The 72089-nt window shown below is 36.4% G+C and overlaps 1 protein-coding gene and 1 long non-coding RNA gene across 2 annotated transcripts; both read right to left on the bottom strand.

Annotated features, from left to right (window-relative positions):
• Positions 1-21288: 21288 nt before the first annotated feature.
• Positions 21289-26450, bottom strand: LOC108678037. Its single transcript, XR_001931296.2, has 2 exons — positions 26297-26450; positions 21289-25290 (listed from the first exon to the last, which is right to left on the bottom strand). It is a non-coding gene; the product is annotated as an uncharacterized LOC108678037 (long non-coding RNA).
• Positions 26451-26654: 204 nt separating this feature from the next.
• On the bottom strand, positions 26655-57087 carry LOC108678034 (homeotic protein spalt-major). Its single transcript, XM_018166369.2, has 3 exons — positions 56387-57087; positions 29383-32643; positions 26655-26779 (listed from the first exon to the last, which is right to left on the bottom strand). The coding sequence occupies exons 1-3, from the start codon at positions 56526-56528 to the stop codon at positions 26655-26657; spliced, it is 3528 nt and encodes a 1175-aa protein (XP_018021858.1). The 5' UTR covers positions 56529-57087.
• Positions 57088-72089: the final 15002 nt, after the last annotated feature.

Below are 72089 nucleotides of genomic sequence, written 5' to 3'. Positions count from 1 at the left end.
TCGTCAGACTGCCAATTTTTACGAGTTACCCATAATTGCTTGCGATTTTTTTTTCACCCGTTTAAGAAGAGTTACCCTCAATTGCAGCGACATCCTTTAAAAGTGTCTGTTTTTTTTTTTCAAAAATTATGTACTAGATTTTTCTGTAAAAACTTGAAAATTATTTTGAAATAGTTAATCACCTGATATAATTTAATTTAATATACATTTATTACCGCTATGATCCACACTCACTCGCTAGCTAATCACCTGATAAAATATAATTCAATAAACATTTATTACCGCTATGATCCACACTCACTCACTAGTTAATCAGTTAATCACCTGATAAAATATAATTCAATATACATTTATTACCGCTGTGATCCACACTCACTCGCTAGCTAATCACCTGATATAATTTAATTCAATTAACATTTATTACCGCTATGATCCACACTCACTCGCTAGCTAATCACCTGATATAATTTAATTCAATTAACATTTATTACCGCTATGATCCACACTCACTCGCTAGCTAATCACCTGATATAATTTAATTCAATATACATTTATTACCGCAATGATCCACACTCGCCCACTAGTTAATCACCTGATAAAATATAAATCAATAAACATTTAGTACCGCTGTGATCCACACTCACTCACTAGTTAATCAGTTAATCACCTGATAAAATATAATTCAATAAACATTTATTACCGCAATGATCCACACTCCCCCCCCACCCTAACACCAAGCAATTAGGTCAAGGTATCGATTTCCCGAGTATCGATTGACCCACAGACGAGGATGCTCCTGCGGCCGTCTCGCCGCAGCCAACCGACCGATCTGTCTTGGGTTCCACTCAAAGAAATGAGTTTGGCTTGTCCAAATAACGATGCACTTTTTAGCGCATTTTCTCATTTATGGAAAAAATGCACTATTGTGCTCGCCACGTCCGTCTGTCTGTCTGTCCGTCCGTCTGTCCGGCCGTCCGTGACCTCAAGTTTTCGTCGACGAGAAAATGCGCTCTCTGTCACTCACTGCAGTGAGTACTGAGTTATATTTTTTAACCTTATATGGGCTATTATGTCCCAGTTTGGCCCAGCATAAGGGCGTTTAAGTGCATTGCAGAAACGCGTGCATTATTTGGAAAAATAATGCACGATATATGATAATATATATGATAAATAATAATAATAATGCACGATATATGACAATAAAATGGTATATATAGTAATAATAACTATTTTTCTGCATTCTGCAGAAAAATTGAAGAAATGAGTGTTATTATTTGGACAATATGACTCTTTCATTTTTCTGAGTGTCAATACGATGCTAGAAGGGAAAAATTGAGTTTAAAAGTACGTAATTTTCTACAGGGCATCAGACGTTGAAAAAACCCTGCTTTAACGTAGTTTCGAAGAAACTTAGTTTAAACGTATTTTGTCTGTAAGGAAGGAATATGCACGTTGAGCTCTAACAGGAGTCACAAAAAACATGAATACTGAAGGCTAAATAAATATCTTGAGTTCGAGTTAAACCGAATTCATTGTGATTTTAGAGAAAAATTGCTCGAACGTAAAAATGGACAAAAATTCATAGGTTTCACGGAATATTTTGGCTTTTTTCAACGGATGGGCTGTAAGTGGTGTCGAGTTTAATGAAAGTCCTTGAAGAGCATACAATTTCATAAATACAAAGTTTATATTAAAGATAACTGAAATAGAATAAAATTTCATTTGACATGCAACTTCACGGTGCATGATGTATGATTTCAATTGAGCTCAAGTGGTCACGTTCTCCATGACATTGCGTGCCTGTACTATAAAGAGTTTGTTAACTGCTTTACGCCATGAGGCTAAACGATTCTATATATGAAATTAATCGTATAGCGTTAATTGCAAGTCGGTGTCTTCAGTAGAGCATATCGCACCTGCCCTTGAAGTTTTCCCTTGCAAGTGTCAAGCAATTACTAAGTCCCGTCCTTGGTCTGAAGAACTGAGCTGTGTTCGTAGCTTCGGGTAACAGCTTTCAAAGAACGCCCCAGAATTCAAACGGGCTTTTATTTCCAAGATATAACTCAAAGAGGAAAATTAAAAGAGTATGTGCATCTTCTGAATTACTTGCTGCACTAAATGACTATGACTCATTGAAATTTCATTGATTTAAAATTACTTATTAATATTTTGAATATACAAAAAAAGACACGTGGCATGAAACTCTCCAGCAATTAATGTTATGACACGAGACATGAAACTCCATAACAATTAATGTTAATCTCTATAGTGTCATCCTACGAACGAGTTTCATGAAACATGTTCACAAATGTCTTTCATTTTCCACGTATTTCATAATATTATTTATGCGCCTTGAGAAAACAATCATGGTAGCGATGTGTAATGCGAGCAGACGCAATTGAGACACCGTATAGCAATCATCAACATTATTGCTGTCACAGTCGCAGCGCCGACGATCCCTCGCCTCAGAAGCTGCAAGCAAAAACTGCTCGCATGAAACAATGAGCTGCCAAGCGCTAGCCGCACTAATATCTGCTTGTCATCTTCTTGCCTCTCGTAAATTAATTCCCTAAAAATGAAACAAAAACTCGAGCGCTCCGCCGCTTGGGTCGCAGAGAAAACGAGGGGCGTTGTGTGTGTGTGTGTATATAATATATGTATATATACTAGTATAAACGTGTATAATGTGAATGGAGAAAACAATTCAGTGCACCCACGTCTTGATATGTTCATACATGACGTGAAATGGATGACGAATCAAATTTTTCCGTCACAAAAACATAAAAGTTAAGAGTTTGTCGCTTAGTCTCCCGCGGTGGCGGCGAGAGCAGAACGACTCCTTACGCCACAGCGATTGTCATCGCGCTTTTTGCCGCGTCCTGCGCCGCTATTGTTACGAAAAACTTATAACGTATGAGCGCGCAGATTGAAAGCCACGCCGAGACGATTTTTGCTCATAACCACGCGTATTGTTGATGCATTTGTCTTGCGATGACGCTGATCTCTGTCAAGCGTGAGCAGTGAGCATCGTTTACGGCTCACGCTTGCTGCTCATGCGTGCCACTAGAGAGCTAATTAATTAATCGTGTTAATTATTAATTCCTGCATCATCGTACATGTGCGTAATTATCTTGGTCTTTATTATTTGCTCTGGTTATACTGCCATTACTGTAATTTATTTTAATATTCGTTTCTGTAATATATATAATTGCACAGATACCAAAGGACCTCATGGAACGATGCTGTATTCACGATTGTTTGCTGAAATATAAGTAGCATTTAATGTTATTTTACTGAACGTTACAATGATATAAATACAGCATTAAGCATTTGATGTTTTTTATTTATTTTAATTCAAAATGATTGCCCATATACTGATCTATTTATAAACAACATGTATGATCATTTGATCATTCACTGAACTATTCAATTAATATACGTAAAAATAGTTTTTTCTTTATGGATCAGTTCATTTAAATAATCCGTTGATTAATTTATTTGATTTAAGTATAAGCAGTTGACCCAACATAGATTTGCAAATTTCCTTAAATAATAAATCAGTTGGCTATAAATAGATCTTTCTTTCTTTACTTAAAATTCAAATCAGTTTGCTCTATATTGATCTGCACGATCCGCTTCAAAAGATCTTGATCTCATTGCACGCTAAATGCCGGCCTTTCACTCACACGACGTGAGCCATTAAAATATTTGTTATTGGAGAGAACAACAGCCGTAGCGAGCGAGAGAATAACCGATATTTTGCCGCTAGAGAATGCAAGGTTTTTAAACTGCTATTGATTCTCATAAAGTAAAGGGAAATTCGCTTATTTTTGCAATTGCAGCTCCACGTGTTGAAATCAAATGATTCATATTAAGGTTTATAATGGCTCAAATTATTGTTTATATTAACTTTTATTCGGGTGTGTGAAATCGACATATATTGTTATTGTGAAGTCGATATAAGAAAGGGCTGTAAATTGTAATTAAGTTCTGCTAGTAGAATGTCAGGATATTGTTGTATTTATTTTTTCACAGTTATTGGCTGTTATGGTAGAGCCAATAATTTCTAGGGTATTACATTGATATTAAAATCCCAGTTTTAACAACAAACTTCAAGCAGCTTGACTGATAAAAAATATAAGAAAAGTTGGCTTCAATTCGTTTTCCACTAGACTAAACACTAAATATTTATTTTTGATCTAATCCAATACTCACATATCGCGTTTTAGTTAGTAAAATGAAGAGAAAATATTATTTATTCGATGAGATGGACATCTTCCTTTACAAATCAAGCCATCAGCAGCTGCAAAAATGCTGCATCGTGTAATAAAATTTTTGAAAACAATCACATGGCTTGATCTGTTCAAAAGTATACGTATATATGTGTATGAACACTTCTTTTCTGAAAGGATTGTTAAGTTGTTATCTAAAGGGCAAAATTAAATGAATGGATGCAACAAAATCAAACATGACTTGATTGTGGGTTAATGATTGGATAATAATTCATGCTGAACTAATAATTCATGCAGAACTAATAATTCATGCGCAACTAATACTTCATGCACAACTATAATAATTCATGCAGAACTAATAATTCATGCAGAACTAATAATTCATGCAGAACTAATAATTCATGCAGAACTAATAATTCATGCAGAGCTACTAATTCATGCATAACTAATAATTCATGCAGAACTGATAATTCATGCAGAACTAATAATTCTTTCAAGCATTCTTTCAATATTGTTCGATGTATTGAAAAAACTAATAAGAAAATTGCAAATAAATCAAATTCTCTGGTCTTCAATGAAACCTGCTTGAAAGAAGAAATTCTGCCAACCTATACTAACTAATAATTCATGCATAACTAATAATTCATGCAGAACTAATAATTCATGCAGAGCTAAATTCATCAAACTCGCCCGAACGAGAAGCTCTCCAAAAAGTCGTCACCGTCGAGCTTGTCACGCTTCGGCAGGTCACGAAAATTCTTGGAAGACGGACAGCATTTTTTCGGACGGCTTTGTGCGGCTATCACAGCGCATTTCCGGCTTCCAAACTGCGGAGCCGGTGCCGGTGTTGCGCTCCACAACGCTAGATTAAGTGCACATTTGATTTTTTATGTATAAATGCCAGTAAAAATTCTATCTTCGTCAGCAATTAAAAATAATAAACGAAATTTCATGATGCTCTGATGTTCAAAGCAGAAGCGAAATTCCAATAATACAGTCAGTCACTGAATTTTTCCTCAGCCTCTCTTCAGGCGACATTAGTCAGACAAATGAGGTCACTGAGGACGATTGCTCAATGAGGACGATTGCTCTCAAAAGTCATTTAACCTTCAGTACGGTGAAATAATTCACAATAATATCAGAAACACAGAGCGTTATATGACACTATTAGTTATTCAGGCGGCTATGATTCAGCTCAAAACTGTATTATTTTCATGGGGACTCAAAAAATAATCAATATTTGTTTATTTATTTTGCTTTTATTAATGATCGAGAAACAGGATTGAATTTACGTACAATTGTATGACATTAAAATGTTTCATTACGAGCGAGGCCATGAGATTTTATTCCAGTCTTCATGGTATGTGATATTTCCGACCCCAAGTAACTTTCATGAAGAAACTAACCCTAGGAACTGCCTCACCATTAATATAATTGTAGAATATAAGTTATTGTTACTTACTATGTGTAACAAATTACGACTTATAATATGAGAGGAGCATATTGATTTTTACAGCATTATTTGGAATGGATGATAATCTTAGCAATAGTTTGGAATTTTATAATCATTTGAATGTATTATTTTACATACGGGGCAATTTATCTATCCCTTACATGTAATGATGTATTCCAAACTGTGCAAATGATCGTGACTGCGCGAATTAAAAAAAAAAACTGTCTGTGCACATTAGCTTAAATGTGTGAATGTTTATGACTTTACAAATGGGCACAGCTGTGGAAACGTCCACAACTGTGTTATTAATGAGCATAACTGTGCAAATATCCATAACTGTGCAAATGTCCATAACTCTGCAAATGTCCATAACTGTGCGAAAATCCATAACTATGCAAAAATCCACATTTGTGCAAATGGCAATAACCGTGAAAAATCCATAACTGTGCAAATGTCCACAAATGGGGAATGTTCATAACTGCGCAAATGTCAATAACTGTACAAATGTCTATAACTGTGTTAATGTCCGTAACTATGTTAATGTCCATAACTGTGTAAATTTCAATAACCGTGCTAACGTCCGTAACTGTATGAATGTCCATAACCGTGCAAATGTCCATAACTGTACAAATATCCGTAACTGTGTTAATGTCTATATTTGTGTGAATGTTCACTACAGGGCAAATGCCATAACTGTGTAATTAATAAGCATAACGGTGCAAGTGTCATTGAGCAATTATTATTATATATATACCGGCAGATGACAGCTCCAGCGACCTTAGACGAACTCAATTAAGGAGGCTGGTTTCCTTAATATGATCAGAGTTTCCCGGCGGCCGTTTAATTCAAGAATGAGTTAAAGAAAAGTTCAAGGTTCCGAGAGGAGAAAGTGCTGATGTTTACAGAATCTGGCACCAATGTGCTTCGATATTTATCTCACAAGCTTTAAATTAAAAGCAAAGAAATACTATGTGAATTCACTATGATTGCATTGAAAATATTTTAGAGATATATAACTTGATATATAAATCCCTCAATTTATATATCTATTAAATATACGTATATCGCTGAATCAAGAGGATCTCAAATGAATTTATTTTGACATTAAACATACATTTCTATTGAACTGTTCGCAAACGCAGTGAAAAAATGGTTGGAGCGGCGTCTTATAGTGGTCGGCCGTCCGTGAGATTTGGCCGCCATGTTTCGGGCTCTATGCGTTAACTTGAAAAATATAACTCAGTACTCACCGTAGTGAGTGACAGAGAGCGCATTTTCTCGTCGACAAAAACGTGAAGTCACGGACGGGCAGACAGACGGACGGACGGACGGACGGACATGGCGAGCACAATAGTGCATTTTCTCCATAAATGAGAAAATGCGCTAAAAGGAAGTTGACATGGTTTTGTTCACGGGGTCGCCGGCCACTAAAACGTCGGTCAGACAATTTTTTGACTGTGTTTTTATCTTTAAAAATGTAAAGTGTAAAAATTCCTACTCCATGAAGACACATCTGCTAGACCTGTGAAAATAGCTCACGCATTTTATGGGTGAGTCATAAAATTTTATGGCAGTCATCTGTATACGCGCCATCATGCATTCTTACCTACATGCACCATTTCATCTGAAAAAGATAGCATGATGCATTAAGTAACGTTTGTTAATCGTCAGCCTTTATATAATGAGGCTGCGCGCATTATAAAAAATAATTATATTGTAGAACCTAATTAACAGAATATCGTAGTTTCATTTCTGTTTAAGTTACGGGTTACAGGTTAACAGGTGCCTAAACACCAGAGAATGAACAATTTATATGTCAGAGGAAAAACTTGCAGAAAAATTACACAATGATTCATCCAAAAGGGTACAGATTAGTTGAGAATATCAAATTAATCAGGAAAAATGATACAAGTCTGCAATTATTTTTCGTGAACCTTATGCTCTCTCTAATAGAAGAAACAAAAGGTATAATTAAAGTATTAAAATAAGGTATTATTTTAATTAAAGTATTAAGTATAAGTATTAAAGTATAAGTATTATTAAAGTATTAAGTATAAGTTAAGTATTTTAATTAAGTATTAAAATAAGGTATAAAAGGTATAATTAAAATATTCGTTCCCTTTCACTTGCGTCCTGACACAATCGTTTGGTATCTCTCGTGATTATCAACACTGCCATTAATCGCAGGTTTCAACGATCGAGAAAAGATCAAATGATCTGTTTAACTGATCGGCGCGGGCATCTTAACCGAGCATTTCTGTGGCATGCTCGATCGAGGCCAACGCAGCTCAACAAAAACGTACAATAGCCGTGGTTGTAGAACAATAAACACCATTGATGTACAATATACATACCTCTGGTCCTATATAAAGAGTTTGGGTGCTACACTCAAAGCTGTGCTGTTTATTGGTCACGTCTGATTGCTATTGACAACTCTCGTTACTCTCAACTACTCAGGTCGCCTAAGCTTATAAGATCTTCGAGAATTCCTCTCGGCTTTACTTATTCTAATACATTAAATACAGAGAGATAGAGAGGTGAATGTTCAGCGGTTATGCGAGTCACTGCGTCGCATTGTCTGCGTGCCTTGATGGCTATGTGGCGCTGCTACTTCCCCATATAATATATATATAAAATTCTCCACTGAGCTATCGAACATTCAATGATAGCTTTCCTTAGGTGAAGTGCAAGCCTTTTATGCTTCTCTAACGTATTGATGGCTTTGAGTTCTCACGAGCGCCTTCAATAGAGAGGTGCAATTCACGCCTTACATTTCAAATGCAGAGCACTCGCATTCCAAAGCATCATTTGCCTCGCTTCGCTTCATGTCCAAGAGATCGCGTTTCTCGGCGATATTTTTGCTGTTGCAGAACCAGCGTCATATGGAGGCTGGACCTCCAAAACTGGATGTGGATCGTGAGCCTTGGCGAGTTCGACCAACTCAACCCATGACAGAACATAAACTATTGTGCACCAAAACTGGAACAGCATGGAGCAGCGCACCACAGCATACACTTGTGCACCAAAACTGGATCAGCATGGAGCAGCGCACCGCAGCATACACTTGAGCAACAAAACTGGATCAGCATGAAGCAGCACACCACAGCATACACTTGTGCACCAAAACTGGATCAGCATGGAGCAGCACACCACAGCATACACTTGTGCACCAAAACTGGATCAGCATGAAGCAGCACACCACAGCATACACTTGTGAGTACCAAAAACTGGATCAGCATGGAGCAGCGCACCGCAGCATCAACTTGAGCACCACGAAACAGGATCAGCATGGAGCAGCGCACCACAACATTCACTTGAGCACCACGAAACAGGATCAGCATGGAGCAGCGCACCGCAGCATCAACTTGAGCACCACGAAACAGGATCAGCATGGAGCAGCGCACCAAAGCATAGACTTGAGTACCATAAACTGGTTCAGCATGAAGCAGCGCACCACAGCATGCACTTGTGCACCAAAAACTTAGACAGCATGAAGCAGCGCGCCGCGGTTTCAACCGGCTAGAATTCTACTAACTTGAATATTCTATCTTGAATATTCTATCCTGGAAACAATTTTGCGGCATTAAATGAATGTGACTTGAACACTTGCGGTTTAAGTGACATTAAAATGAATTCTATTTTCTTGTTCGCTAAGTTTTTTACTAAACCTTTTGTAGTGAAAATGATGATTACTTATTGATTAGCCATTGTGATGACTGATGAGGTCGTAGACTTATGACTGGTTTCTTTTTAGGTTTAAATCATGAAATTAATGATTAATCATACATATATGGAGTATATATAAAGAAATCAAATTTTGGTCACCGTTGTTCGTTTCATCTCTACAAAGATAGAAGTAGCAACAGAAGCAGCACCAATCTCAGCATTGAATCAGGCACTTTGTGAGACAACAGCAGCATCAGAAACAGCAACAGCATTAGCAGCACCAGCAGCAGCGCCAGCACCTGTTAGCTACCAGCAACAGAGAAGGCAGCAGCAACATCAACACAGCAACATCAACAGCAGCAAAAGCACCAACAGCAGCAGCAGCAGCAACAGCAGCAAAAGCACCAACAGCAGCAGCAGCAGCGCCAGCACCTGTTAGCTAGCAGCAACAGAGAAGGCAGCAGCAACATCAACACAGCAACATCAACACAGCAACATCAACACAGCAACATCAACAGCAGCAACAGCAGCAACAGCAGCAACAGCAGCAAAAGCACCAACAGCAGCAGCAGCGCCAGCACCTGTTAGCCAGCAGCAACAGAGAAGGCAGCACCAACAGCAGCAGCACCAACATCAACAACAGCACCAACATCAACAGCAGCAACAGCAGCAGTTAGCGGCGTGGCGGAGGACAAGGCTTTATTTTTGGCACCGCGACTCCTGCTTTTGTTTCCCGTCGTCCGTAAACAGAAAACGGCGCATCACGCCGCTCCTTAGGCACTCAGTGTAATGGGCGAGACTTTGTCCAGAAAGCGATTCACTTCTTAAGACCATATACCATACAGCAATGGTGACCCAAAGTGGGTCACCAAGACCTAATTTACCAAGAAAAGAGGGAACATCATGCAGTGCAACAGTGAGAGAAAATGGCCCCCCGTTTTGAAACACTTGGGTGTTTCAAAGCCTTCCGAGCTTGACGCGCTTATAAGCCGGGCAGAAAATGTGTTTATATTTGGACCTTATGGCCCGTTGATTTTTATGAGTGATACACGATAGATTCCTCAAGGTCGGTGCGACCAGAACTTCTTCGTCATCTGACAATACATTATTTCCACATTCTATATCTCAAAAATAAAGGTATTTTTGATAGTTATATTCGGATAAATTTAAATTATATAAAAAAACAATATCCTAAAAATTTGCTTAATTATCTACCTGGAGGCGCAATATTCTTTCAGTTTGCGAGCCTCTGAGAGGGGAAAACGTATGAGGATTTAAATGACGTAAATACTCCATGAAATTATACCCAGATTAGATACGGCAATTGCACCTCAGAATACGAGAGAATGAATATAATAATAAATTAGAAAGGGTCTTGATGCTATATAAACAGCATCAAATAACCACCCCAATTAAAGTCGAAAAGACGTGCGATAAAAACAACATTAATAAGCCTAAATCTTGATTAGAAATTCACCATATAGTTTAATAGGAAATAAATGAAACAGGGAGCCGAATTATTAGAAATTCGCCATATATTTTAATAGGAAATAAATAAAACAGGGAGCCGAATTATTAGAAATTCGCCATACAGTTTAATAGGAAATAAATAAAACAGGGAGCCGAATTATTAGTGACCACTCGATCATAAGAGTTGATGGATAGTGAGGGGAAAAAGTGAAAGGTGAAGGGCAAAGTGAAGGGAAAAGAAGGGAAAAATGAGAGGAAAACTAGATGGTAAGTGATGAAAAAAGTTAGTTGGAAAGTGAGGAAAGAAGGAGAGGGAAAAGATGGGAAAAATGATATAATTATCTCGCTGTATTAAAACGTTTTTGCTGTACTTACAAAGCAGCCATTTCTCGAATTGTCATATACGGCAGAAAGATCATTTCATCGGTTTCAAAGAGGTCATCAAGTCATAATTGAAAAGTTTTCTTTTATTATAGATATAAATTTCTAATACTCTAATGGTATTTATATCAGTAACGATCATCTAGATATTGTTACACATAATTGCTCTACGTCACAATAATTATCATCACAGCGCAGATCAAGTCTTTGTTACACTATACCATTATTGAAGCTTCATATGAATGTTTTCTAAAATAAATTAAATAATAAATTAACATTTTTGAAAATATACTGTTTCAGTTCCAAGCAGAATTCAATGAAACCACACGTTGATGTACAAGAGAGCTCATCATTAAAGTAGGTTTACGATTTGCTGATATGGTTTTGGGTAATGGAGTTTCTAGATATAGATTCTAGATATAGATTCTAGATATACACTGCAGGGCAAGAGCGACATTCTTACGTCCAGCTGAACCTTATAGCATTCATCCTAACGTTCGTTGTGATAAGATCGGCAAGACGCGCTCAGCGTAAAATGCGCTTTGCCTCTCAACGGCCGCAGTGCGTCTTAATGCGTCTTACTTCAGTTGCACAATGCATATACAAATGGACGTCGTACCTGCGCAGGTAATGCGCTTGACATAAAGGCACATGTTCATGTATAAGTAAACAATATTGCACCTGCACTCGGGCGTCGAGAAAGCATTAACAGAAATTCTATTTAGGCCTGGCGGTTTCGATGCACACTATTATACCTACCGCAAATGAAATATATTCTCATTGGTATTAGTTTTAGGCAACAAAAAATAACTGGAATCTAATTACAATTTTTCATTTTAAAAAATTGCTCGAAAATATTTCTATGCAGTGGGATTTAAAGGCGAATGTCTTCATGCATGCATTCGTGAATGTCTTCAGGCAAGCATTGCTCCCTTCAGCAATGTATATTTGTTTTCAGCCATGCATTCTGTTATCGGTAATGAATGCAAGCTTTGATAAATGAATGACTGCTTCAGCTACGTTTGCCTGCCTTAATCCACATTAGCCTGCCTTCAGCCACGTTTGCCTGCCTTAATTGAGCCACGTTTGCCTGCCTTGAACCACGTTTGCCTGCCTTCAGCCACGTTTGCCTGCCTTAATTGAGCCACGTTTGCCTGCCTTGAACCACGTTTGTCAGCTTTAAGTCACATTTTCCTGAACTAAGCCACGTTTGCCTGCCTTAATCCACGTTTGCCTGCCTTGAACCACGTTTGTCAGCTTGCTCAAGTGACACGTCCATAATTACGAGCCTTAAGCCAATTAATAAGAATATGAGACAAGAAAGGCGCCATCACTGTGATGGATGCCACCTCCTCAGAGACGTCCACTACAAATACGGCTAATTAATCCCCATGTTACGGAACTAAACTTCGTCATTGCTCATTTTTCAATTATACACATAGAAAATTAATGAGAATTAGTCCGGATAGGGATGCTCATTTGCCCTTATTTGGTCATCTTGACGATATGATCCATCATTTCTAGCGCATTTTCTCATGTATGAAAAAAATGCACTATTGTGCTCGCCATGCCCGTCTGTCCGTCCGTCTGTCGGTCCGTCTGTCCGTCCGTCCAGCTGTCCGTCCGTGACTTCACGTTTTCGTCGACGAGAAAATGCGCTCTCTGTCACTCACTGCAGTGAGTACTGAGTTACATTTTTTTCTGAATGAGGGTACTTTGTATATAAAGTTAGCGATATGATGTAAAACTCAAGATCATAGATTGTGAATTATAGTTAAGTTATTCAAACCTAAGAGAAATTAGGAAAGATAGAGGAATGAGTGTCTTTAATGCACCTGTAGAGCTCGAGCTGTACTTACACCTTGTTTCTTATGTGTTAGCTCTAATATCTACGACTATACATGCATTCTAGCTGTGCTTGCATGGTTTGTATTGATCAACGTGCTCGATTACTCAGGCGTTGACCATGACTTGAGGAGGAAAATTTAAACCGTCTAATATTTACATCTTCTTTAAAGTTCTGAAATGGGAAAAAATATTATTTACAACTACTCTAAATTATAAAATTAGAGAAGAAACAAAAGAGTAAATGTGCGCAGAAAACGAAACTATATACGTATGTATATATAATGTTAAGTTCTGAATTTCGTTTAACAGCATATCAATATAAATGTATAAATGCATTTTTAGAACTAATCTACATCTACTGTAAAGCTCTAGAATTCAAATATCTAATCATGCATGTAAATACGAGATAATTGTTGCGACATAAAGTTCCTTAAAAAATGCAATAAGCCATATTTTATCTCTCGTTACGCAGCTCTCAATTTCTGTTTCAAATGTTAAATTGTTGAAAGTGTAAACATGATTATTAAAATTTTTACACTTTCACTATTTTTACACTTACACAAAAAAACATTAAAATTAAAAACATGATCATGTTGAAGACAGTAAACATGATCATTAAAAACCGAATTATACTGGCCAGAACTACGGTAAGTAGGGCTCGATAACCACATGATGATGAATGCTAGTTCATGCACAGTGCCAACACGCATACCCATACTTACTCAGTAATTGTACAGTGCATCATGAAGCAGGCTATTACATCAACCTGAAGTGAAGTGTACTAGAACTCTTCATTAACTTCGAGCTGTTGACTCAGTCGATGGAGGCTGCAGTGGCTTAAAATCGATGTATTCAGTGTGCCGGTTGTGCTCTGTTGTTCTGTACAGGTTATAAGACGGCGGCAAGTGATATTACATGAGCAGCGACTGCAAGTTTGTCGATACAATCGAGCGGGTTTTTAACATGGCAGTCTAGAACAGCCATAATTATTGACGGTAAATGCAGCGTGACAATGCTGGCTGGAGTGCTGTGAGAATAGGTAAAGGGTTCGCATTATGCATCTGAAACCGTTACTTATTTTGGTCCGCGTAATAAATGTTGCTATTTATATTATTTTGCCTTGAAAATAGGCAACCAAGCGTTGCACAACACTAGGATTCTGGTGCTGCTATATAGTGAAGTCATATATATATGAAGAAGTCATATAATTATGGAAAAGAAGTCATTTAAATATGTGATAAAAATGATTCTCGTTGAAGGAAAGTGAAAAATTCAATTACTAGAAAACTAGGATGAAAATTTAATTCATTTAATACTAACTTTTCCCCGCTCGACAAAATGATCGAAGGCGACGACATTCATTTGATGAGAGTCAAGGGAACTTCATTCACTTGAAGAAAGGAAAAAATACGAAAAAATATTTAAATTCCATGCATTAATTTGAGAACATATTAATGCAAGAAATAACATTTAATGTTACTGCACAGATGAATAAAATAGCTCAACAATTGAGACGTTCTCATAAAAATTAGAAAATCAACCATACATTTAAATACAATGAAAAAGAATTCAATTAAATGCTTCAATTCAATTAAATTCCAGTGCATGAACTCTATACGTAATTAAATTTAATGTGTTCTATAGGCATTATGGAAAAATTTACAGGCAATCATGTAAAACTAAAAGGAAATCAGTTTCATTACTATTTCGAGTCTTTTTCATACCTGTTTCATAAAATTTCATTTTTATCATAACTGTTTTATACATGTTTCATTGTTGTTTTATGGTAGTTTATAACTGTAGATAAGTTTCACGACTGTTTTATATATGCATATGGGTTTATAATTTCTCACGAGTTTAGCGAATATTTAAAAACTGTTTTATAGCCAGAAACGTTTGTGAAGCTCTTGCTATGTATAGAAATTACCGAATGTACAATACTTTACCGGAATGTTAAGAAGTATTATTAATAGTTCTTGAAGCACTGTATATGTATTTTGGATTTAGTGTACAATTTTACGAGCTTAAACTTAAAGATGATGTTTACGTCCAAATATTTGAAATCAATGCCAATTTTATGGTTTAACTTAACATATTGTCAACATAACGATTTATTAATGAACTCTCCACGCATATGGCTGCAAGTGTAGATTAGCATTTGCAAATAATTAAGCGATAGTGAGCTTATTTAAATAATATGAACGAAAACTAATCAAATTTGTTTAAACTTCATCATTGGCATGACTTTGAGATATTTAATCATTCTTCTTATCATTCATATAAATGATAAAATACCTTAACACTTGTGCTCAGGAGTGACATATGCGACGTCTAGTGTGCTCTCTCTAGACAAAATGTTTATGCAAGATAGATAAAACGAATGATTTATAGTTTCTTCGAATATTTGCACGTGTTTTCATTTGTGTGTTTGAATGATGGCTGTGTAAATGTTAAGAGGCTAGAACGCTTGTCCACAATCTCTGCCGGGAAGGAATAGCAGTTCATAGTGGTAGAAATTTAAATTTTAGTGGTGGAAATTAAATTCTAGTGGTAGAAATTTAAATTTTAGTGGCAGAAATTTAAATTTTAGTGGTGGAAATTTAAATTTTGGTGGTGGAAATTTAAATTTTAGTGGTGGAAATTAAATTCTAGTGGTGGAAATTTAAATTTTAGTGGTAGAAATTTAAATTTAGTGGTAGAAATTTAAATTTTATTGGTAGAAATATAAATTTTAGGGGTGGAAATTTAAACTTTGGTGGTGGAAATTTAAATTTTAGTGGTGGAAATTAAATTCTAGTGGTGGAAATTTAAATTTTAGTGGTGGAAATTTAAATTTTAGTGGTGGAAATTTAAATTTTAGTGGTGGAAATTTAAATTTTGGTGGTGTAGTGCGCTTATTGCGATGATAAGTGCGCTTATCGCGATGATAAGTATACGTATCGTGATGATGAGTGGGCTAATTGCGATGATAAGTGCGCTTATCGCGATGATAAATATACGTATCTGATTATAAGCATACATATCGCGTTGATATGCGTACGAATCGTGATGATAAGTATACGTCTCGCGATGATAAGCATGCGTATCGTTCGTGAGCTCAATTAGCATATCGCGGAGAACTCAACGTTGAAAAATATAATATGTTAAATATTCTCGATGCTAGTGTCAATTTTTATCGATAACATCTGGCGTTCTGAGCAGACCAACATGCAAGCACGACGAAACGCTGAAAAAATTCTACGTTTCGATTATAGATGAAATAATTTCAATTAAATTATTAGTTAGAATGGAAATCCGATTGAAAAATTTTCTCACTCGCATTACAGCCAATTATATTTGCATTGTTAAATAACCCCATGGATACAGGTGGGGTTATTGGGAATCTATAGTGTGAAAAAATGCAATAAGCCATATTTTATCTCTCGTTACGCAGCTCCCAATTTCTGCTTCAAATGTTTAAATTGTTGAAAGTGTAAACATGATTATTAAAATTTTTACACTTTCACTATTTTTACACTTACACAAAAAAACATTAAAATTAAAAACATTGCTGAACATCGCTTACAATGCCTGGTTTACTTAAGTCTTCTTAGAACTTTTGGCTCGTGCTTTGTTCCATTTAAATCCGATTACTTCTTGCTTATATGCATCATAACAGGCAAATGAGAAAGCGGGTTTTGCTTGTCTATGTTTCAACGAGAACAATTAACGGTGAATATTGTTATTGATGGCGTGCAGGAGACGATTGGTTTATGATATATAAACCGAAATAATATTGTTATATTTTAATAATTTATGTTGGTTTAAAATTCAAGTAAATTAATAATTTATATAATTCAGAAATTAATAATCGTTATATTTATTCAGTAATAATACTCATTATATTTATTCAGTGAATTTTAATGATCTTGTCTAGGTAAAAATTGCAAATATTATGAAAAAACAGTTTTAACTGAAGTTCCATGGCTCTTCTTAAGATGACGCCAGATCGCTCATTTCAATAAAAACGAGTGAAAATTCATTGAATTTTCGACGGTTGTTTTTTTAATTCGAGGAATTGCCAGCGATTTTAAATAATGGAAGCGACTGTGTGAGACAAACTCAATTGTTGTACACCGGGCTATTGTTTCGTAAACGCGACGCTGCTTCCTGAGCTTCACAATGAACAATAACTTGCATTACTGCTATAGGATGAACATAAACTGGATATATAAAAATGAATACTAAAATATACAATTATATATCATATTAAAAAGCTGGAAATATACAAATGAATACTAAAATATATAATTATACACCATATTATATTAAAATATTCATTTACAGTGTTGAATTATGGTGGATGATAGCAGATAAATTTTCGTTTACTTTATGTTAGATAAAATTGATTTTATTAAATAAAGGAATTGATGAAGATTGAACAATAAATTTATGGTTGTTATGACTTAGATGATTTTTAAAATATAATTATATATAACATATCCAGCTGACAGAGACAGACCAGTTTCCTCAACTTGCAAATGTGTGTAAGATTTCATTCTTGTATGTAAAAGAAAGAAAGCTTAGTAAAACTTGTTTCATGAGCTCAAACGTTAAAAATATAATTAAATAAAATAGCGGTTAAAAGAAGTTGAGAATAATCGGGTGAAGGCATAAAGCCTTAAATGATGTTTAAACTTTATTAAGTATTAAACAGAAAAGAGATTGTAAAACTTGCAAGTAATTCTCATCAAACTGCAAATGTTCTTTGAGATTTTTGAAATATAGGATTAAATAAATATATTAACAACTTTGGAATAAGTTCATAATTAATTCTTTCAATTAATTATAGCTTCCAATTTGCTCTATTTTAATTTATTTACCAAGATATTCGTTTCCGTCTTCATCCGAATTTTAGTTGTTGTAACAAGAAAGAACATTTGAAGTGAATAAGCTGTCCGGCAGAGACACCCGCTGGGGCAGGTAGAGACCGAGCTTCATAAATAAGGCGACACTTCAAGAACTTGACGTGTACACTCAAAGAAAAGAGCGAGCCTTTGTCCAAATACCCATCCACTTTCAGCCCTCATGTGGTTCACCCTGACCCAGTTTGGCCTAACAAAAGGGAGTTCCCGTTCTCTGCTAGTGTTGTGAGTAAGAAAGCGAGTCACTATTTGGACAAAATGACCCATAAGTTTTTGTGAGTTTCAGCTGCGATACGGTAAGTCTCAGTCTCGACGCCTGCACTCAAACCAGTCAACAAAACGAGTTCGGTTTGCGGTGCAAAGACCATCATAAGCCGAGGTTTTGTGGTTATTTTAACGAGAGTAACTAAGGAACGCCTCACCTATAGCGGTGATGTACAATGTACACCCAAGTTGTTACAGGGAAACGAATTCTTCTGTAGGAAAATTATGAGATTTAAAAACTTTCTTGTTTATTAAAAAGTTGTTAAATATTTTTTAAAACCGAAGTTAAGGAACTCCAAAGAAATAATTGCACTCTGATGAGCATGAGTTGCGGGTTTCAGAATCTCTTTTCAGTTTAATACAAATACGTTGTTGTATAGGACGGGCTATATTGTAGTTTAGTTCAGCATTATATGTTCCTTCACGTAGCATTGCGTAGCATTACGTTCTATAACGTTTCCTTACGTTACATTACGTTACCTTACGTTGCTTTACATTTATTAAGTTCCTTTACGTTGCATTACGTAGCAATTTAGTATGCCTTACGTTTCTTTATGTTGCCTTTGCGCTTACAATGAATTTTTTTCAATATGCGGAATAGAAGACAAAAGCAGGTTCGTCATCAATGTATCAATTATGTTTTATGTTTATGTTTTATGTTTATGTTTATGTTATGTTTATGTTTTGTTTGGTGTTCGAAATTATCAAGTTTTAAGAATTGAATCTTTCACGTTCGGACACCGATCGAATCTTGATTTTTATAATTGGTAATGAAAAATTTGAATTTGCACACATTGATGTTGGGGAAAAATGAATTTTCAACGTGCCATGTTTGCTTAGTTGAGAAAAACTTCACTGAATAATATATAGTGAATTGTGATATTATTCAGAAAATCTATTATTTTAAATCGCCCAATGTGTAGGGGTTTATACATTACTATGACATATATAGCTTAAAATTGCAAGCAAATGATGCTCGTGTTCTAAAAGATAAATTTCAATCTTTCACAATTATTCTTATATGTTCTGTCATAATTTTTTGCATTGATGACTTGATGTGGTCAAAAAAGTGAAGCGTTTACTTACACTGCACCTAATTGTGAAACAGAATAGTTAGAAACCGTATATATACCTCTATATCTACTCCTTTTAGAATTTCATTATCATTAAACTTGACATAGACAATGATTTATTCAGGCACCATGTACTCAATCAGCGATAATTTGATTATATGATTCTTTCAAAGCATTTGAAAGCTTTCTTTTATTTCACGTATATGTGTGTTATAAAGTCCGCTCGTGAAATAAGATCTATTTATATCAGATATGAAAAATCATCAAAAACTAATGCTTAATCAGAACTGATCACATTGACCGGTCCGACAATCTGAACATAAACAGCTTGACGCATTGACCGAGAAAATGTAAACGTTGTCCACAACAAACGGCACGCCCACGAGCTTTCTTAGGTTCTTATTACAACACATTTTCAGGGGATGAGCGGTTTTAGCATAGCTACCCATCGATCAGGCAGCTCGATGTGGAGGTGAGCAGTCTAGAGGAGTCACCGCGCATCCTATGTACACACTGTCACAGACATGCATCTGCTGCAGGTACGTAAAACATTGGAAAGACGGATTGTAAAATTAGGTGGGGTAATGAAAAACGTAGGAATGACTCATTGGCAGTCATTAAAAATTTTAGATGAGTGGTTTTAGCAGATTAGCAGATGAGCGGTTTTAGCAGATGAGCGGTTTTAGCATAGCTACCCATCGATCAGGCAGCTCGATGTGGAGGTGAGCAGTCTAGAGGAGTCACCGCGCATCCTATGTACACACACGAGACAAGATTGCAGGCGGCAAGCATCCCATTAGAGCATCAGGATTATAAGGTGCGTTCTTAGGCACGTCCCGCCCTACATTTATCACGCCACAATGACGGGCTTCAGGCGACTTAAAAACTTGACATCCGCCTGCCCGTATACAGAAGCGTTGGGCTTTTGCTAAAAATTAGTTACCGCCGTGGATAAATGATGAACTTGGTTTGCTTGCTTATATACAATGTTTTGTGTATGGTTAATCGTGCTAGCGTTGTTTAATGAAGGGTAAATTCATTATTACGAATTTTAACTAACGAAGTTTTTCGATTTAGACGGACCTGTTTTTATTTGCGAGCGATGGTATTCAAATGAATAATTTTTAGTCAAAACGGAAGAAATTATTGCTTTGGATGTTTGATGGGTTGTTGTTTTTGGATGTTTTTGATTGTGGCTGATTTTTTTTAAGTTCCATAATAAATTTAGTAAAAAAATCCTGCGCACGCATGTAGACGACTTCATGCACTGTACAATTGTGTGGATAATAATTAAAATAATAACATTGTTATCCTGCTTTCAAATACAATTTTAGGATTACATCTATCACTTCAATGCAGCACTGTTTTCGTTTATTTGATGAAATTTTGCTTCTTTTTTGTTATTACAAAGTTCGACTTTATTTTTTTTATTTATTAATCTTTTATATTGTTGTCTTCGTACGATTGTCTCAGCCTAAATTACATATAAAAATTATTTACTCATCAATCGTAGAGTTGAATCCAACGTTCTCCATGGGCTCAGTTGTACGCCATGAAGTTGAAACGATGATGACGTTGATCAATTAACGTTATGTTATTTGAATTAATTCGAAACTGATCGAGTCAATTAACTGTCAGCGAAGAAATCGCAGCAGGAACAGTCGTTTGGCTCTTTATTATGCACTTGTAAATTATGAGTTCTAATGGGCTCTTTATTACGTTTTTTTTAAATTATGAGCTCTAGAGTGATTTCACATACAATGAGAGGAAGACGTTGATTTATTTTAATCTTCTGCTAATGAATTAATTGCCAAAAGATGACATACCTCATATCATCGTGCGCGACATTGAAAAAATGTTTCTGAGTTAAAAAATATATAGCCTTTTGAATGTATGAAATAACCGGAGCTTGGCTTAACATTCTACGGGAATAATGTATTTAAACAATTCATTATATTGTGATTCCTAAAAATTTAAAAGGAAAATAAAAGATTGTCATCATGAACGAGTTTTTCTCATCATTGGGAGAGCTTACCATTAAGATATGAGATGACCAACTGACCTATAGTCAGTTATAACGAGTAGGTAATTTGCCTTCACGGCATTATCAGAAAATATGTTGGATCCAATACAAGCATGTCCACAAACACATTGCCATTTAAACATATGCTATTAATACCGCTAGTTCACTGCAAAAAACATGATAAGCTTCAAAGAAGACCGACACGTACACGTACGAGAGCACAAATATTCTATGCTAAGCAATAATAAATAACAGGGCCAAGCTAAAACATATACACAGGACTGCAAGCAATATATGGTGCATATATGCTAACTATATATGGTACATATATGCTAGCAATATATGGTACATTGTTAATGTCAACTTTGTGTTGGGAATATCCATGTACAGGAACCTTGCTATCACTCTTTAATTGTGCAACGTTTACCCATAAAACAGCGCTATTACAAAGTTCTTAAAAGATACGGATTCTATTAATTAAACAGCGCTATTACCAAATCTTGAAAGATACTGATTACATTACTGATATTTGCAGGATTAAATGTTAAGTTCACTTGATATCTCATAATGTACATATAGGTACGCTCATAGGTTTACTTGAAGCATTGCCATACATAGCTAGTAATTAAATGATAAATATGAAATAGCATGAGATTGTACATATTTAAATTGTGACAAGTCTAGCATATTTCAATGAATTTATCTTATACAGTTCATTAACCCCTGTTGTTCATGCAAATTTACCACCCTTCTTATCCACAGTTTTTTTAAAAAAGTTAAAAACCATAAAAATAATTAAAAAGTTCGAGGATTATTCGAATCATGATTATCTGATAAAGATTAAGATGAGTAATTAGCAACTAATTAGCAATACTGCCATGCAATTTCTGGCACCATTCAGGAACATAAAAGAAGTAAAGGCGCTCAAATTGTCCTCAGTTATTTGAGTGTTGTCTCAGGAAGCTCACAGTTGATTGATACGATAGCCTGATCTTTTCAATCGCGAATATAGAAGTGTTTTACTCGAACTGATCTGGATGGGGAACTTCTTTAATTACTTTCAGCTACAGGTTTACGTAAAAGTAATGCCAAAAAAGTACAGACTTCAAATTAAATTATTTTTAGAAAAATTCATAAGCGTTGGAAAAATTCTGCAGAGTGCGAGAGTTACTTCGAAAAATTCTTCAAAGAGAGTTACTTCAAAATAAATACATTAAGCATTTACTTGCATGTTCGCTCCTATGAATTAAAAAAAACGCACGTAGCAAAAAATGTTAATTGTTGTATAATTGCAAATTTTTAATACTTAAATTTTAACGACAATAAAAGTTTTCGGATACACAAAAATAGGATTAAAAAAATGCTATGCACCACGTGGAAATATCCCTCAATTAAATTCGATTTTTTCATGAAATACAAACATGAACTTTTTATTTCTTGGATGATAGTTCCTTTAAAAGATGAAACCTTCGAGTTTCCCTTATTTTACGTAGTTTCCTTCAATTTACATGTAAAAAATACATTTAACATATCGGAGATGATATGGACGCATGCATGTACAAAGTCGCGTCAAAATAGCTTAATTTTTGTACATAATTTCCATCTTAAAATAAATAATTATAATTGTTTGAAACACCGTCACCCACACGCTCGAGGAAAATTAAAAATTTATGTGATGCGTTGTTTCGAAGATTTTACCCACATACGAGCAATAAAATTTAAATAATTTTTCAGTATTTACAAATTTGAGATTAGTTTCTTGATTTATGATTGCTATTGAATTAAGGACTAGCCAAGCCAATGTCAAATCTCCGGTATGAACTGCGGCAACGAGAAATAAAAGCTCTGAATTAATTTTTTCTTTCAATAACTTTAGTCTTCATTTTGAATGAATTAGGTTCATAAATTTTCATCGTACAGAGAGCAAACTTGGAAAGGTGTAAATAACTGAGCACATACACAGGAGTCGTCAAATGATTCGGAAAGTAAAAATATGGATAATGTCCCGTATAATTATTATATTCATAACAAGGTATACAACAAGGCAACGCAACAAGGTTGCGAAGGTATATTTATGGTATATATTACAGCGTTCATCGTGGTGTACCGGACTTCCTCTGAATTTGTTGCTTATGTGAATTTTCATGCAACTGGAGTTTAAATTCCTATCATTTCCCTCGAACTACGTGAAAGCTACTCTAAGAGAAAATAATGCTCACTTGGTGAAATGCTACTCTCAAGGAATTTATTTAATATTAACAAATTTACCGTGAACCTCATCAGCGAGTTGTAACACCATAATTCATGAAAATTTGCTCATTAATTTACAAGTTGTACAAAATATACAAAAAACTTACTCATACAACTATACACATACACTCATTTTGTCAGAGTATTTTATGAGGCAGTGACATTTGTAACATCCTCATATTATTGGAGCAGAAATGATATTCAGCACTCGTACCTGTGCAATATAAGCTCAAGATATATGGCATGCCAATTAGTATATATTTCTCGAGTATGTATTTCTCTAAAGTATTTTTTCTAATGCTGTAGTCGGTGTCTAACTTGAACGTCCAATTGTGTTTACTTCAGCCACTAACAAATATCAAATTGCCGACAAAGCACGTATTTTCTAAGAATAAAAAAATAAAGATTAGGCCGAAAAAGGCTGTTTTTGAACGAAGATACTGCCAGGTCAGTAGACTCGTGGCTACAGAAAGCAAGATCAACATTCTCTATTTTTAATAAAGTGTCGAGTTAAATGTTATGAAATCAGTGTAACGATTATGTTAATTGAAATTATCAACAAGTTCTTTCACAGCTACAAAGCAGGTAGAATACGTGAAAAAAGTTCATAACATCCCTTTTGCCCGTTAACAATTAAATAGTAACAAAAAAATTATGGATAAAATGATTAAATTGGGAAAAATTGAATGGTAAAAATGGTCAAGATCACTGATCTAGTCAAATGAAATTGAAGTTGAACAACGGAGCAGGATCGCGCTCCACTCTCTTCACCCATGCGAGGCTCGGCAATAGATCAATTTGTAAGATGACTGCGAGAGGACGTTCCAATCCAGGGATTGAATTTTGGACAGCGCGAGAGACGCAAATCTTCTTCGAGGTGCATGCCGAGAATATGAGTCGAATCTCCAGGCCAGACATTGCCATTGGGCCAGATTTTCTTGGCTGCCTTGCCGCCCGGCTCCAGTCGAGTCGTCGAGGCACATCTTCGTGGCCGCCTGGCCGCCCGGCTCCAGTCGAGTCGTCGAGGCACATCTTCGTGGCTGCCTGGCCGCCCGGCTCCAGTCGAGTCGTCGAGGCAGATTTTCTTAGCCGCCTGGCCGCCCGGCACGAGTCCAGCAGATCTTTTCGGCCGCCTGGCCGCCCGATTTGAGTACCAAGGCCAGCCAGATGTTCTTGGCCTTTTCGCATCGCCAAGCCCAACCAAGTCCACGAGCAAAATCTTCTCGACGTCTCTGTATTCGCTTGTCGCCGTTTAGGATCCCAAATCTGACGAGATCTTGATTTTTTTCGTGAAGAAGAATATTGTGCGTGGGGATTGCTAGTGTTCAGAATGCTGAGGTAAGATCAACGGATGCTCGATGTTGTGAATCGGTTGTTATATTGAATACAGGAAAAGTTGATGCCAGTGTCGCAAAGTCGCAAGCCGCCAGAAGTAGGATGTATTTACGCTTCCAAAATTCACAAATCACAGGATTTGCGAATTGAGATTAAAATTTCTGATGAAGCATTCAACAGACTTGCATGTTCAGCGAGGGACTTCATATCCTGCCAAATATTCTGAAGTCCCATAGATTTTCGGGATGAGCTGCAAACAAAAAATGAAGGTATTGTTTGAATTTTCGTATTCTGTAAATGAAGATTTTTGCCGGATTTGAATACGAAGTCAGCCATCAGATAAAAGTTCATCCGGGCCTCGTTGACGGGAGGTGGATTTGGCGACTGCGACCTTTTGGAAGAGAAGAAAGAAATCCACATATCAGGTAGGCTATGGCAAAGGCCTTAAATTTCAGATTTGAAACTAATAGCTACTGGAAAGTAAAAAAAAATAATTTCTCGAAATATAATCAAGAAATAATAAATTCGCTCAGAAATTGTGTATCTGATCTCTAGATTGTATTACCAACATTAATTTTTGCAACAGTTAATGAGTACATAATTTTGACGTACATACATCTTACACTACACGCTTGGTTGAAGCGATTGAGAGTTATTTACTCATCCTGCATCTCAACCATGAACAACGTGCCCAACTTATATACTGACATAGCTAGGCTTCCTGCATCTCAGCTACAAACAACCGTAGTTTTGTTTGTTAATGATTGTTTAAGTTGATAAAGTGTAGAGATAAACATTCTTCTTATGGTAAGGAAAGCTTACCTGGCATTTATTGGCGACCCAACACCAAACGACGATCGGTTNTAGTGTGTGGCATGGCTAGTGTGTGGCATGGCTAGTGTGTGGCATGGCTAGTGTGTGGCATGGCTAGTGTGTGGTATGGCTACTTTATGGCTGGTTTAGACGACATGTACGGCGGCAGTGCCGGAAAGACTTTTTAAGCGAGTTAACATTCGTGCCCGTGGCGTCACGTATCAACGGGACTAACGACTGACGTTGTATGTGACGTAACGTATCAACGGGGCCGACGACTGACGCCGTCTGAGGCGTCACGTATCAACGGGACCGAAGACTGACGTCGTCTTAGGCGTCACGTATCAACGGGACCGACGACTGACGTTGGATGTGACGTAACGTATCAACGGGACCGACGACTGACGTTGTATGTGACGTAACGTATCAACGGGACCGAAGACTGACGTTGGATGTGGCGTAACGTACCAACGGGACCGAAGACTGACGTTGGATGTGACGTAACGTACCAACGGGACCGACGACTGACGTTGGATGTGACGTAACGTATAACGTATCCAATCATTCATATGCTTTCCACTCACCTGGCAGAGCTGGATGTGTTCTTTCTTCTGTATGTGGGTGACGATGGGCGGCTAGGCTGGTGGTGGCTTACAGCTGATGTGCGTTGTGGGGTTGCATGGGGTTGTGGTGACGTGGCTGTGATGTGGCTGATGTGGCTATGATGTGGCTGATGTGGCTATGATGTGGCTGATGTGGCTATGATGTGGAGGGATGGGGTGGCTAGTTTGGCTGATTTGGGATGTGGGGCTGTGATGTGGCTGATATGGCTGATGTGGGGATGTCATATTACTGGTGTGGCTGTGATGTGGCTGGGGAATTATTCAAGCAGATCCCACATGCTGGGTGGCTGCGAGAGGGGACGGACGGGTGGGGAATTATTCAAGCAGATCCCACATGCTGGGTGGCTGCGAGAGGGGACGGACGGGACACCCCCCCTCCCCCAACTTGCAGGGACGACAAGGGGAACGGCGGCCCCCCACCCCCCGCTCCATTAGACGAACCAACTGAATGGATACAATAAAATATTTATTAGTCAACAATGTATTGAAGGCAAGAGAATCTTCAAATTTTATTTACTTCTAACTAAGTTTAAAATTTGGTGGTAAAGAAAAAAATAACAATAATAGAAATATTTACCAGCAAAAATATTCTATGAAAAAAAATAAAAAAAAAGTGTTATGCACAAATGGATATTGATACCTAAAACATCAGACACGAATATTGCATACTCACAAGGAAATTATAATAGAATAGAAACTTCGATTTAAGTGTTTGTTTATAAAAAAATTAACAGGTTAAAACACAAAAATACGATTGATGTGTTGGTTTCTTTATTTTGATAGACTAATTTTTACTTTATGTCGATTATCGTGATAGTTATATTGTATAAAATAATGATGGAAATGATTTTAGGAATGATTATTCATGAATAGTAGGAATAGATCTCAATTGCTACATCAAACAATAATGTATCCCGAGTGATCACAGCCTTCAGTTGTAATTTTGTCGATTTTCATCATGAATAAAGTTGAATATTGATTAGCCGCTAGAATAGGAATTACTCAAAATTTTTGATTATTCAGCGGATGAACGCAATTTAAAAAGCCAACTAATCGCGTCGCATTAAGAGGAGTATGTCGAGTGATCCTACTCAAAGAGTGACCCCACTCAAAGAGTGACACCACTCAAAGAGTTACCCCACTCAAAGAGTGACACCACTCAAATCCCACTCAAATAGTGGATCTAGTCAAAGAGAGAATCCACTCAAATAGTTGACCCACTCAAATATTGGACTCACTCATGGACTGACCCCACTCAAAGTGTGAACCCACTCAGAGGAAGTAAAGCCATCTGTTCGACTGCGAAACCCTAAGTATAAAATCGATGGCAAATCCTTCCTTCATTAGATTAATTTCATTCCGTTTCTCATCGATTTTCTCGCTTGGATTGTTGAAGGCTCGAGTTAACAAAGGGACATATCGAGCATTGTCAAGTTCAGGACACATTACAAGAAGCTTTGGAATAGTTCGTGAAAATGACGGCAAAGTCACGTGCGCTTGCACAATGGCCAGCTCGTCCTGCTCTCGCGCCACACTCGCCGAGCGGTCGCCATAATTTATAGCTTCTCTTCAATGAAGCTGGAGTCAAGCACGCGACTCTGACAGCCGACTGACCGACTCTGACTGACCGAAGCTTTGTCCGCCGCTGTAATCAGCGGCCACGGCACAATATTTACCTCTGCACCCACGCATTGCAAGCATAAATTCATTGAAAATACACATGTGAAATAATATTGCATTGCAAATACAAATGTAAATATGCAATGACAACACAAATGTTGGATTTCATTATTCCTCTTCATACAATTGACTTGCAAAGGCATTTTTAGTTGAATCGTAAACACAAATGCGCGAAATAACATTGCATTGCAAATACAAATGTAAATATGCAATGACAACACAAATGTTGGATTTCATTATTCCTCTTCATACAATTGACTTGCAAAGGCATTTTTAGTTGAATCGTAAACACAAATGCGCGAAATAACATTGCATTGCAAATACAAATGTAAATATGCAATGACTACACAAATGTTGAATTTCATTATGCCTCTGCATACAATTGAATTGCAAATGAATTTTTTATAATACAGTTGTATCGTAAACACAAATGCAGAATCGCATAACCAACACATAACTGTACATAACTGTACATAACTGTACATAACTGTACATAACTGTACATAACTGTACATAACTGTACATAACTGTACATAACTGTACATAACTGCATTGCCTTAAAAAATGAACCATTGCATTGCCAATGCAAATGTACAGCGGTATCGACAAGACAACGTCAATTGCATTGATCGGACAGATGTATGATTTAATTGAAGGAATAATTGCATACTTGCATTCTTCATTTCCACGAAATCGTGTTGCAGGTACAAATGTACAGTGCTAATTTATTGCAATCACAAATGCAAAAACTTAATGGCACAACGTACATATGCAGCGAAAACTCTAACTACGCAAAGAATTATTTATTTTTAATTTTATTTGTACTTTCCACACCAAATATTTCAAATTTAGTGTCCCTGAAAAATTAAAAGACATTGGTAAGAAATTTCAAGGACTAATTTTGTGTGAACACAATTATGGGTATAGAAAGATTTTTTCTATTGAAATGATTCAGATCAAAGTTGAAATATTTTTTATAATATAATAATATGAATCAAGAAATAAAATAGAATTCAGAAATAGAATAAAGTAGAATAGAGAAATAGAATTTACCTTCACGTCATTTTAAAATTTTATATGATTATGGTATATTTTTGTTTTGAAAATATCGTTGCTCGCTGTACTCGGTTAATAGAAAGAAGCTAAATAGATCGAAAAATAGAAACCATAAGATTAAATTAACGTAAAAATATGATATAAAAATTTCGTTCAAAATAGACAATAATAAAGAAAACCAAACTAACTGTTACATCACGTAAATACGAACTGTTTTACTTACCGCCTAGTAAACCCCAAAGTCTTTCTACAGTTTTAAAACTCCTGCATGAATTGTAGAAATAATTACACTAAAGCACAATCATATTCACCATGGAAGTTGTGCAGGAAGAATGGCGAAGTAGGAATGTTGGGGCCGGCAAAAGCGGCAGAGTTGCGTAGAGCCGGCATCGCACCAGGGAAGAACCCGCCAAGAAGCGAAGCTGGGTTGGGAAGTGCCGAGGAGGAGGTGGCCAGGTCCAGAGGAACGTTATTCGACGACGAAGCAGAAGTTGGTACGTCATTCTGGCCCTCACTCTTATCCTCTAAAGATGTTTCCGGATTTAGCACCAGGTTTGTTGGACTATCTCCACCGTTGACGTTGTTAGTAGTGCGATCAGACGGCGGTGACGACTGGCTGTTGAACGCACTCGAGCTTATTTCTGAATAATCCGAAGGAGACGGGGAGATGGATGGACGCGGAGATGTTCCGTTAACCCTAGAGTCTTCTCGTGGTGGTTGGCAGGCTTCATCATTCGAACGCTGCTCACAGCTACCCGCTGACGATGATCGGGATGATCCCATCATGCGTAAAAATTTCTCCTCTTCTTCCTCTGGCTTAAACATAAGATGTCTTGGTCCATTACTACTCATCGGGGGCTTAGGCCGCATGGGAAACGGAGGGATCAAGCCATGTAGGAATGGATGAGCTAATGGCAAACCTGAAGGTAGGAACGGAGATGGTCCTGCGGTTGGCAACGGTGGATATTCATCTCTAATTTCTGACGCTGCAATCTGTTCTAAGCTCAGATCTGTTGCTTCTCCAGTGTGCGTTCTAATGTGTTGTTGGAGCACCAGTGAATTTGTATATTTCTTGTGACAAACGGGACACTGATGAGACATTCTCATTGTAGGCTTTGCCCGGTGTACACCCATGTGAGTTTTGAGATTCCCTTTGGTTGTGAAAGTTCGCTGACAGATTTTACATTTGTATGGACGCTCGCCTGTGTGGGTACGATAATGCATCACTAAAGCAGACTTGCACGACAACACACGTTGACAAATGATGCATTGATTTGGATCCACTTTCTTCCCTTCGAGTTTTTGTAATTCTTCAAGTCTCGCTGCCTTATCACTCTTCTCCACCTCAATAAGGGCTTCCCAAGAGTTGTCTGTACTTCCCGGTCTTGGTAAAAGGTTGTTGTATATGTTTGGATCCTTAGCGGGATCAACACCTGGTGGTATAGGGAAGCTGGTAGGAGGTTGAGTTGGGTTTGCAGGTCCAAAGGAAGGAGGCATCCCATGGAGTAATGGGCGATGAATAGGAAAAGATAATCCAGGGAAGAGAAATGGATGATAGGGCATTTGAGGCATTGCATGTCTTGGTGCGTTCGAATCGAAAATATTGTCTGACAGAAATGGTTGTACATCATTTCTCTCCATGTCATCTCGCTTTTCTTCTTTTGGAATTACCGTGTCCTGATCACTTTTTAATTCCTGATCTCCTCGAATTCGTATGTCTCCTGACATGGGCCGAAGAAACTCTGACTCTGCAGAACTATCATTCATTTCGTTTTGTGATGACGATGAAGCTTCACCTTTACTCTCGTTGGCGTCGCCAAAATCATTTAGGTCCCGGTCGTTAGATGTGTCCATATTTTCTTGCTCTTCTTTCACAGTCGGGTTAAATTCAGCTTGTTCATCCTCTTGCATGGGTTCCGGTGATTCTGGTTTCTCAAAGCTGTGGCTGTTAGTTTGCTGGTCATCATCATCCTCTTCATCATGGCCGAGCGATTCAACATCGGGACGATTTTCAAAATTTCGTTCGAATGGGGAGTTGAGAAGCGGACTGGGGAATATTGGTGCAGGTCTATTATGCAGGAAATGAGGAGGAAGGCTGAAAGGCAAAGGGGATAGAAGAGGAGGCGGTGGTGGTGGTGGAGGATGAGCTCCAGGCGGGGAAGGCAGCGGACCAAACGGATTCGGAGGACCAGTGGGCGCTGGATTTTCACTATCGAGCTCACCCAATTGAGCTAGAAGTGGAGGAAATAGTTTATCTTGGTGTTCTGGAACAGGATTTGGATTCATTTTTACATTTGGGAAACGTTGTGCATGTCGCTGGAAATGAACTTTGAGGTTACCTTTTGTAGTAAAGCGGTTCCCGCATATATTGCATTTGAAAGGGCGCTCACCGGTGTGAGATCTAACATGAATCTGCAGGGCTGAATCGCTGCCAAAAACTTTACCACAATATCGACAACGATGCTTGCAATAAGGATCTTTACCTTCGTTATTGCTGTAATCGTCTATTAATCTATTCGTTAAAATCCCCTGCGATGCGTTGTTTAGAACTTCGTTAGTTGTTCTTTGCAACATTTCAAGGGTGTTCGGTGCATTTGATGCCGGCGGCTCATCTGGTTGAATAACGGATGATGCAATGCTTGAGGCTGTCAGAGGTGGAGAGAACGGGCGTATCTTTACGTCGACTGGACTTTTGCTGCGACGCTCGTTCCTTTCTGGTTCCTTGGGAGCTTGAAAACGCTTCATGAGATCACTGAGTCCAGTTCCAGCTGAACTGGGATCGTCGGAAACTTTGCTCGTCTGAGGGGCCATTGTTATCATTGGGTGAGCACCAGGATAATTATGTGTCTCTGGAGATTTACGACCTTCTTTTTTCCTTTGCAATTTCGCACTCTTTGCTTTATCTAGTGCAACTTGGGCTTGAATTTTTTGTATCAATTGAAATTGCATGAGCTGTTGATTCTGCATTGCAAGTAAAGCATGTATAAGACCGGAATTCTCAGCTGAATTCCCAAGTTCGTTTGGCACAGCGCTGGCAGCAGCCAGCCTCGAAAGAGCCATCAAAGTCCCGTTCATGTTCTCTAGAGGAACATTTTGAGTCGAGTTTCTTTCAAATTGTCTTGAAGCGTTCATAATGAATTGATTGACTAAGTCTACGTTAGAGTTTGCGGTTAATCGCTCATGAACAATATCGCTTCCCTGGATTCGGTGGTTTTCAGGCGAGTCTCTTTCCGTATTACGTTCTTGCGTAAAATTAAAAGGTTTCATGTTATTGTTGTCATCGTCAGGTGAATTATTAGCAGATTCTAGTCTTTGATGTGAGTTTAGAGAAACACGTTGTCGTCGTGGAGAGTTCGGTGAAGAGCGATGCTTTGGTGAAGTTGCCGAATAATCGAGAATTTGATCGCATACCTTTGAGGTTCGCCTGGGCTGGGTCGTGGAATAATGTTCAGGAGACAGTCGTGTGGACGGGGAGTCGTCAGGGGAAGGTTCACGGGATGGTAAAACCGCTTCGTTTAAACCCCCAGGCTCAGTTTCAGGGGATGCTGATGCGTCGTTATACTCCATCTCGCCTGAAAGAAAGAAGAAATTTTCTCTTAAAAAGTGTAACGGGGAGTAAAACCAATGCACAAGGTAAATAAAACAGAAATAAAATGCGACACATTTTCATCAACATTCCAATGAAGCGCGATGGTTGTCATTCTTAGAGGGACACAAGAAATATTTTATTCGTTTTTACGTCTCGTGCTTCATTTACTTCATGGGACCATTTCCCTTTTGACGATGGGTATCAGTAGCACCAAAGCTGCTGTTTCCCATCGAAGTAGCATTATGGTGTATCTCTCTAAAAATGCCCACAATAGCCGTCACTCTTTAAATCCTCAGACTGATGATCCTTCGCTATTGTGCCCATGGCTCCCTTTGGACCTGCGTGCGCGCATCCCTAATTGTGTAGCTAAGCCGGCAGGGTGTCTGTACTCGCTGCAGCCGCCCCTATTGTACGTTCAAGAGCCCCTGCAAGCACATTAGCTGTCATACCCGCGCCGCTCTTCAGGCATTGGCTGCACCAACGTGATTAGCGCCGCTTGCGCTCAGCTCCCTTGCCGTGCGTACGACGAGTGATGGCTTCCTTATGGCGAGATTCGCGACCTCGGGCAGCGGGGTCTTGCGTAAGTCGGATCATCGCGTTACTCGTGAAGAAGGCTAGCTTCCCTAGTACATAATGTGGACAAAAAGATCTTGATAAGGGGAACGAAACCCCCTCAAGTAGAGAAAAAATAATAATAATGTTGTTGAACTATTAGATAGTTCACTATATTTGTCATTCTTTGAGATATCTCTGGGGCGTCATTGCGTACTTTAAATATTCGAGCAAACAATTTGTTATTATTATTTGTGAACGATTATTTTTACATAAATTCTAGTGAATCTATCAAATTTTGAATTGAATGTCTATGATCAAAGCGATAACCAAGTCGTATAAGTGCAGATTTGTTCGGCTGAATTGTCACCCTGGCAAATTCTTGTGAACTCAGGATCACTGCCGAAAGTTCAGCAAGGAAAATTTCCCGTAGAAAAGCTCAATCTAACCATTAAGAGAAAATAATACAATGCCGACTCTTGTAACTGGAGATTTTCTTTCAAAAAATTACGAAACTAGACGAAAATACTCAGCTAAAATGCCCTTCCTTTCGGGTTCGAACATGCTTTTCGGGTTCGATAAACAATTTATCACAAACCCACGCAATTTTTCTCATTCTCCGAACTTGATGCGAATAATTTGTTCAGTTCAGTTTTAATGCATCCAGAGCTATTCATTTCGTATAGTTTATTTCGTCCAGTTGTCACATGTGAATGACAGACAAATGTCGTATGCGGTGTCACTGACTTGGGTTTAGGCAGAACTTCAAGCTCAAGAATCTGCCCCATGAATGACTACATGAAGTTCTTCTGTGCTCAATATTCGCATCAAACTATGAAAAAATGAAATGAAATTTTAACTTAAAGTTAAGCACGATCACTGGAAAAACTGAAGCTCTCAAATTAAAAAAGATTCTTCATCAGGAGTCAAGCTTACCTCAAACATAGCGATCTTTATTTAATGCTGGAATCTTTGAGATATTATAATGCTGAAGCCATTTATTTTTTTCAATTATTTTTGGTTATGCGCAAAGTTAAACCTTAAGCGTTGGAAGAATCGACTGAATGTTTCTACCAACGTAAATTAGATCGCTAGGAAAGTTCATCGTTATACTTGATTCTGATACCTAATTTACAATTGGGTTTGTCAACCTTGGTTGATTAATTAAACGAATATGACTTTTAATTCACATTTTGGCCGTGCGTACGTTCGGCAAACGTAAGCATGAATTCATTTTCTTAAAAGACATTGTATTCTTTGGCGAGAGCGTAAATATAAGGGATTTTTATCTGAACTCGCAGTTGCCTTATTAAATAGCTGCCTTGTTGCAAAACTCGTTTGTAATTAATATTCAAATATGTATCGTGTGGTGTAGAATTACTATCGTGTATTATTATCATGGTCAGGAAATTAATCCATAGTGTAAATTATTCATCAAATTTAATGCATCAGTTACGCAGTATGTTTTTAAATAAAATTTTAATGCGGCCAATCTTACTATCAGGCATTCAGCAGGAGGAATCTTGTACAGCCATTAATTCATCTTTAGAAAAAAGGATAACCTTTTGTCTATTAACAATAAATTTAATATCTTTATGTACGGAAAACGTTGACGACGATTAACGTATCATCATACAAAAAGTTATAATTTAGCAAGCTAATCGACGAACAACTCTTAAATATGACTAAACCCCGCCCACTTGCCAGCTCATATATGCAACATCAGTGCATATACTTTCAAAAAAAGTTAAGATATCGCAAGTTCATCTGCCAATCATTGACGGCCTTGCAAGCAATATCCACCAATCATTCCACCAATCATAGACAAGAAAATAGAGCGTAAGTATTTACGTTCACTTAGCGAGTTTTGAAAGTATGGGCCCATGCAGGACGGCATTGCTGCGTGCAGTTGCATGGCGGTAACCGACGCGATTGCAACAACAACGAGCAGTTGGGAAGCGTGGCGGTTAACATTAGTTTTTTTTTGCGATAGATCACTCATAAAAATTAACTGGTCATATTGCCAATTAACTGGTCATATTGCCCTAATAGTGACACATGTAGCACCGATACGCCTTCTTTGGCGGGTCAAACTTGGTTTCTGATAACCCACATGAGGGCAGAAGGGTAAAAATATTTTCCAAAAGTCTACTTATTTCTCAAAACGAGTCTGCAAAAACGTATAGAGATTATTGGTGCAGCTATCGCGGCAATTCTTCGCTGGTTCAGGGGAACAAACTCACCCATAACTCACCCATAACGTATTGTTTGGTGGAGATCTGCCACTGGACTAATCAAGTGATGTGAAGAAACCTATCTATAAACCTAGCAACCAATCCTTTCATGATCTCTCATGATAGCATTGCAGAATACGAAAGAGATTGCCCACCGATATTAATTTAGGTATTCGAAATCGTAGGCTAATCTAAGAAATTTAAAATTTTCGCTGTCGGTAGAGATTTGTCTGAAAAGTTAAGCAAAAAGAAAAAAATAAACACTACTGTTGATACGATAAAAACATAAAAGATATAATGTATATATTCACTAGAATTGATATACGAATAATAGATAATGCTATAGCTGGAGGTGAACTGTACCAGGCAACACAGTCTGAACATCCAATAGTTTTAGTTAAGCACACTATTTAAACAAGGTATAGTAATCTGTGTTGTTGCTGGGTACACTTCAAATTTGCATGCCAAATTACAAAAACTGGTGGATGTGGGATAAACTTCACATTTTCTTGTCTAGCCTCGGAACATTTCTAAGGTTCTACATCACATTGTAGTGGCCTGTCTTGAATCCCGCATCATTGATTCCTAATTCTTAGCCAACATCACACTGTTGCTACCTGGCCTACACCACACTTTTATTCCCTACATATAACACAGTTGTTTCCTACATAACACTGCTAGATACACCACACTGTTGTTTCCTCCATAACACTGTTGTTTCCTACATAACACTGCTGTTTCCTACATAACACTGTTGTTTCCTACATAACCCTTCTGTTCCCTCCATAACACTGTTGTATCCTACATGACACTGTTTGATACACCACACTGTGTTTCCTCCATAATACTGTTGTTCCCTACATGACACTGTTTGATACACCACACTGTGTTTCCTACATAACATTGTTGTTCCCTACATAACACTGTTGCTCCCTACATAACACTGTTGTACCCTACATAACACTGTTGCTCCCTACATAACACTGTCGTTCGCTACATAACACTGTGCTTGATAGCACAGTTTCCACACTATAGCTGTTGTTTCCTACATAACACTGTTGCTCCCTACATAACACTGTTGTTTCCTACATAGCACTGTTGTTCCTGCACCACACTGTTGCTCCCAACATAACACTGTGTTGCCCACATGACATTCTCATGGCAGCGTCATGAGCCAGTAGCCCCCATGTCCCGCGAAGCGTGATCAGCTGCCATATAATGACAGAGCCGCGGTATTCAAATGAACACAACTCCCCTCGCCCCTTCTTTTCAGTTAAGGTTTGGTCCGCATTACACATCTGCGGATTATATGCTTCACTTACGCATAGTTGCTCAACGTGCATGATGTAAGCGCCACGCATAATATGTCATGAGGCAAATGTTCAATTGTATTCTGTCAGCTATGCTATATAATAATTGATGCTTCAGCTATAGTTATATAATATTTTATGCTTGAACGTTCAGCGAGCATGAGGTGTAATAATATGCGCCTTGTATTATATGTGATGCAGCAAAATGGCTGAATTCTCTCAACTATGTCATTCAATAGTTTATTTATTCTTGAATGCTCAACTTGAATTATGTGGCTTCATAAGCGCCATGCATGAAATGGCATGTGGCAAAGAATTAATTTCTATCAACTGTACCAAATTATATTTGATGCTCGAAAGCCTAATCTATTCTATATATGCGATATCAGTTGCATCCGGACAGTATAGGTGTAGCTGAGGTCGATAATTGAGAATTTTTCAGGACCAATGCGCACCAGACTTCTTTAAATTAAGGTGTGTCTGCGATACTGCAGAGATTTTCGTTTAAATGCAGATTAGTTCGATGCTAATTATGCATTATGCACCTAAGATAATTAAAAGATCTACTATTAAAAATGCAAATTATTATTTAATTTGAATTATAAAATGCAAAGTATTAGTTAAATTTATCACTGATAAAAATTATACTTTGGATCAATAAAGCGAAAGATGTAGTCTATGAAAAATTGTAGTCTATGAAAAATTTTGGCATTGATTGGTAAACGATTATAAAGAAACGGTAAGGCCGCGATGACATCCAGGTTGGAAATGTTGATAAATAGAACAAAAATTAATTGCTTGTTGTTTATTGTGTGTTGAGGTAAATTCGTTTCGTTCCAAATAGAATTGAAGATTACTCGTCCAACAAGCAAAGAAGTAATTAAGTATATATCATTGATTCAAACTATGTTTTAATGGAGTTGAATTTTGCGATTGCTCTCAAGTTGATATTTAATTTGCCCGTTATCGTAGAACCTTAGAATGGGCGTAGTAGAATGGGCTTAGAGAGCATTGTTCTTAGTTTGTATTTCAATTGCTGATAATCAGTGCAGAGAATTGTCAGTTGCGATACTGGAATTCAGTGTTCAGCCATTAATATAACTTGTGTTCAATTTTCATTCAGTAACGTTACTGGAATTCAGTGTTCGGTCAACAATAAAATTGCGGTTCAATATTCAGTTAACAAGAAATCTGCCTCTCAGTGTTCAGTTAGCAACAAACAACCCGCCGTTCAGTGTTCAGTTAGCAACAAACCTGTGGTTCAGTTAGCAACAAACCTGTGATTCAGTGTTCAGTCAGTAAAATAACTGATGTTCAGTGTTCAGTTAGCAACAAACCTGTTGTTCAGTTAGCAACAAACCTGTGATTCAGCGTTCAGTCAGTAAAATAACTGCTGTTCAGTGTTCTGTTAGCAACAAACCTGGAATTCAGTCAGTTACATATTACTGGAAAATACTGGCGTTCACACCAGGTGTTCAGTCATGTAACCGCTATCAGCAAGTGGTGGAGTTACAGTGGGGTTCCAGCGATTATTACAAAAAAATCGTCCATCTTTTTAACGGAAGAGATATGAGTTTGTGTGAAATTTTCAAGCGGAATATCAACGTTGTATGTTGATATAATATTGCTTCAGCTTTCAAGGTCCTTCAAAATTTGCTATTGAAGTTTCAACTTTTTGAATTTCATGCTTATAAAAAGTCAATTTGTGACGTTTTCTGGTGAAATGTCAATACTGGAACTATTTTTTGCGTTTATTTGTTACAAAGTGCAAATTCGTGCATTACATGTACGAAAAATTGATCAAGTTAAACTTGTGAACATATAATATAAATTTTTGGGAGTCTCCTTTTATAGATTGGGGAAATTTGATAGTAGTGACGTAGTGTAAAATAATACACGAATATATAGGAATTTTTGAATGGGTTAAAAATGGATATAATTAAATGCCCACACTGATGGCTCACTGAAATTTTAAATTAATATCCAGTTGGTCTTATTGTATAGTATATACTCCCACCCCACAACATGAGTCTTTTATTTGAATAACTAAGCCTCATACTATAGGATAAGTCTTTGTACCTAAATGTTACATTTTTCATTTATTTGATAAAGTAAAACCAAAACTATTAACGGAACGCAAGGAACACATTTAATAATATTTTGCCTATACACTATTGTTATATAATATGATTATGTTATATCATGCTCATACAAATACATAGGTTACTATAGAAGTTTCTAAACTCTCCGCAGGGTGGAAAAATTCTACCGATAACATTTCCTTTAATATAAATAGGCATATAATAAGGGTGCGCGGCGCCTAGATCTTAGTTTTCTTATAGCCCCGCTCAGCCGACACCGGACATCATTTTTGCTACAGGCAAAAATGTCGACAATTAGAGAAAATAATGCTGATAATGAGTTGCGCTCACATGTTCATATTGCGCTCACATGTTCATATTGCGCTCACATGTTCATATTGCGCTCACATGTTCATATTGCGCTCACATGTTCATATAAGTACAGAATTAGCTGTGCATTTATATGCCGTGTACAGTAAGGCTGCTCGTGCTTCATCTTTTTGCTTAATGAGAATTGTTCTCTCCATTTATATAATAATTAGAAGCGATTGTTTTTACTTTAAGATGGCCAATAAACATGATAAATGGACAAACGACTCATTGGTGGAAAAGTAAAGAATTTACAAATTATTGCTCTAGATTATTAAATTATAGAGAAATGAGATTCATTAATGATTTGGATATAAGAAACAATCGATAAAAAAAAGCTGATCGAGTTCATGTTAGGAAAATTTTTTACAAATTAGATTTTCTAACCCAAATTAACAGGCTGGTATGTTATCTTTTGCAAATAACGAAGGCAAATTCAATGAAGGCATTCGCGATCCATGCAATATCAATATTTTTCTGAAAATCATGAAGGGTTACATGGATACTTTTACTGATGCTCAACGATCCAATAAAGTTAACGTTAAAATTTTTATATACGATGAAGTTACGAAGTTATATTTCAATTAAAATTAAGTATCTATGATTGAACTCTACTGATTTTGTAATGAGATGCTGTTCCTAATAAAATGTTTCATGTTAATTCTATTTATTAAAAGTCATGATTTTATTTGACATTATCAGGTGTGCTTAATCGACAAGAAATAAATGTTCACATTGCCAGATATACTCTTCAACAAGAATGATTGATTATACTATTCAACAAGAAATGTTCACATTGCCAGATATACTATTCCTCCTTGAAAAGTATGATTACCATCTATTGTAAAAGGCGTGAAACCCAATGAATATTTCAGCGATTTCTATGCAAAAGCCCTCTAGCTGATAAAATTTTCAGGCTAGACACAAAAAATATAACTCAATACTCACTGCATGCAGTGAGTGACAGAGAGCGAATTTTCTCGTCGACGAAAACTTGAGGTCACGGACGGACGGACAGACGGACAGACAGACAGACGGACAGACAGACAGACGGACATGGCGAGCACAATAGTGCATTTTTTCATAAATGAGAAAATGCGCTAAAAAGAAACTTAATCAACGGAAATTCTCGAATTATTTTTTGAATGTTTATTGATTCCTGAAGAAGCTTAAATGCCATAACTGATAATGAAATTAATTATTCAATATAAATCACTGGAATGAATTACACTGGAAATCATTATCTAACGTCATTGCGATTAGTAACATTCAAACCATTTCCCTAGATTTTCTTAAACATGAAATAGGGTGGAAAATTGGATAGGGTGGGAATTCGGAGATCTACTTCTCGTCTCTCAATGAGAGCCAGGCGTATAAATTTCACCTCATGTAGTTTATTAGTTGCTGCTATGTTGAAAATCTAGCTAATATTTTTATATCGCTGGTTTTGAATGCGAACAAACTTAAGAATACTCAAAGCAATTGAATGAGCAACGTGCATTCTACAGTTTATATCATTTAACATATGAGAAAATTACTCTTCAAGTAAAGGACAGTGAATTAGATTGAATTTATACTCGAGCTCTGAATTCATTTAGAGTTTTGCGCAGACGTGACCTCCCGATAGGATCTTAATGGTTGATATGCACGGTACGCTCAGAAGCCTTCATTTAAAAATTTTCTTATCTGTGGAACACTGCAGCAAAAATGTGTACCAGAGCAAGTTCTGATAGTACGGCCTCTGCAAGGCAACGGCTGCTAGGCAGGCGGGGCTGCAAACATGTCGACCAGCAATCAACTTTATGAGTCCAACATTGATAGCGAGCTGCTGCTGCAGCCGACAAATGTTATCGTGTATTTATACATATTTATTCTGCAAATGGATTCAAGAGATGCTTGCTGTTATAGTATTTATTTGATGCAATACATTAGTGCTTTAAATTCTGAGGAGATGGTACAGTGCGCGAGACATTCCACAGTTGCATGTGGTGCAGTCGACGAAAATAACCGTTTCTAATTTATTTTGAATACTTTCAAAATAGCATAACAATATAACATTCATAATATTTAGTTGGTGGTTGCTCGAAGCTCCTATGATGATCGTTTGTATCATTATGCTTTTATTCAATTTATTTAATGACGATAGTATTCTATAACACTGGACTAAGCTGTCTCATTCGACTGTGCAGTTACAAACGAAATCTATTATTGAGTGGTAACTCAAAAATTCTTTTATCTAAACCATCACAGCATTATGAAACATTATTAACTACTATATCATAACCGTATTATTTACAATGACAGTAGAATATTTTTAACGTTGGATATTAAACGAAGTATTATAATAAAACATTGTTTAATTGATAATACCTCAGTAATTTAGGAAAAATAATATCAGGAAAATTTATTAATTATTTTAATCAAATCAGTCATGAAAATGATCATAAAGATCGAAATCAGTTTCTGGTGGTTCATGCATGAGTCACCATTTGTTTACCGCTTCACTATAAATGAAATCCTGCTTTGAACTGTAACAATGTAGAGTGAATTATCTGAATGAATCGGCCAATTTACATCCAGTTCAAAAATAACATTTTAATAGAAAACTTGCAGGGATGATGATTTACAAAGTCGGATATTCGCCATAGCAATTTAATATATAGTCTGGGGCCTATAAATCCACATATGAATTGCTGTCAATAAATCCATGTAAGAATTGTTATTTATAAATCCATGCAGCATTTGCTGCCTACATATAAACTTATCAATTAATAATGGAGCTGCCTATAAATCCATATATCAATTGATCAAGCTGTCAATTAATCCATATAACAAATGATGGCCTTTCATTTATATCAGTGAATAAATTGTTGCAACACGGAAATAAAAAGAATATGATTAATTAACCTAATTATTTTATTCAAAACTCTTGTTTTCGTTAGAAAAATAACACTAATCCGCCCGAAATTGTCTTATTTTCATAGCTGAGTTCGGAGATATTCCGAATTAGAATTTTATAAAGCCTTACAAAACCATTCATGGCTTAATATAATAAAAACCCGTCTTTGGTCTCTACTAACGCGTTTTGAACCTGATACGATGTTGCTTTAATTTAAAAATTAAAATCTACGTAAAAAAAATTCACGGCATTTGAAAAATCTTCGGGAACGGACAATTATATTGAAATCAGAAGACATCAGTTTTTTTTTCGTAAAACCCTTCTTTGGTCTCTACTAACGCGTTTTGAACATGATACCATGTTGCTTTAATTGAAAATCAAAATCTACGCCAAAAAATCATGGCAATTGAAAATCTTTAGAAACTAACAAATATACTGAAATCAGAAGCCGTCGTTTGTTTTTCCGTAAACTTTATATAAAATATATAAGGCATGAATATCGTAAAATAAGACATGAAAATGAGCTGCGCGTATGTCAGCCGTCGCACTGAAGTGATCAGCTGCGTGGCGTTGTCTAGCGATGATGGTCGATAATTTAGCATATTGCGATCGTAACTTAGAAAATGCTTATCATAAGAGCCCCTATTCCTGCGGGCAGTAAAAAATGTACAGGTCTCGAGGCCCATTTTTATGCGCATTCCATCAAATGGCACTCCGTCAATGCGATTAGATGGAAGACAACGACGTGTGACGCCTTTGGACACATTGTAATATCAAGTGGGCTCGAGAAACTCCACATAAAATGAGAACCCGGTTCATTTTAGTCCATCATTCGAGCCTACTTCCGAAGATAGTGCGACCAGTTTCTATTAATATTAGGGCTTTGAGAAGTGTTAACTAAACTGGTATTACTTCGCTCATAGAAACCATGATTGTCGCCGCTGGATAAGGAATCTCAACGATGCATATGAGTCCATCTCGAAGTGTCCTGCCAAGTGTACATGTGGATCAAGATTTTACGATGTCAAAAGTTTTAAGAGAATGACGCAGAGGACGAGGTACTTTTAAGAGTCTAAACAACGCTCTCTTATCGGCCATGAAAAGCTTTTTAACATGTGGAAGCTTCATAATTTTAATAGGAGAGAGGCAGAGACATTACTCGAGCGATAAAAGAGAGAACAGCAGATAACGTCAGCACGACTGAATAAAAGCTATAGCATCCAGCGCTCGCCCGAGGCGGGCAATGATTCGCGCTCACCTTCTAACTGGGCGAAAATTTGCCGCGGTTATTGATCAAAGTTGTACAGCAACTGAGCAGAAATGTGCAGCATTTATAGCAGCCAAGTATAAATTAACTGGACAAAAATGTGCGAGAGTTTGTTGTTGGCAGTTTTACAGTAAGTAACTGTAAATGTATGGCAGATATTGATCAGAGTTATACAGTAACTATGCAGAAATGTGCAACAGATATCCATGCCTGTTGCAATGTTACAGTACCTTACGTAAGTCTTAACAATGTACAGACATTCGCTGTATTTTTCATGTGACGTCATATCATTTGCATTGGAGAAGCTAGATTAGGGAATGTCCCATGCAATACAGTTATTCTGAAAGGATTCTTTAATGATTGCTATTTCTGACAATTAAGCACCCAACGAATTTGTGATTGGCGACGGCTGATTTGCGTTGAATCTGTACGAGTTTTACAATTAAAGTTGTGGGATCCGTGGGAATTCATGAAGTGAGTTAAGGTGAGTTTCAAAGTAAGTTACGAGTTAAGAAATACATTGGCTAAGTTTTCTTATTATAATAACAATAATAATAAACTTCCTATATCGAGATTTATTAAAGAAAAATTTATTGTAATAAATATGAGAGGAGTAATCTCAATGGTTTCAGAAGAGATTTTGTCACCAATGTAATTATTAATTTTGCTGTGTAAATAATTTAGCCTCGCAATACTATTTAAATTTTCATAATTCAAAAAGCATACCTGAAAATAAGTATATGGGTAACAAATGGAGATATCTGCCTAACTGTAGGCTGATGAATATATGTATTTATCAATGAATGTAATACTAATAATAAAATGAAAGTAATACCAGTAATATGATTAAATATTATATCAGTTCTACAATGAATGTAATACCAGCTTAGTAAATATAAGGCCTTAAACGATGCATGCATTAAATGAAGGTGATAATGTTTTATGATGTCTGCTGTCATTTTCGTGAATTCAAGCTCAAGTCTTTTTAGAAAATGAATAATTGATTCTTGATGACTGCTCAGTGATTGCAATCAACTTGATCAATCATCGGATGATTCCTGAAATTTAAATTTATCATCGCATCACATGGACTAATGCGGTATCCGATCTCATATAGCAGTACACTGTTACTGTACACTATTACTGTGCACTATTTCTGTACACGATTGCTATACATTATTTCTGTACACTATTGATGTGCACTATTGCTGCACACGATTGCTGTACACTATTGTTGTACACGATTGCTGTAAACTATTGCTCTACAATATTTCTGTTCACTATTTCTGTACACTATTTCTGTACACTATTTCTGTACACGATTACTGTACACTATTTCTGTACACTATTCCTATACACCCTCAATGACGGCAGCCAGTAGAGTCCCACATGACGAAGGAGTTTCAGAAGCAATTCATGCCACGGCTATATAGAGGCGGATGAGATCTCATATATACGAAGATTATCAAGATGAACATCGCTATAGCTGGAATAAATGTGTGTCATTTAACTAACAGAGATGATAGGTTGATCTCGGCTGTCGGTCTCCGTCGTTTTGGAGGCCAACCATAATCTTCCAATGATTTTTAACAAGGTAGCTACGTTTCTTGAGCTTCAGGCCTCAAGCTCATAAAGTGCTGACTTATGTGGCAATCCTAGCCATTACTATTTTTAATCGGGTCCTCCGAATGGTTATTTTATTTTGATAATTTATATTCTTGTATCTCATATAGAAACATAAATTCGTGATTCATGTAGCATACCCAGCCATTGAAATTTATTTACTAGAGCTTATTTGTATAGAGGTTGAGGGTGGCAGTTTTGTTAAACGTATTGAGCTTAGGAGTGGATGAACTGCGCGGCTTGGCTGGATTGAAAAAAATCTATCGGTATGATTGAGATCACGTGTATGATGTTTGCTGTGCGGAATCATATAGCGGGGCCGTTAGACGTTATTTAATTATTATAGATAATATTATAACATTATAGGAGGATTGAACAAAGCGATTATTCAACATATTCATTTAGGGTAATATTCTAAGTCACAGAAGGAGGGGTCTTCAGTACTGCTATTAACTGAAGAAATATATATTAGATTAATTTATCTAAATATATTAGAGAATGTTGTCTATATATTAGAGTAAAATGAAGTAACTTTAAACAAACATCGTGTAAAGTTCTAATTATTAAACTCATGAAAGCAATCGACGTAGATTATGAACGACTAAATTCAGATCTGCCAGCTGTCGAGTCTTGTTTTGTGTGAAGAATTCTAGATGAGTACAAGCTAGTCAACTAGAATGTGCTTATTGCCATTTTGTTGGTAGCAAAATGAGAACTTCATTCTTTGTAGCGGTCTAAATGGTATATAAAACAAGTTTTTAGGGTTAGCTTACACTATCTCTTTAAGATTCAAATTATCGTTTATTTTGTACCGAAATTTACATGCCAATCAGAATGATTTTTTCAAATGCTAAATTCAAAACTTGACCAAGCACATGAGCTTTCATTGGCTGCACGATTGATAGCTAATCTGTAAACAAATGAAAGAGAATTTAATCGGGGTGGGTAGAAAATATAAAGAAATATTGGATAAAAATTACAGAAAAAGAATGTTACTGCATTAGGCGAATGTTAACAATTATAATACAGAATTTTAATAACTATAGATCAAATAAATCAAATATTGTTCAAAGATTTAAAGTTTGCTGAAAAATGATTGATTTATAATATTTGCATTGCACTTAATATTTACGCAGAGAGAAGAAAACGAGCAAACTTGTACGATGGCAACCCAGAATTTCCAGATTTAATTTTAAGTCTAAAAAGTTTAGCCTTCATCGCTGCGCACTGAACGCGATCTTGGCCTATTATACTTTCAAAAAAAGTTTAAGAGATCGCAAGTTCATCAGCCAATCATTGACGGCCATTCAGGCAAAATCCACCAATCATAGACAAGAAAATAGAGCGTAAGTACTTACGTTCACTTAGCGAGTTTTGAAAGTATGGCCCCTTGTCTGGAGATCGAGGCTGTATGCCTGCTCCCTCTCCCACCTCCATATGTAATGCCTCCCCTCCCAATTAATCACATTTCCGTTCCACCAATAAACAAACAGCCTAGTGTGGCAATTAAAAAATATAACTCAGTACTCACTGCAGTGAGTGACAGAGAGCGCATTTTTCCGTCGACGAAAATGTGGTCACGGACGGACGGACAGACGGACGGACATGACGAGCACAATAGCGCATTTTTTCCATAAATGAGGAAATGCGCTAAAAAGGCAGCTTAAATATTAAGGTCACCTAAACCGGCAAATTTAGGAAACAGCTCCTTAGGATGTGACCGGCTAAAGCAATTTGCTCAAAGTAAAGACAGAATTTTGACACCGGAGCGAACAGCTCCAAAATTATTGAAGTCACAGACGTCCAGGTATAATGGCGGTAATGTTTTACGGCAGCATCGATTCGCCATATATAGCAAACATCTTATCGACATGTGCAGAGACTGCCAGTTGATTATCTATAAATAATGTATAGAAATACAGATCTCTTGCATTAAATGTCAGAGAAGAAGAGTTTTCTAGGAATTTTAGCTTAAGAGGTATGCGGGTATTAGGTTTTGCCCTCAGTCTTTCAAGCCGCCTTCTCTTCGAATTCAGTCGTTTGTTTCTATCTTTATTACTATAGCATCAGCTCGAATGTTGAGAATAGCACTGTAATGAAATATTGAAAAATAAGCAATATGAGAAAAATTGGATATTTCGCATTTTTTAAATCAACATCTGCTGTCAATCACCGATATTTGCCATACCAAAATTATAAGAATGGAATTATCAGATACTTGATTTCCTTATCGTGTGCCCGAAGATCATTTGAAAATCTCGTGCGAAATAGTATGTTTGTTTTGACGTGCAATAGTATTTTTGACCTGACTTGTGTTAGTATGCTTGTTTCTGGGTAAGTTTAGATGAATGTTGACGTTTACTTACAGACACCATATAGACCAATGCAAGGGTTTTAAGAACTAAGCGCGGAAAAAGTATTGCTGCGAGATACCGTAATGGTATTACATTGTGAACCAGTATTACAATTAAGATTACTACCCAACTTTATGTATAGGTATGGGAAATAACACAATTGACTTAAAAAAATCAGGGTAAATATCTTCGGTACCAAAGGAAATATCTCTTCAATATAAATCGAGTTAATATCAATAATCGAATTCCTCAGCGTGATAAACGTCATCGGTTTGACAAAACTAAATTAAAGAAACTTGAAGCCAATCCATGTGTGGTCCTTTGGTATAATCGCTCGTCTTTCACTGGCGTTGTATCGCCTATCGATCAGCTGGAGAAAAAGTGTGGAACTGCAAGCTGAAATAACAGACTATACCGAGCTCCAATATTTGCACTGTAGTGGCTTTAATAGAGACGCGTCAACCCTGTCCTGACATCCCCTTAAGATCTGGGTGCTGGTTTTACCTTCAATGAGGCAGAACTCTGATTTTCTGAGTGGACTCTGAAATTGGAAATAAAAGTGTAATATTTTTTCTAGAAGTTGCTAGAGTGTGATAAAGTTAACCTGTGCGATTAGATTTAACCATTAAACTGTGATAAAGATGAGTTGAATGAGGACTTGATTTTGAAACTGAAAGTAGAAAGTAACATGGGTTTTTAAAGGTGCTATCGAGTCGCCGAAACCCGGGATGAGAAAATTGAAACAGAAGTTGATGTTTAAATTAGAAATAAAGTGAAGTAATTTCCGCTGATGGTATTTACCGAACACTGTTAATCTTTATGACGAAGAAATCTTCTAATATTTTATTTTCATTATTTTATTCGAATTTTATATATTTATAAACGCAGTACTCTACATGGATTCAATCCTTCAACATTATTATAATGTAATTACATGTAATGTATACGCAAACTTAATTTGAACATTGCTGCATGTATGACCTTTGACTAGAGACTAACATTTATTTTTATTGTTATCGAAAAATATGCGATTTCATAAATTATATTACGCCCGTTAAGGTATTTTTATTTTCAAGTTATTTGATAACTTCTCACTACCAAATTATTAAAAAAAATTATCTTCAAAACTTTAATTTACGTGGATAACAAATGAATAACTTTTCACTTTACAAATAAGTTCTTCACACTAACGCGGCCTGTATTAGTGGTCTGTGTAATTCCAACCTACACATTACACATATTGTAGCAAAGTAGCCCTTCAGCGACATTTTTAGCGCCATTCTCGAGCCATGACACGGAGGCTCAGTCAACAAACTGATGTTTTCCTTCAATTGGGATCACGCGAAAGATCCTTCCGATCCCGCGTCCTATTTAGCAGCTATGACTCAATACAATTATTCCTTTGTTGCAAGCGAAGGGTCGTAGGATCTCAGAGTCCCGATGATGTTCTGACAAATTTCAGGAACATGGGATCAATGAAAAAAATTTCTCGTCAACGGAAAATTTTTTCAATAATAGTTATCATTTTTTAATTAAGTTGGATTTTTTGTCGGAAACGGTTTTTGACTTCGTCATCATGAGTAAAATGTACAATAAATGATTTTCATAGACTGTGTTCCAGCACTCGGATTTCGAATTTAAGTCAGTGGTATCGAGGATAATTTATAGACATGCAATGGAAAAACGTTTTGTTTAATTTTTCTGCTTCGATCAAAACCATTCGATTAGCGAAATATGTGTTTCAAATGAATTATTGCTTTGAAACGATTCTTAGAACCATTAGTGTCCGAAATACATACAATTTTTTTCAAAGTTGTGTCAAGGACGAACAAACGACCTCAATTTTAAGCATTTTTTCAATGTTAAAAATAATTTTAAACTTGTGCAAGACATTTATATTACAATCATTGAAAAATTGTACAACAGTCTTGCTGACCAATATAGTATAATTTACAATACTTGAATCATTGTATAGAGATTTGTACGGACTACTTGAATAATTGTACAATACTTGAAGCATTATACAGAGATTTGTACTGACCATCGAGTTATTGTGCAATTCTTTAACCATTTTACAGAGATTTGTGCCCACTATTCGAGCAATTATAAAATACTTTTATAACATTTTACCGTAATCTGTGCTCGAGTAATACTTTCAATTTGTGCTGTGTAAAGTTTGTTCATTTTTTAGAAGTAAATTATATGTATTAAAAATTGAGGCTTGGTCACGGTGCAAATCTGTTAATGATTAATAAAAATTCTGACGTGTATTATCTTTGCTTTTCGATCTTTATATAGTTCACCCTTTTTGAAAATTTCATTCGAAGGTTAATAAAATTCATTTTAATTAACCAAATTTTTGTGCAAATTAGAATTTGTAAGCCAAGAATTAACAAGAGTTTACATACATGATTTACTGATAAGTAATTTTTTTAATTTAGCTCTTGATCGAGCGGCAACTATAAGATTTTTTATTCAATTTGATAAATCGTGACTTCCAATTACGCCACCTACGTAAAAATAGTGTCTAAGACAACTAGACGATAAATCATGATGATTTAGTATTCAAATTACGAGTTATATGGTTAAATTTGCACACAAAATAAATTTACTACCTTATATGTATAAATTAGTTCAATTTATGTGCATTTTGTGAGTATATTTTTTCAATTTCGTAAGTGCAATTTTTGATCGAAAAATATGAACACAAGTTTAAGTAATAAAGTAAAAACGAAACAATTTCTTCAGTTTTAAAGTTATATATATCGATAGTTATCTCACTTTATCCTGAGTTATTAAAATTTATTGCTCTACTTTACTTTCAAATTAAAAAAAATTAAGTGTAAGTTAAAAAATGACGTTCAGGCCGAAACTTTGTCGAACTCCAATGGCTGAGAAAAGGTACATGTTTTGTTTACGTTATTTTCAATATTTGAATTAACGTAGATAGGAACATTCCAATGGAATTTATCTCATAATATTTTTTTCATGTATATTTTTGGGTATAAAATTGTGCACAATCCGGTTTTTGACTGCTCTCCGAAAAGCTATTAGTAGATCATCTTTGGCCAATCGTCATCGCATGGTTGGCCGGCCAAAATACTACGATAATTTTCCACACGGCAGCTCTACTTTTTAATGTATATACTTGGGCATAAAATTGTGCACAATCCGGTTTTTGACTGCTCTCCGAAAACCTATTGTAGATCATCTTTGGATAATCGGCATCGCATGGTTGGCCGGCCAATATACTACGATAATTTCACCCACGGCAGCTCTACTTTTTCATGTATATACTTGGACATAAAATTGTGCACAATCCGGTTTTTGACTGCTCTCCGAAAAGCTATTTGTAGATCATCTGTGGTTATTCGGCAATGCATGGTTGGCCGGCCAAAATACTACGATAATTTTCCCAAAAGTCAGCTGGACGGGAGAACGTGACTGATTTGAGCGTTCTGACAGGCGACGTTCACATGTGCCAGACGCGTCATTAAATCACATTTCTTATCAGTCGCCACACTTGCTACCACCACACAGCGTGGAGGCTCTCGTGACTTGTATGACAGTGGTGAGTGGAACTGCAGTTAACTAATAATGCTATATTATATTCTTTTATACGTTTCATATTCGTTTATACGTATATAAACTATATTATTTTATACGTATATAAATTATATTAGTTTATACGTATATAAACTATATTCGTTTATACGTATATAAACTATATTCGTTCATACATATGTAAACTTTATTAGTTTATACGTATATAATTTATATACGTTTATACGTATATAAACTATATTCTTTTTCCTTCGTTCATATAATACGAAATCTTCATGAATTCTTCTGTCACGGCAAATAATTTATTATACTTAATTGAGAAACACTTCAAAGTTACATTTAATTAATTTTCTGTAAATATATTATACTTCACTGGCAATTACATCTTTATTGAAGATTTTAATATTCATTGGCATTCAAACGATGACTTGGAAGACAAGAAACGAAAAATACATGCGTATTTTCGAGCTTCTATTTGGCATTTATTGATGTCAATGTGTTTTGATGACACAATATGAAGCTAAATAACGAATAATAGTAGAATAAATAACTATGACGTGGGTATAGTGACAATTATAACTCGTCAGCAACACATATATATTTGGTAAAACCTAATATATATATAAAATAAACTTCTAATTTCAAATTATTATTTGTAGAAGATGCATCATTAATTTTTATATAATTAATTATAAGCGTTGTAACAATTCTACAACGATTAAAATACTTAGCAAGGCAAACTAGTGATTCTTCCTCCGTCTTCTGTTTGAGATATCGCTGGAAATTCACCCAGGTATATATGCTGTTATATGTCGCATAGCGCCATATTACATAATTCTGAATACCGCGTATTTAATACAAGCGAATTCGACATTTATACCAATTGCCAAGAAAAAAGTGGATGTTTGCGGAACACAAAATATTCATTTCGTTTATCAATTGTTTAACATTACGCAGTATATCTCAAGATCTTTGGATAATCTGAGGGGCAGTGTACGATAGTAAATCTGAGAAGCAGTGTAAGTTAGTCAAACTGAGGGGCAGTAAAAGTTAGTCAATCTGAGGGCATTGTAAGTTAGTCAATCTGAGGGTCAGTGTAAGTTAGTCAATCTTACGGCCAGTGTGTGTTATGCAGTGTTAGGATCAGTGTCCATAACGGTCAAATGATACGGGATCAACGGTCAGGAAAGAACGATAACGGCCGAGGAAGAACAAAGGCCCAGTGGTTAAAGTTCAGAGTACCAAGATTGGAGCCGAGAGGTGCGGGTTCGATCTGGCGCTAGAGATCGAGAAACTGGCGCTACTCTCTGTGCGCCAGTTTCTGGTCAGAATCGGCGAGGAGGCCGGGCGGTTATAAGCACAGCAGATTAATTGGAGAAGTGAGTTGCGTGTTCGAGACCGCCCAAATATGTGAATGCTCTGAAAAAACCTCGGCAGCTCTACTGCCTAATAACCGCTGAAACTGTTATTATTATACGTTATTATTAATGACGGCCGGATAGATCAATGACGGTCGAGGTAGAGCAATGACGGCCGGATAGATCAATGACGGCCGAGGTAGAGCAATGACGGCCGAGGTAGAGCAATGACGGCCGAGGTAGAACAGCGGTAATGGGTTGGCAGGCTGCCAGAGGCACTCGAGCTTCACCCTCACCCTGCTACCCTCACTCCGCTACCCTCACCCTGCTACCCTCACTCCGCTACCCTCACCCTGCTACCCTCACTCCGCTACCCTCACTCCACTACCCCCACTACCTCCACTCCGCTACCCTCACTCCGCTACCCTCACCCAGTTCCCATAGAGGCGGCGGCCCAATTGACCAGCACCGGCCACTGACGTGGGGCGCGGGCGGCGGCTGAACAACGTTTGTTTTTCTGAGGTTCTACGGCATTTTCCTCGCTACTGGTGCATATAACCCACGTAACATATCTGGCCACTTACTGGCCGCCAGTAGCGCTGGCCACTTACTGGCCACCAGTATCACTGGCCACTTAATGGCAGCCAGAATTACTGGCCACTTACTGGCTGCCAGTAGCGCTGGCCACTTTCTGGCTCCCAGAATTACTGGCCACTTACTGGCTGCCAGTAGCGCTGGCCACTTACTGGCCGCCAGAATCACAGGCCACCAATTGGACGTCAATATCACTGGCCGTCACTGTCACTGTCTACTGGCCGCCAGTATCACTATAGAGGTCAGCATCACTGGCCACTCACTGACCGCCTGCATTATCTTTTATTGTCCGCGATTCAGTTTAAGATGACAAGATTTTCCTGAAGTTAGTTTAGTTGGTATTGTGCTCATTACAGAAAGTGTGTAATTAATAATTACCTTCTTTATTTTTACGAGTAATACCGGCGGATTTACGTTCCAGTTTTGCGTTCATGAGTCTTTTATTGCGTTTAGATCATAGATGAAATATAGAGTGTGATTAAAATATAGATTGTTATTCAAATATAGATTGTTATTCAAATATAGAGTGTGACTCAAATTTAGAGTTTGATTCATCATCATCGGATCGGGATCTTCAAGTTTCCATTTACGAGGAGGTTAACATGTGAATTTTATTCCGTGGTAAAACTTTATTTAGCTGAAGAGGAAGCATAAAATTTCATGACGAAATTTCTTTATGAAATTTTGATACTTTATGGATATAATATCTGTCAATTTTTTTGATGGAAAGGGAGTGAAAGAATTTAGAAATTGTATGTATTTCTGCAATTTAAATGTATGCAAAATGTTTGATGCTTCTGATATACAAACATATTGTCCATAATTTAACTAGGCTAATATAATATATGTAATAATATAATGTACGGTATGTACTAATTTACTAGCTGCACTAAAAACTATACTAATAAGGTATTTACAGTTATACCAAAATAATAACTTTAGAACAAAATATGGATTCATTACCTCGATTTAAGTTAGTTTGGGCGAACACCTATTATGATTTATTGTATTTTTTTATTAGTATACAATAAATGTAAGCAATATAATATATTATATTAAAAGTATACAATATGTATAATAATTTCGAGTATACATAAATAATTTTCCTAATAATAAAATAGAGTATATAAAAATAAAAGATAATATATTATAACGCTAAATAAAACTATATCTCGTTATAAAATGCAACTAAATCAAACTAAATAAATTCAAGCAAAATAAATAATCTTGTCCTGCAATATTATACACACGTACCACTATTCTTGTTATTACTTTTAACATTGGCTAATGCGCTGAGTTTTAATGTAATAAATTGATGAGACTGGCAATAGTGACTTATAGTCTGAGCTGCTCATGACTTTTCTGAGCCGCACATGTCATTTCTGAGCTACTTATATCATTTGTGAGCCACCATTTCTGAGCCGCCTATCCTATCTGAGCGGCCTATATCATATCTGCATGAGTCACCTATATCATATCTGAGCCACCTATATATTATTATTGAGCCGCCTATCCTATCTGAGCCGCGTATATTATATCTGAGTCACCTATATCATATCTGAGCCATCTATATATCATTTTTGAGCCGCCTATCCTATCTGAGCTGCCTATAATTATTCCTGAGCCACCTATATTATATCTGAGCCACCTATATCATATCTGAGCCTCCTATATCATCAATGAGCCGCCTATATCATTAATGAGCCGCCTATATCATTAATGAGCCGCCTATATCATTAATGAGCCGCCCATATCATTAATGAGCCGCCTTGAGCCGCCTATATCATTAATGAGCCGCCCATATATAACACAGCAAGAAGTGTGCGGCAGATGTTGGAGTGATGTTAGCTTGTATTTTGCTTGACCTTTCGTTAAAGATGCAAAATTTTTGCAGAACACTTAAATATAATTTATTATGAACGTTAATTACAGCTTGAAGTGTAATTCATAGCTTCGGTTCTTAAGTTACTATATGACCAAACATTAATATGAATTATTTTTACGCCCGAATCAATTTGAAAAACTTGACTTGCTTTCGTGGCTTACATCTATGTAGAAAAATATTAATTTCAGTTGAAAAATTACCAAGAAACAAATTTAAGTACTTCAATACATACACATTAAAAACAGGCCGCAAAATTCGTATATATTATTGTAATAAAAGAAATTGTTCTCTTAGACTTTCGCATTAAAAAGTGGCTTTAAACATTCCATTGGTTAGAAAATAGCTGCAGTGTGAGTAACTATATAAACTCTTCCCTGAATGTAAACACCTGAATAAAGGTAATAAAGGTAAAGGTAAATGAATTCCCTAACTAACTAAACAAAAAAAGAAAATATATATATATATATATAAATTCTGTGATGAACCGAGGGGTGAAACAATTTGCTTAAGTCCCGGCCGCTTAATTAATTAAGTCTGTTGAAGTATTACAAAAGAACTATAACTATAATAAATAAATTGATACACAGTATTTGTTCAGGAAAAATTTGGGTTTTTTAAAAAAATTCAGCAAGTGCCGATGGTTATTCACTTGCAACAGGCATATAATTTACCATGAAATAGACTCTATAAATCGCAGACGTAATTTGACCGCCCCTGCCATTAGCTGCTGGCGGCTCATAGACACTCAAGAAAATGTGTGGCTGTGACACGCGTGTGCTAATTTAATCATATTCCCCCAACATTAATATTAGGTAACCTCTCAGCTGCACCTTATAATCATATAATAAAAAAATAATATTAATAGTTCATTTTACATTATATCGTTAATGATAATATGATGTGAATTTATTTGACGATTCGTTCGCTTTTACTTTTTTGTTGAAATTTCGATTTAAGCGAACTATATATAATGATTTAAATACTAAATAAATTATTATATTTTCTGAATAAGACTATATTTACTTAACATGAATGTTATTTAACCTTTTAGGTGCTCCGAATAGTCACAACAATAATATTTTATAATCATTTTCTAACGCTTATGTTGATTTATCGATTGTGTAGTTTAAAAATTTTAGCATCCACATTAACGTCACGTTGCTGAATTAATTGAACATATATAGCGACCAGAGCTTAAGCTATATACATCCATGCATATTCAATTAGTGAAATAATTATCGAAGAATTTTGATAACCTGCGAATTTTGATTTAAATTTTTTGTCGATACATCATGAAAGTTGAGATAAATTTCGCCGTCCTAAGTTTTAAGTGGTTAAGCACTCTTATGTTAGGTCTTATAATTATTATCAGCTCGATAATTTTTTAGTTAATTGCTGTTGTTACATTGATATTGCACGGATGTTTTGTTGCAATGATTATACCATGTTTGAATTGCGAAACTATAAAACTATAACTAAATGAAAAAAATCATGAATAAACTTCAAAACACGTCTGCATGAAACTATAGTCCGTGAAAACTATCTGCACGGCTTAATTACAATTAATTATTTTCAACAATATACATATACTTTTTAATAACAAAAAGATATACACAAAATTTTGATAATTACTCACCGGCACGAATCCTGCATATTTTCGATTTGTCAGGTTTCCTTTTGGCGTTCATTTTAATGATGGAGGACAGGTTTAGGGCTGACGAAGCCATGTCGCCAGCCACGTCTGACGAACGCGAGTCCTCGTCCTGCGATGTCGGCATCACGAAGCGCAGGCAGGTCTTAATATTATTGTGAAATTAATCAGTTGACTGGCAAACCACGATTTTACTATTTATTTACTTATTCCGCTGTGAAATCGATTTAACACCCGATAGCTCCACGAAAAGTTATTTTCAAAATATTGCTGGTGTTCTCGGATCACATATTAATTATGACAATAAAATTTAATTTAATTTTGTTATGTTTACGACACCGGAAATTGATCACACTTATAATTGCACAACCAAGTAGAAGTAAAGCAATCCGCAATGATTTCTGAAGACGAAGTCCTGCAGTCAAAGATCGTTCTGAAGCCGAACAGCGTCTCGCTGTTGTCGGTACATCACTGACACAACAACACCATAACCAAGTTCTTTTTCTTGCCTCACCTAGTAAAAAAATCTTCCTTGTGACTGTCAGTTAGACTTATCATGAAATGAACACCGAAATCATGATGTGTAAGATGATTATGAGTATGAAATCAAGCGCGGAACGATTACGATGTGTAGCGCCGTGAGTGGATGCGACTGAGCTGAGCCTGACGCGCGCGGGCGCAATCGTTGCCAGGTTTGGGGGAACTGCGCGAGCGGCGGCCGACTCTGCGCTCGGACCGCGCGACAAGGAGGAGCCCTCGGCCGATGGGCCGAACAAAGGAGGTGCAAAAGAGCCCCTAGGAGGGGCGTCATCATTATGGGCGTTTCTAGTTTCCACATTTTCTCGGGAGAAGGAAGGAAGGAGGGAAGAGGAGGGAGGTTGTGAAGGACAGGCTAAATTCGATGAAGAACTCTTTGATGGAGAGTACAACATGTATACAGTTTTTACATCGTTCGCCCAACATATGAGCTGCCTTACCCAGGGTTCTATGTCATAGGTTCTGGGCTGCGGGAGCCGACGTGAATCAAGCATCTCCGTCAGGCTGGCGCTGAGTCATTCTGCATATATATTTTTCTATACAATCCTGCGAAGATTATTATAGAAATTGTAGCCAAAAAATTATGCATTCCACTGCTATGTATTTTGAAGCTGCTATCTTTATTCCATCATTTTAGTTAATGAATATTTGAAGATATCAGAAAATGTTACGGTCTGTATATATCGAGTCTCAATAAGTACGGCGGAGCGATCACTGGACTGTGGCGGCAATGTTTTGGTTGGCGGTCATTTGATCGTTTTTCCTGAGTAAGCTTGCGCGATGACCACAAAAACTCGCATCGATTCCTGTGCTTCGCCAGTTCAAATGTGCGCTCGAAATGAGTCTTGTGACTCATCCATCACACTGCTTTAGCACCGTTAGTTAAACAACGAAATTATCCAATAATTTATGAGTAACTAAGACGACCAGTAATTTCACCATTATACATTCATCGCAAACTTGACACGTTTGTTCATTGCTTTCAAATTCTTTCTTAAGTTGGGACTTAAATAAACTACTGATAAAAACTCTACAGGATTACTATAACTCAGGAATAAAGCTATTATTTGTAATAACTTCGAAACATATCTATAATGAGGTAAACTTTAGCCTATTCACTGAACATTTTACGAGACTCGCGCGCGTACATCATAAGGTCAATGTTTGCATAAAATACGCATTTAATCGATAGCCTGACGAGCCCGTATATATCGCTGAACGTCGTCGGTATAAATGGTCGTATATTAGCGAGAAATACACGTATGATTATATCAGCACAACGCGCAGGTTATATACGCATCTAAATATTTCGTCAAAACACTCCATACTATACGCCTGTGTTGACGATATAGAGCATCACGGCTACAGATCACTCCACATTTCACTCCTGACTGCACAAGAATGCTATACTTATATATAATAGTTCTTAAAGATTCCTGGTGTATCATACAGATTCCTAGTGCTGGTCTTACAGATTCCTAGTGGGTTTTACACATTCCTAGTGGATCTTACAGATTCCAGGTGAGTCTTTATATTTGAATAGATTCCTGGTTGGTTTTAAGAATTTCTGGCGTACCGTGCGCATTTTTGGTGGGACCTACGTACCATTCCAGGTGGGGCCTATGCATTCCATTCGGGACGTACGCATTCTGATATGGACATAATCATTCCAGCACAGACGTACGCATTCTATTCAGGACGTACGCATTCTATGTGCGGGACTTACGCATTCCTGAGACAGTGGATCGTCAAAGAGGCGCCCCTCAGCCTTACCCTCATAAGGGCCCTCAACTCGCGACCCTCGTGCGTTATTACGATGTCCAGGCACGGCCAATTGTTGCAATCTGAGTGATTGCCTTTAATTCAACGGTATTTAATTCAACGGTATTATGCAATATCAACTGTAAGTTGCTGGTATTATATGTAAAATCAACATCAAATTTCCCGTATATGAACTTTCATCGGAACTTTTCAACTCTCCTGTATATGAATTTTCATTTATTGTTATTAAAATCGCTATAAAATTATTCTATGAAAGATTATGCAATATCCACTTTAACTCGTTGGTATTGAGAAAAAATCATGCAATCTCAAGTTTAAACTCACAGTAATTATAAAATATCACGCAAAATAAACTCAAACTCGTTGGAATTATGCAGTATTAGGCAATATCAATATTTTATAAAACTCACAGGTGCTCCCATTGGTAGATGGTATTTTATCAAATCATAACCGTATTTCAGAGTGACAGCCAATCAGAGGACTGCAATGAGCGCGGCCATTGTGTTGGATTTTTGATTTTTTAAAATTTAACGAAAAGTGCACATTAAATTGAAGTCGACGTGAAAATACTTTTTAGTTCAGTGTATAAGATTCAATATCTTGATGAAATAGAATGAACGAAGCTGAATTTTGAAGGTGATTGTGAAGATCAAGAAATGCTGACTAAAATATAAACATATCGCCTAATAATGATATTTAATATTTAAAGAAATTTAATAAGGATATATATCCACTATAACGATATTTTATTGAACAATATTTCCATGAACAGCTAATTCCTTTAAAAGTATTTTGCCTAGGAGCGATATATTGCCTATTTCCATTATGAAGATAATCCGAAATCTGTGAAAAAACAATACATTTCTGCCTCATTTGATCAGGGGCTAGTACAATAATTTTAGAGTTAGATAATATTAATGGTCAATAAATTGTGAATAGTTGATTAATATTATCTGTCGTTGCATGTCCCTGATAAAATCCCATAATCATAACTTGTTGAAAACATCTGACCTGATCGAATATCATATGTAGATCTCAAAACATTTTTTCTGTAAAAAAGCTATTTACTTTATTTCGTCCATGAAAGTTTAATTTGGCTTCTTATTGAGAAAAAATTCCAGTTGTGCTTATCATTTGCTAAAATGTCAATATTGTTTCATATAGTGAGCCGAAATTATCAATACGCTGCGCAGTGGGCCAATTAATATATCAATATTGATTCATGATGTGCTAAAAATTTAGCAATATTGTCGGGCAAATTTCAATGATGCTCACATATGTAAGTTGTTTTAATATTATTTAATTATAGTATAGCTCACTGCTGATCTCAACACTATATTGTTGATAAATTTTAATATTGCTTCATAATGTTCAGAAAATTACAATATTGTATCATGAAGGCAATAATCTCTTTAATTTTATCTAATTAAATTATTTGCCATTGATTGCTTCCTTCCCCAGATTATTATTTAATTAATATTATGCAGAGATAAAGCTCATGAGATATCTAGCTTAATTGCTTACCCTCACATTTACCCTCACTTTTCCCCTTGCTCCGCCGTCCCCTCTCTTGGGCAAACTTCAACACGCTTTACCCTCATATCACTGATACAAGCGGTACGAGAGCCCTGTGTGATATTCCGCCTCAGCAATTAAACAGAGGGTCAGTTATCGGCGTGGCATCGGCGAGGCATCGGCGTGGCATCGGCGTGGCATCGGCGTGGCATCGGCGCAACGCCGGCGGCCGACCTGTGCGCGGTTATTTGCATAAGCAGTGTGCGCAAAGCGTGTATGTGTGCATGGATGTTATATATGCGTACAGCGCGTATATGTATGGATATGTTGCGTACCATATTATACATGTTATACGCATACGAGTGTAGTGTGCACGCAAAGCGTGTATGTGTGCATGGATGTTATATATGCGTACAGCGCGTATGTATGGATATGTTGCGTACCATATTATATATGTTATACGCATACGAGTGTAGTGTGCACAAAGCGTGTATGTGTGCATGGATGTTATATGCGTTTAGCGCGTATGTATGGATATGTTGCGTACCATATTATACATGTTATACGCATACGAGTGTAGTGAGCGCACAGCGTGTATGTGTGCATATGGATGTTGTGTGCGTTTAGCGCGTATGTATGAATATCTTGCGTACCATATTATACATGTTATACGCATACGAGTGTAGTGAGCGCACAGCGTGTATGTGTCCGTCAGGCTGGCGCTGAGTCATTCTGCATATATATTTTTCTATACAATCCTGCGAAGATTATTATAGAAATTGTAGCCAAAAAATTATGCATTCCACTGCTATGTATTTTGAAGCTGCTATCTTTATTCCATCATTTTAGTTAATGAATATTTGAAGATATCAGAAAATGTTACGGTCTGTATATATCGAGTCTCAATAAGTACGGCGGAGCGATCACTGGACTGTGGCGGCAATGTTTTGGTTGGCGGTCATTTGATCGTTTTTCCTGAGTAAGCTTGCGCGATGACCACAAAAACTCGCATCGATTCCTGTGCTTCGCCAGTTCAAATGTGCGCTCGAAATGAGTCTTGTGACTCATCCATCACACTGCTTTAGCACCGTTAGTTAAACAACGAAATTATCCAATAATTTATGAGTAACTAAGACGACCAGTAATTTCACCATTATACATTCATCGCAAACTTGACACGTTTGTTCATTGCTTTCAAATTCTTTCTTAAGTTGGGACTTAAATAAACTACTGATAAAAACTCTACAGGATTACTATAACTCAGGAATAAAGCTATTATTTGTAATAACTTCGAAACATATCTATAATGAGGTAAACTTTAGCCTATTCACTGAACATTTTACGAGACTCGCGCGCGTACATCATAAGGTCAATGTTTGCATAAAATACGCATTTAATCGATAGCCTGACGAGCCCGTATATATATATCGTTGAGCGTCGTTGGCATAAATGGACATATATATAGAGCGAGAAATATATATGAGCGAGAAATATATATGACATATATGAGTGAGAAATACGCCTATTTAATTATATCAGCACAACGCGCTGATTATATACGCATCTAAATATTTCGCCAAAGCACTTCGTGCTATACGCCTGTGTTGACGATATATAGAGCATCACGGCTGCAGATCACTCCACATTTCACTCCTGACTGCACAAGAATGCTATACTTATATATAATAGGTGGTGGACGGCTACTTCAAAGTGTCATTGTATTACCGTGCTGCTCCTAGATTGAGAATCATGGTCGCTTTTTAGGCGGCATTTGGTCACAATTATATAGTCAGCTATGCTGGACTAGCGCAGGATGTGTGGCAATAACATTGAAAGTTGAAGGCCAATTTCACTTTTATTTTAACCATGCAATACGTTGAAGTAAATTTAATCTTTGCAATATAATGAAAGTTTTTGATACTTTAAATTTTGATGTAAGCTAACTAATATTTTATTCTACAGAGCAAATATTTTGAAAATGCGTAAGATGTAAGATCGAAATTTTAATTTCCATCGATCCTTTTAATACTTTCATGCAATGTGCAATTATACTGCCTCTGTTACGAATTTCTGGAATTTTTTTTATGTATTTCTGAGTAGACGTACGCATTCCAAGTTGGTCTTAAAGATTCCTGGTGTATCATACAGATTCCTAGTGCTGATTTTACAGATTCCTAGTGGATTTTACGCATTCCTAATGGGTCTTTCAGGTTCCAGGTGGGTCTTTATATTTGAACGGATTCCTGGTGGGCCTTAAGAATTTCTGGCGTTACGTGCGCATTTTTGGTGGGACCTATCATTCCAGGTGGGGCCTACGCATTCCATTCGGGACGTACGCATTCTGATATGGGACATAATCATTCCTGCTAAGACGTTCGCATTCCATTCGGGACGTACGCATTCTGGGACATAATCATTCCTGCACAGACGTGCGTATTCTATTCAGAACCTATATACGCATTCTATGCGGGACTTACGCATTCCTGAGACAGTGGATCGTCAAAGTGGCGCCCCTCAGCCTTACCCTCATAAGGGCCCTCAACTCGCGACCCTCGTGCGTTATTACGATGTTCAGACACGGCCAATTATTGCATCCTGAGTGATTGCCTTTAATTCAACGATATTTAATTCAACGGTATTATGCAATATCAACTGTAAGTTGCTGGTATTATATATGTAAAATCAGCAATATATGTATTATATATGTAAAATCAAAATAAGTCACAGTTATTATAAAATATCACGCAAAATAAACTCAAACTCGTTGGAATTATGCAGTATTAGGCAATATCAATATTTTATAAAACTCACAGGTTTTATAAAATATCAACTTTAACTCTCAGGTTTTATACAATATCAACTTCAACTCGCTGGTATTTAGCGATGTCACGCAATAACAACTTTAACTCACAGGTATAATAAAAAGTCAACATAACTCGTCGGTATTTCGCAATATCAAAGCCCTCACAAGCATTGGAGTGGCCCTCGATTCTGAGGGGAACTTGTTCGTTATTGGCTTTCATAAGACGTCATCATATAATGCGTGGCTGCTATTGGCCCTCTTCATCATAACGCTGAGGCCTGCTATTGGCTGGGCCTCACCGACCCTCCTTCATATTCATAATTTCATAAGCGGGAAGCTCCGAGCTCCCATTGGTAGATGGTATTTTATCAAATCATAACCGTATTTTCGAGTGACAGCCAATCAGAGGACTGCAATGAGCGCGGCCATTGTGTTGGATTTATGATTTTTAAAATTGAACGAAAAAACGCACATTAAATTGAAGTCGACGTGTAAATACTTTTTAGTTCAGTGTGTAAGATTCAATATCTCGATGATTTAAAATGAACGAAGCTAAATTTTGAAGGGGTTTGTCCAGATCAAGAAATGCTGAGTAAAATATAAATATATCCCCAAATAATGATATTTTATAAATAAAGAAATTTCCTAAGGGTGTATTTCCACTATAACGATATTTTTATGGATATTGCCACGAACGGCTAATTCCTTTAAAAAGATATTGCCGAGAGACGATATTTCCATTATAAAGATATTCTGAAGACCGTGAAAAAACGATAGATCCTGGTTTCATTTTATCAGGAGCTATTATCAATAATTTTAGAGTTGGGTTATATAATTGGTCAATAAATTGTTAATAATTGATTAATATCATCATTTGTTACATATGTCCCTGAGAAATTTCAATTATTTTAACTTGTTGAAAACAACAGTCCTGATCGAAACCATCTTTAAAAACCATTCACTTTATTTTTTTTTCAGAAAAGTATAATTTTGCGTCTTAATGAGTAAAAAATTTAAGTTTGGATTCCCAATTTGCTAGAATGTCATTAATGTTTCAAATTAAGCTGAAAATTTAAATATTGCTGCACAATGGGCCAATAGATCAATATTGATTCATAATGCGATAAAAATTTTGAAATATTGTCGTGCAAATTTCAATGTTGTTCACATATGTAAGTTATATTTATATTATATAACTATAGTATAACTCACTGTTGATCTCGACTCAATTTAGTGTTAAAGAATTTTAATATTAATTGCTTCATGATGTTCAGAAAATTCCAATATTGTATCATGAAGGCAATAATCTCTTTAATTTTATTTAATTAAATTATTTGCCATTGATTGCTTCCTTCCCCAGATTATTATTTAATTAATATTATGCAGAGATAAAGCTCATGAGATATCTAGCTTAATTGCTTACCCTCACATTTACCCTCACTATAATCCCCTTGCTCCGCCGTCCCTCTATTGGGTAAACTTTAACACGCTTTACCCTCGTATCACTGATATAAGCGGCACGAGAGCCGTGTGTGATATTCCGCCTCAGCAATTAAACAGGGGGTCAATTATCGGCGTGGAATCGGCGTGGCATCGACGCAACGCCGACGGCCGAGCTATGCGCGGTTGTTTGCATATAAGCAGTGTGCGCACAGCGTGTATGTGTGGATGAATGTTGCGTACAGCGCGTATTATGTATGGATATGTTACGTACCATATTATATATTTTATACGCATATATGAGTGTATTTAATACTGACGTAAAGATGAGTGAGTGGGGAACGTATTGAGAATATGTGTTCAAGTTTGTGAGAAAGTGTATGGGAAAATGTTTGGATAAGTGTATGTTGCAATGAATGTGATGGTAATGTGTAAAAGATATGAAAATACTTAGAAAGATAATTTATTATTGATAATCCGTATGGTGATCAACATTTTTCTTACACGATGTATATTGAGTTTCAGAGACACATTCATTTTGGAACCACGTTCTTCCGTTGCATGCACAATTGGCGTGAAAAAGCTGGAGATTGATGGTGCTGCATATATATTTACGGACACTCAAAGAAATGAAGAGGCTTTGTCCAAAGGTATTTATTTTGGCCCAGGAAAAGAGAGTATCGATCATTGATACGTCTGCACTCTGCAAGTGCTGAGGGTAAGAAAGTGTGTCACTATTCGGACAATATGACCCATTTATTATTCAAAGTGTACCCATTAATTCAAAGTCAAATGAGGCACTTCAGCTGTTGTCAAGTAGCCTATTGTGTATGGCACTGTGATGTATTACTCGCCATGCATATTTATTCATGATGTATTACTCGCCATGCATATTTCTAGATGAGACATCGCCTATTAGTCGGTATGGCGGGCAGAGCATCTGATGAAACGAAATTATTACTTCTATACGCAAGCAATAATGTACGAAATGTTGATACATTTTCACTACCACAAAATATAACAGTAGCGTAGGGAGAGAAGACTGGGACTGTACTGCTCAATGTTTTACAGTTAATAATCATTCTATAAAATATCGATATATTATATAGAATGTTGTTGCCTTTTTTGTGTTCGTTGTTAGTTTCTAAATACACTAAATACAAGAGCCTCAAAGCTAAATAAATAAATAAATAACAATTTCGCTAAATACAAGAGCCTCATGGCTTTTTGTTATTTTTCAGTACAATAATTGTTCGTTCGTTGGAGGTTATTATTTATTTTTTTCTTAGAAGAACAAGCTTTACTTAAGTTATTGGTTATTTTCAGCGTACTTGCGCTTGGTTATTGGAGGGCGCGCTCACTATCAGTCCTCGACATCGCATATGCGGCCATAACTGTCACTGTGAGGGACGGTCCCGCATTCGAGACCGCGGGACCGACAGAATGTTTCCATTGTCAGAGATACCTGCAGTCGTTCCTACAAATCATGAGCCACAACAATAGCTACCATGCAGTTCATTGTCACGCTCCTCGTCATGATCAATGGCTACAAGCTTGGCTACCGGGCATCTACAATGAAGATATTCATAGCGCTGAACCATCAGCATCTTCAGGCGTTCTGGTTGCTGATTTTACTAAAGAATTTAAGTCCCATATCATAAGTGAATTTAATTTAAGTCCCATATCATATTTTAAATGACAAATCACTATATTATGAGTTTACTTCAAAAATGCATGAGATCGAAGAAACGATCTCGATCTTTAATGAAAATTTCTATTAATTCAGTGAAAAGATTATCACGCATAATTATTTTATGCACGAATGTGGAACTAAGTTATCCTATTTCCTATATAAACAGGAATCGACATTCGTTCATAAATTTTACATATCTGCATGAATTATCTGAAGAACTTGCTGCACGTATGAAAATTAATGTAGTTATATAAATCTTTATATAGTTTGTTATAGATTTATATATAGTTATATAGTTTGTTCGTCACTTTGGAGAGAGTTGATTTCACTCGCTCGTTATATTGCGGTGAATTTCATTATAAATATATAAAATGCTTTGGTTATTGGAGGGCGCGCTCACTATCAGTCCTCGACATCGCATATGCGGCCATAACTGTCACTGTGAGGGACGGTCCCGCATTCGAGACCGCGGGACCGACAGAATGTTTCCATTGTCAGAGATACCTGCAGTCGTTCCTACAAATCATGAGCCACAACAATAGCTACCATGCAGTTCATTGTCACGCTCCTCGTCATGATCAATGGCTACAAGCTTGGCTACCGGGCATCTACAATGAAGATATTCATAGCGCTGAACCATCAGCATCTTCAGGCGTTCTGGTTGCTGATTTTACTAAAGAATTTAAGTCCCATATCATAAGTGAATTTAATTTAAGTCCCATATCATATTTTAAATGACAAATCACTATATTATGAGTTTACTTCAAAAATGCATGAGATCGAAGAAACGATCTCGATCTTTAATGAAAATTTCTATTAATTCAGTGAAAAGATTATCACGCATAATTACTTTATGCACGAATGTGTAACTAAGTTAACCTATTTTATATATAAAGAGAAATCGAGAATCGTTCATAAATTTTACATATCTGAATTATCTGAAGAACTTGCTGCACGTATGAAAATTAATGTAGTTATATAAATCTTTATATAGTTTGTTATAGATTTATATATAGTTATATAGTTTGTTCGTTACTTTGAAGAGAGTTGATTTCACTCGCTCGTTATATTGCGGTGAATTTCATTATAAATATATAAAATGCCAGCCATACGTACATGAAGGAAAATATGCATACATCATGTAGTTGCGCAGCTAATTAAGTTATCTGTTGGGTTGCATTTGGATTGTTTCATCTCAAACACATTATAAAAATCGTTAATAATATATTTTTATTTGAAAATTTCATGCATTTAAGAATATAACACAAATATCATACAGATGTATATGTGATTGTGTAAATCGGAAGATTGTATGAATTCCTCGAGACATGTTAGACAATCATTCTGTGTAAGGTATTAGAACATTTATGTAATGTTAACCTGAGTAATTTAGCTTCTATATTCATACAGAATTTCAGAAGAATTTTAACCATGGACAATCCATTGTAGAATTTTTTTAGGTCACATTAACTTCTAGGTATGAAATTGTCAAGAATTATAAGAAGTTTAAAAGCACTCAAAAGGGTATATACGGTTGACTGCCATGCATGTATACCTATACAATTTATCGAACCGTATTATATACCCGTATACCCGTATTCCGTTAGGCACACTTTCATGACAAATTTCATGGCACAATTACGCTACTATAGGTTGAATCAAACTCAAGGTTTAGCGTGTTTCCTCATTTGTAACGAGGTCACCTAATGTGAATCGCCTTGTGCATGTAATGATGATTTTAGTCTGTAATGATTTTGGCCTGTAATGAATTTAGTCTGTTTCTTCACCATGGAATAGCAGAAGTCGTTAATCAAGCTCAGCCACGACCACACTGATAATTGAGCTCGGAATGACTCGTTTTTGCTCCAGCTTATTGTGTCAGAGTGTACACATTTATAAACAAATTTATAAACATTTATAAACATTTATAAACATAGACTAAAATAATTATGAAGTACACGTAGCCGTACTTAGCTACAATCATTTTAAGCATGAAAGTACTATCGTTTCACAGCATAAATGCTATATGTCCACACTAATATTATTTATACCCCATACGATCATATACAAATGATAATGAAGCACAGTAAATAATCATATAAGTACCCTACAGTGATTGATGTAACCCTGCATTGTATATGCTCTGCTAAGCACAATTGTACAAGTAATAAACTCTATCCTATGATTAGCAGATGATCCTGGAAGATTTGGAATCCGGGTCTACGGTCAAGTCATTCAGCATCTTTTGTCGCAGCATTGTCAGCATATTTTTATGCAGCATTATTCATAACCTGTTTACAACAACCAAAACTCGTACATTTACACACCATCATTTATGTATACAATCTTGACAGGAAGTATCGATATATTTAATCTGCGTATGCCGCTTACAGCTCCACCGGCGTATAAATATCCGGCGTAACGACCGATGAGCCTTTTTGCGCGTACTTGATAGTCAATTTGTCGAATGACTTTAAGAACAATGAAGCAATGGATGCGAGTTCCTTCAAATCAGTCTATTTGACGAGCGTCTTGTCTAGCTAGAACGATTTGCGGTCCGGAAAAGCACAATACTTCTCCCGGTTGTTCCCCCTAATGAAATTTGACTTCCTTTGATCGTTAAACTGCGCTACGCAAGCACGCTTTCTTCTCAACTATTCGTCGTGATCATGTTTACGTATTGTGTTAATCCGTGTCATGACCTTCTCTAATCGAGCGCTGTGTTTTGTATAGTGTTATGCTCATTAAAATGCTCTGATATAACCTTCCCTAATCGAGCTCATTGTCTAAAGAGGTGCTAATTAATGGTCAGTCGGACCTCACACGTGCTGCTTAATCAATTATAACCGTACAGTTTATGCTCTTTAATCACCTTTAATAATTACACTCGTTCCATTATATACGCGCCACCCATTGGCAATTTTTTGACCTCACACGTGATAAAAACTAAATTTGTAATATAATATTTTTCTATGCTGAGGTCACCTGATCGAGGTATGCTCTTCAATGCTGAGGTCACCTGATCGAGGTATGCTCTTCAATGCTGAGGTCACCTGATCGAGGTAAGCTCCTCCGTGCTGAGGTCACCTGATAAAGTTATGCTAATTATGAGGAATTTAGCCTGACCGCACAGACCTCCCACACCCATCCGCTGTTGCTGGTTAGCGATGGAACTTTGTTGTTTCGTTAACGACGTTGTAATTAGATACGTTCATTTGCTCTTTAATCACCTTTAATAATTACACTCGTTCCATTATATACGCGCCACCCATTGGCAATTTTTTGACCTCACACGTGATAAAAACTCAATTTGTAATATAATATTTTTCTATGCTGAGGTCACCTGATCGAGGTATGCTCTTCAATGCTGAGGTCACCTGATCGAGGTATGCTCTTCAGGGCTGAGGTCACCTGATCGAGGTAAGCTCCTCCGTGCTGAGGTCACCTGATAAAGTTATGCTAATTATGAGGAATTTAGCCTGACCGCACAGACCTCCCACACCCATCCGCTGTTGCTGGTTAGCGATGGAACTTTGTTGTTTCGTTAACGACGTTGTAATTAGATACGTTCATTAATTGGTGTACATATTACTTCGTTTATATTACTTACAGTGGCGGTAGAATTCTAGCAGTACCGATCTTTGTGCTCATCGAAAAGAATTATATCATAATCATTAATTTGGTTCTATGGAGAAGTTTATCAGTTTAATTATATTAATTAAATATTTATTATTTAACGTTTATTTTGACCTATATTGTTTATCATGGTAGAAATATTAAAATATGCGTTACTAGCATAATATCATGAATAAAATAGAATTTACTGAGTAATTGGTAAATAATCTAAATTACTATGCAATAGGGCAATAATCTAAATTACTGGGTAACGGAGTAGGTTTAATATAATCTTTATTATTGACTGAGTAGCCATAGATAATCTAAGTTAGAAACTAAAATACAGCATGGGAAGTATTTCATATAAAATACTAACTTGGTTGGATGGATATAGTTTCCATAATCAATAAAATTGAACAATTGTAAATAACGTACGTCGCAATAAATAACTTTTAGCTTTCATATCACTTGTCTGCTTAGATCCCAACTTCACCAAGAACTTGAAAGAAATCAAAACGGCTATCAAATTCGCCTCCAAATTACGTTAATTTTCTACTAAAAACTTCACGCTCGGCGCCGCTATAACAAAGCTGAGTGACTATAATTATTGCAAATAAGGACAAATTAGTTCTCATTCTTCGTCATTTTGTTGTTATGATTAAACTTATTGTTATTATTATAATTATTATTTATGAGATAAAACGGCAGAGAAGTCCTAATTTCTGCACTGCACGAAAAATGTATAGTTCAAAACAGTATGTATTGGAGCCGCATTTAGATAAATGATTTCAGACATAGAGTGAAATCAGCCTACCTTGTTTTTTTTAAACAATAAATTTAAAATGAAACTAAAATTTCAAAGTGAAGAATATTTCGGTTCAAAGTGAAGGATACCAGAAATGATATGCGTTTAAAAATTAATTTTTAAAGAAACACTTCAAAAAAATCCAGTGTCTCCGTTGTTACACATGTAAAATTAATTTCTTTTTTTAATTATTAAGAAATGAATTTTTAAATTTTTTAGATATAAATAATTTAAAATTTTCAAAATAATTTATTCTGTCATTTGATTAATGCATTGTCTACGACTTTATACAACTGTACAAAATTTCAGATCGATTGGAGAGGTAGAAGTGTGTTAAATATCGATTAAAAAATTTGAAGCAGACAAACAAACAGACAACAAGAAATGAAGTTAAAGAGAAGTGTACTAATAATAATATACGTTTAAAAATTACTTTTTAAAGACAACACTTCCAAAGAATCCAGTATCTCCAATCTTACAGATGTACAATGAATTTCTCATCTAATTGCTCTTTAATCACCTTTAATAATTACACTCGTTCCATTATATACGCGCCACCCATTGGCAATTTTTTGACCTCACACGTGATAAAAACTCAATTTGTAATATAATATTTTTCTATGCTGAGGTCACCTGATCGAGGTATGCTCTTCAATGCTGAGGTCACCTGATCGAGGTATGCTCTTCAGGGCTGAGGTCACCTGATCGAGGTAAGCTCCTCCGTGCTGAGGTCACCTGATAAAGTTATGCTAATTATGAGGAATTTAGCCTGACCGCACAGACCTCCCACACCCATCCGCTGTTGCTGGTTAGCAACGGAACTCTGTTGTTTCGTTAACGACGTTGTAATTAGATACGTTCATTGTGGTACGTATTATTTCAATGATATTACTTATACAGAGGCGTTAGAATTCAAGCAGTACCGATCTATGTGCTCTTTGATAGGAATCACATCAAATCAATTATTTAGTTTCATTGAGAAATTTATCAGTTCGATTAAAAATATTAAATATTTATTATTCAACTATTTTTTGTCAACTATATCGTTTATTATGGTGGAAATATTAAAATTTGCGTTACCAATAGAATATTAATAATAAATATAAATTACTGAGCAATGATTAAGGCGGTTTTTAAATTTACTATAAAATTCGTTACTTTTCTACTAAAAATTCCCTACTCAATGCTACTAACAAAGCTTATAGTGATTATAATTGTTGCAGATAAGAACAAATTATTTCTTATTCTTCTTCATTTTGGTGTTATTATTGATAAAATTATTGTTATTATTATTATTTTTTTTAGAAAAAACGGCAGAGAAGTCCTAACTTCTGCACTGCAAGGGGAAAAAAATAAAAAATGAAAACGTATAATTAATAACATTATGTATTGGAGCGATACTCTGGATAAATGATTTTCAACATAGAGTGAAATTAGCCTACATTGTATTTTTTTAAAACAATCAATTTAAAATGAAAGTAAAATGTACGAAAGATGT

The sequence above is a fragment of the Hyalella azteca genome, unplaced genomic scaffold (genome assembly GCF_000764305.2).
Source record: "Hyalella azteca isolate HAZT.00-mixed unplaced genomic scaffold, Hazt_2.0.2 contig925, whole genome shotgun sequence".
Taxonomy (NCBI): Eukaryota; Metazoa; Arthropoda; class Malacostraca; order Amphipoda; family Hyalellidae; genus Hyalella; species Hyalella azteca.
The sequence above is the reverse complement of the archived record's forward strand: the minus strand, read 5'-3'. Positions and strand labels throughout refer to the sequence as shown.

What these genes read in the sequence shown, in the direction of transcription:
- LOC108678034 (XM_018166369.2), bottom strand. Translation starts at nt 56,528, where the DNA reads ATGCCGACATCGCAGGACGAGGACTCGCGTTCGTCAGACGTGGCTGGC. An exon ending in AATATGCAGGATTCGTGCCG is followed by an intron (nt 32,644 to 56,386) that starts GTGAGTAATTAT and finishes TCTTTCTTTCAG; the next exon opens with GCGAGATGGAGTATAACGAC. An exon ending in CTTCCTGCACAACTTCCATG is followed by an intron (nt 26,780 to 29,382) that starts GTGAATATGATT and finishes GTATCCATTCAG; the next exon opens with TTGGTTCGTCTAATGGAGCG.